General features: G+C 44.1%; 1 long non-coding RNA gene across 1 annotated transcript; it reads left to right on the top strand.

Annotated features, from left to right (window-relative positions):
* The first annotated feature begins 33,812 nt into the window (after positions 1 to 33,812).
* On the top strand, positions 33,813 to 44,930 carry LOC148137939 (uncharacterized). Its single transcript, XR_015754123.1, has 3 exons — positions 33,813 to 33,912; positions 41,725 to 41,984; positions 44,871 to 44,930. It is a non-coding gene; the product is annotated as an uncharacterized LOC148137939 (long non-coding RNA).
* Positions 44,931 to 72,089: the final 27,159 nt, after the last annotated feature.

The raw sequence follows: 72,089 nt of genomic DNA on the forward strand, positions 1-72,089 counted from the left end.
ATGAAAATGTAGATTGAGCGGCAAGGACGGCAGCCAATCAGCCGCCAAGTGATCAGTTTGACATGTGTATGTCAAATATTTGTAATCCAAAGCAGACTTATGGGTGTTACAGTCGCAGGCCACATCGAAGGAGAAGCGTGAATGGACAAGGGCAGGGTGCAGAACGAGGGAATTGGTGTCGTGTGGCCCCAATGGTAAACCCTGTCTACCACGATCTTTATTCCCTTTCTATGCCAAAGTAACACACGGTAAGGACCATGTGTCAAAAGTGGGGATGGACGACAATATTTCAGCACGCTGGTACAGAAATGGATTTACTCATTACTCATAAACAAATGTGAATAGTCTGTTATCTATGCCACTAATAATGTGGGGAGGGGAATACAAATGAATCAGGCAGAACACTCCCAATCCAAAAGACCCTTTGAACATTTACAGATGGATTTTATTGAACTAACACCCAGCGAAGGGAAAAAGCATTGTCTGGTAATAGTTGATGTTTTCCCAAGGGGTGGAAGTGCTCCCAGGTCTAAACAGGATGCCAGTGCAGTAGCCAAGGCTTTGCTAACTGAAATAATTCCGAGATGGGGCATCCGTGAAAGGCTAAGCAGCGACAATGGAAAACCATTTATAAGTATTGCCCGACAGCAGATCAGTGATTAATTGTGAATAAAGGTGAGGCAACATTGTGCCTATCACCCAGTGATCGGTAGGGTAGTGGAAAGAGAGAAAACTACCCTTAAAAATAAATTGCCAAAATATTGTGAGGAACGAGAGGTGACATGGACAAAGGCATTTCCAATTGTGCTAATGTATATGAAGGAGAGGAAGAGTAAATCTTAGGACGTTTGAGATTTTGTTTGGAAGGTGGCCCAATACAGGAATTGGCCCAAGACCGATTGTAAGACAGGTAACAGACCACTGTGAGGATGAGATGTTATGTTACGGTATAAAACTCTGCACACTTCTGTCCCAAATACAGAATCAAAAGAAGGGCAGCACTACCCCAACCTACAGAAGGGAAGATGCACAATGTAGAACCTGAAGACTGGATAGTGGTGAAAGACTTCAGGAGCAAAAGCATGAAGGCGAAGAGCTGGCTGGGATTGTTCCAAGGGCTCCCTACAACACAGACAGCTGTTAAGATGCCGAAACAGCCACGTTGATACACGCCAGCCATTGCAAACGTGTAGCTGACATTGAGGAGACATTGGACAACACCGGATCCAAATAAGTGTAAGTAGTGATTAGTAGACTCATAGAAATATGGGGCTGCATGGCAGGACGAGTCGTGAAGGCAGGGGTGTCTGGGATACAACCGCAGTCGGTAATCTTAACCAAGGATGTTAAGTTGACATTCACATGCCACCCATGCCCGTTTGGTAACCAAGACGACTATAACTAAGTCACTAAATATTTAAGCAGAGATCTTTGTGTACACAGTTACTGGCACTTAGTCGTATCCACCACGGCTACAGGTACACCCGACACGGGATATCGGTTTCCTGTAATCAAGGAAGGAGGTGCCATGGCAAGGGTAATAATAACCAAGATTCAGAAGAGCGATGACGAAGCCTGGTGGTGTGGAATAGATAGACCCTTCTCCGATATCTATAGACAGATGAATATAGTGGTACAGCCTCGCACGCACCCCACCCGAGATGCAGTGCAGAAGGTCCTCCAAGAAATAGTAGCTCCTGGACTCGAAAAGATGAATGTCCAATAACCCGAACTGCAGATGGGCGGAAAGGCCTTTTCCTAGCGGACAGAAATGGAAGAAAGAAAGAAACTGATGTGCAGCTAAAATGAAAAAAATGAAAAAAATAAAAATGGATTCATTGAGAAAACTTCCAGCGCCATATTTCACTTTCCGTGGAAGTCTACTGTTAAGGACTCAGTGCTCTCACTGCTGTAGCATTGCGGGATTTCCTCTGAACGTTTATGTTGTTGACAACCTTCCCAAAGCAGGGAATGTTGTATGGAACTGGCAATTAATCGAGTATTGTCACAAACAAGATTCAGACTAGCATAAAACAAAGAAGTACGAATCCTGGAAATCTGAATCAACAACAGGATTTGACAGAGAGATTCTGCAGGCCTGACAGCATCTGTGGAGACAAAGATTCATAATGCTTCATATCACAGATTCAGGCTACTTATGCTTTTTATTGTTTTATTGCCTGGGTAATTGTCAATTAAACTTCGCGAAACAGCATACTTACCAGAATCTCTCATTAGCTGACAGACGTCATCTGTAAAAATGCAAAATTCCTTTATCGGCTGTAATGCTGTTGCTGTTGCCCTGAGTTGGTGAAAGGCTGGCCTTCATTACCTTTTTCTTCGCCTTTATGTCGATGAGCAGCCATGGTGAATGGAGAATTTCTGTTTGTCTCCCTTTGTCTCTCTGTACCATCTCACTCTCTTCTACATTCCCCCACTCTCTGTCTGTCAATATCCCTCATTTTTCATTTCTACTCTTGGAAAAGTGTTAAAATAGGAGGCTTTTCCGTGACTTTCTCCGCCGCCCCTCCACCCCCCCCCCCCCCCCCCCCCCACCCCCGGCCAGAGTGTGTAAAACTGGGCTCATCGTCTCCAAGTAATGTCTGTGTTACTTAGGTCTGAGATCAGATGACATTTGTTCACTCAAAACGTTATGAGCTTTTACAATTCTAAATAGTATTCATAATAGACCAGAAAAAAAGCAGTTTCACTCCAATTATAGGATTTCTATGATGCCATTGCTGTTTGCCTAAAATCAATGAATGGTGACAGCAGGCAATGAGAGCAATTATCTTATTGGATGCGTTATTATTACAACATCGTCCTGCAAGTCTGCAGTGTCGCCTGCGTCTCTTCATTATTCCCAAAAAACTTGAAAAGACGGACGGAGAATAATAGTAGAAGAGATAGACAAATCCTTGTCGAACAGACTAAAAAGAACTCTGCGTTGAATTAGCAGGATAGAACATAGATTAATGGGTCCACATCAGGCGGTAGGGCTTGGTAACACGAAATAACAACGGGCTGAACTCAAACACAAGAAGCATGCTGAGCCGTCACTTTCGCGATGTTGGATAAACAATACGGCTTTTACAAGAAGTTTAAACAATGAACTTTCAATGTACAGAACATTTGACAGCATTTGACACCATTAACGCCTGGTTATTACCATATGCTTTAACTGACGAAACCACAGACACTGTTCTTCAAATCAATAAGGGCATTTAATGAAGTGTTTGATCACAGTTAATCGGACCACCTTTCTGTCATAAAGCTGCTCGATGAGAATTTATATCAACGTCCGCTTGTGCAGGAAAGAAGTTCACAGCTGGTGACTCTCCACTGAAAATGTACAGGAAAAGGCAATCTCTTCTTGCTTTGATTTCAAACTGATGCCTTCACCTCTTCAACCTGACAGGATAAACAGTATGCGTTCATCCTCTCGGGGCCGATTTACTGCGTGAATATGCACAGAGGGAAACTCATACCAAGAGACCAGAGTAATTTTGGTGAATTTACCAGGACTGGTGAGTGAGTCGATGTTAACAGTTGGCAGTAAGGGCTAAACAATTAGCACTGACATTGATCCTTGTACCAACAGCTCCTCACTCAGTTTCTGCCTCATTCATCCCAGTCATCATTGACTTTCAGTTTATCCTACTTTCCCTTCGAAACTTTACACTTGTTCCGGACCACTTTCGGGTGTCCACTTGGAAACGGCAACTTTTTCAAACGAAATTCTGGATAATGCACGTCACTCTTTCGGATAGACTTCACTGCCCAACCATAATTACTCAAGAGATTGAGATGGTAAGTTACTTCACTTCGTCCTCGAAGTGCTCAACACAGTGATACAGCCATGATGTCGATAGGGAGGGAGGTCCAAGAATTAGACATAGCGACATTGAATGAACAGCGAGATAGTTTCAGCTCAGAAAGGCGAGATCCTTAGAGGGGATTTGCAGTGACAATTTATTCATGTATGTACTGCCATGGCTGCCAGAGGTTGTGGTGGAGACTCGTACAATTGCAACATTTAAGAGGCATTTGAAATGGTAAATGAGTAGGAAGGGTTTGGAGGGATATGGGCCGTGTGCTGGCAAGACGGACCAAATTGGGTTGGGATTTCCGGTCAGCATGAACAGGTTTGAACTAAGGGTCTGTTTCCCTGCAGTACATCTCTATGACTCTATGATTCCAGTTGGATGCAATCAATCACTGGATTCCTTCTGGCAGAACCGGGTCTGTGCTCTCTGTGGAAACAGAAAATGGTTTTCATTCAGATGAGCCACAAGAAGAGGAGAAATAAATCTTCATTTCCTGACTTGGAATTTTATGCAGGCCTGGGCGATTCAAACCCAGACTCTGAAGCAGAGACTCCACTGATGTTGACAATAACCCTTTCGACCGAACCTGTACAAACTCTTGTGCCTATCGTTCTTTGTCCCCACATTTTGAAGCACCGGTCCTTGCCGTGGGTGGTGAAGGAGCTAACTACTGCCTCGCAGAAAAACCGTGGGGTCAGAGACCCGATCGATCCGTCATGCAACGGGGATTGCATTGCTCAAAACAGACGTGTTTGCTGTGTGGGACTGAAACTGAGATCGATCACACACAGATACGGTGTAACAGCTGCCAGCAGATGTGGAAACGGTTGGTTTGGTTTCATTCGCACTCTTGGAAAAAGACTGGATCCTAAATTCAGGGGAGCTAAGTGTCACAGATAGAAGGCTGAAAATTGGTTTGGGAATGATATGAGTCATGACCGAATGGCGGGCAGACCAGATGGGCTGAAAGCTCGAACTGTCCTCCGATGCCTTCTGGTCTCTGGCCATCCAGTATCTAAGGAAATAGAAACAGAGTTAATCGTGCATTTCGAAGTCCTCCTCTCATAACTCGGCGAGGTGAGAGATGAAACAGTTCTGCTATTAAATTTTTAGACTGGGAGAATGTTTGGAGATGGATTAATAAAAGACAAATTGAGTATAAAGTTGAGAGTCAGGAGATATTCAATAAAAAGGTAGACGGAGATGGACATGGAGAAATAAGTGTCACTGGTCTTGAAGACTTAATTCGGTTTTCCATTCCAAGATTCTACCAGAACTGCTGAGATTTTCCCGCAATTTATTATGTTGGTACTGAAACAGAAGGGAGAAGTGTGATCCTGGACCAATCAGCTATGTCTGGTCTGTGGACGTTTGAATTCCCTGTTCGAACAAACCACTTCGAAACCTCACTATCCTGCATCACCCCCACCCGTGTTACTGACAATAAGCTGATCATGACGTAAACCCATATGGGTACACAACATCATTTACCGAGTGAATTGGGAAAATTTCAGGGAGAGTTCCATTCGGTTTCCATCAGACCATTCTCATTCAGTTAATTCTATTGCAGCACCATTTGACATGCAGCTGTCACTGTCATGTGGCCATTCGCATTCGACGTCTCTGGTCATTTGGGTTGGGGCACGTTTGGAATGGAACCTCACGTTTTAGAAGGGACATCGTTTATAGCATATTCGGCTGAACTGAGAACCTTGTCTCTTGCACCTGCAGTACAGTGGAGACAGTTTTCACTCAGAAACCAAGAGATGATCAAAAACGGAGGAAAAAATGTGTCAACAAAACCTGCCTCAGCGAGCGAATTCGCTCTTGCAACATTAATGGAGAGCGGCAAACCTATTAAGAAACAACAGCGCCCTGTGTGGGTCTCGACCCCACACCATTGAGATTAAAGGTCTCAAACTCTACCGACTGAGCGAACCAGGACAGGATTGGTGTTCGTTAATTTATCATTTCATACTGAGTTGAATTCAGCTGACACAGCAATTTTCAAAAATCTCGTTCATTCCTCCCCATTGCAAATAACATGATTCAAGTCTTTCAATTCTCAGATTTATTCCTTCAGATCATTACAACCCATTTAGGCCTTGCCCCGAGATTTACCATTCTCTGTTAATATTTTCATATTTTGACCCTGATCCTTTGGTCGCCGAAGTGACTCCCAGATACTCTGGCAGACTGCAAATCAATCGGGAAAATGCCTCAGGAAGCCAAATCATTTCTGATTACAGTGTAGGGAATCCCATCTGCTGAAGAGACAGAGTCCTCACAATCAACACTTTCTTTGTTCTATCTGCCTACAAAGTTTACCACTTCCAATATTCGAGACAGGAATTCTGATTATAAAATGTTTTAAAAACAGGAACAATCTTCTGAAGCCATTTCCAATTTGAATTAGAATTTTTTACCCTTTCACACGGTAACAGCCGTTCCTGAGGAAGGAGTTTCCATGAGCTGTGGCCCAGGGCTGGGGAGCAAGCCGCTGATTGAAACGGCAGTGGCCTCTTTCTGTTGGCAGCGGGGGCTTGTAGAGAGTGGGGTCACATTCTGCTGCACGTGATCGTCTCAATCACTGCGGACTCAGGGTCAAACATGGATGAGTATTCGTGGTTGTATTGTTCGTACATGGTCGGTCTCAGTACTTGATGTGAAATATTTGAGGCTCTGTGCTCTTTTTGGGCTAGGACAACCAACATTTCAGCCAAATGCTCTGCCCATTTGAGACACAGCAACTGGCAGCAAAATTGTGCGTGTGCACATCCAAACCCACAGTGCTCGATAGGATGTGGACAGCAGTAGTTCTTATTATTTTAAGAATCAGTTGCTCATGTTCCCGTGTTTATCGCAGAGAGGGTGAGAGACCCGAGGAGAAACAAACACACCCATAAAGCAATATCAGGACCTGTGTAGTTCTGTCATAAAAAGTTGCTTGCAGTTGTTCTATTGCAAAGTTGAGTTTCAAATCAACGACGCAATAGAGACTGGACCCTAAACCCAGCACATTAAACCTCTCTGGATTAGTGGTGCTGGAAGAGCACAGCAGTTCAGGCAGCATCCGAGGAGCAGTAAAATCGACGTTCAAGGCGAAAGCCCTTCATCAAGAATACAGGGTTTCGGCCGAAACGTCGATTTTACTGCTTCTCGGAGGCTGCCTGAACTGCTGCGCTCTTCAGCACCACTAATCCTCAATCTTGTCTCCAGCATCTGCATTCATTATTTTTACCCACATTAAACCACTCAGCGACACTCCCTGACGATAACTAAGCGCCAAACCTGTCAAGATTAATTTTCGGCATCGCTTCACTTCAGGCAATTTCCCCTGGCACTTTCTATGAATACCTTCGCATAATTAAAAAAATACTTACAACGATTTGAAAGGTTTGCACGGTGTGGACATGAGTGAGAAGCTGAATATTCTTCGACAGTTTTCCCCGGAGTTTCAGGCCTGAGGGATGTCCTTAGAAAAGTTTACAAAATCATGAGGTAGACGAGCAGAGAACACAGTCAATCTACACTTTCTCAGAAGTCACGTGAGTTTAAAGCGAGATAGCATAGGTTTAATGTGAGAGCAGTACAATTTGAAAGGATGTGAGCGACACTTGTTTTTAATACAGACATTTTTGTGCGTGTGGAATAAATTGCCACATTTAGTGGCAGAGTTTGGTGCACTCACAACACTTCAAAGGCATGTAAATGGGTATGCAGACAGGAAGTGTTCGGAGAGATAAGGGACAAATATTGGCAAATATGTTTAGATTAGTTACGGTCATCTGTTCAGCAGGTGCAAGTTGGATAGGAAGATTTGCTTCCGTGCTCGGCAATTCTGTGACACTCCAGTACCTGACAACAGTTTGAATAGGCCACTTGCAAAAACGCATGCTGTTTGTTACTAAGTCAGCGTGTTTGAATTTTATTTTTTCTTGAGGCGTAATGTTTTGAAATGACACAGAGAGGAATGTTTTCCGGACATTTACAGACAATGACCATTCTCCTTGTTACATTCCCAAGTTCTCCATCAAATAATTTCGTTGACTAAAAAAAAAACTCACAAATCGTGTTATCCCCTCAACTCTCCAGTGAATCCAAAAATTGACAGCTCTTAACGTGGACAAGGTGCAGAACTCAAAAGGCAGAGTCATTATCAGACACACAAACTCATTACTTCTGTCTGTGAGGAAGTGCGAGACGTGTATGTCAAGAACTGCTCACACAAATACCACCGAAGCAATTCCTAACGGAGCTTCCCGACATCCTGGAGATTTAGTGCATTGCCAAGTAACAGAAAGTGCTCAAGTAACATAAAACAAAACAGAAAACTGTACCATACAAAGTGAATATTACCAATTATATTCTCGATTAAATTAGGTCAACAATACGTTGGTGCATCCATCTGATCGAGCGAGCTAATCTCCAGCCTCCCTCACCAGGACAGTAATGAAGGAAATGAGAGAAATATAACAAAGTTTCACGTTGCGGTTGCCCACATTTTAGCAACAACAACAAAAAACGAGGGAGCAGATTCAGTGCAGGATCTGGCTTCACAACAGCGGTGAAATAACGACGCCCACTCACTTTCAGGGAAAGCTGTGAACAACTCACATTGTCCAGAATATGTATACACAGCGCAGGCTGTTTAGTTCCCATATTCTACTGCTGCCCCGACGTTCATACGAAAATGTACCTTTCAAAGAGAGCGTTTGTAGCTGTGGAATGACAGTGGCAGCTGTTTCCCCTCGCTCTTACTGCCGCCCTTGGGAGTGTAGAGGCTGGTATTCTCATCTTACACGCGGAAGTTGAGTGTGCAATTCTCTGTTGTGGAAAAGCGGAGTGTTTTGGAGCAGAAAGATGTGAAGTTCGGATGCTTCTGGAGTTCTTGTTGAAAAGTTCGGTGACGCGAGGAAGATGGTTTGCAGACTTTTCCTCGCCTGTCTGGGTGACATTCTCAGCGCTGCAGAGGTTCCTGTGAAGCGCTGCTCTCATGTTTTGGTACGAATTCATTTGGTTTCATTCCCGCTGCTTCCGTTTGTTGGGATTGCAGATTGGGTCCAACGGATGGAATCCGTGGATGAGTGCCCTGCTTCCAGGATTGTCTGGCTGTCTTCTGCTTGCCCTGTCCTATTATTGTTGTGCTATTCTAGTCGAATGTGTGGCCCTTGCCGTTTGTACGTATTGCTACTAGGGACTGCTAGACTGACGCCCACACAAATTATTTGCCAAGAACCAATATCCATACACCTTCATTCGCAGATGCATGGCACACGAAGTTCGCAAGGAGGATATGCTTTGAGGTAATTTTTAAATCATGCTTCCCTGTATTAAAAACAAATTCTGGAAAACGATATCCAGACTCCTCCGCGCACTCGGACTTATGACAGCACAGAAACCGAGAGCCTCACTCAGACAACAACTCACGAGAAAACAAGGCCCAATACGCATCATGTGCAGGTCAAACGTGGTTGACGAGATTCCACGCTGCGATTGCACGAAACACGACATAGGAGAAAGAGGCTGACAACTAGAGAGCTGCATTCATAATTTCATCTGGACTGTAAACGCCTCGGACAGCTGTTCCTTGCAGTTATGCACAGAATATTGAATGTCTCTGATTCCAGGGCTTAGAACTCGGATGATATGACCGTCTGCAACACTGGTAACTTCCTTGTGTGAGGTAACTCCTGATGGAACACATGTAACATTCTATTGCTCATTGAGAAATATATTCAAAATAGGAGCTCATAGCAGCATTTCTGTTGTCTTTCTGCTGCTGTCCCTGACATGCCCTGTGGCACTGCACTTATTCTGTGTTTCCTGAGGGTTCGACACATGCTTCCACGATCGTATTATGGGCAGTAATCTGCATTTTCGCTTCAATAACGGGTGTGTGAAGCGTAGGTCCACCATTCTCGATGCTATTTTTCTCTTCTTATGCGCAACTGCAATACAGTAAAGGATCAATTAATATTGTAAGATGATATACAGAGGCCTGTGAAATATCGAAGTTTTAATGACATTTATGCAATGGTTAGAGATGACCTTGATTCAGGAAATAAGGATGTAAAGTCTGTTTGGCTGGAGTTGAGGAACAGTGAGGAATGAACTCACAAGCATGTGTAGTTTACAAGCCCCCTCGCAGGAACCACAAAGCGAAATAAATCGTACAAGGAAAAAATATTGTGTGTGAGTGACAAAAATGGCAATACTCATGCGTGATCTTAACTTCCCATCTAAAACTCTCGGTTCCATTGTAAAAACGTTTGGAGAACCATAATCAAAAAAATCCCACATGTCCCATAAAACATCACGAGGGATATCTTGGTAATTGATTACTCTACTGGTGACTTAATTTTCTTATTTTCTTGGAAACCATCTCTTTAATTGTGAGCATCAGAAAAGGCTTTCTTTTGCCAGCAAGAAATAAATATGTGATTAACCTTTGTTCGTTTCATGTATAAGAACACTGTGACTCCTCTGCACTGCACATCATTTGCGTTTCTATCGATTTTAATAGTAGCGTGTCTTTTGATTCTTCCCAACAAAGTATATGACCTCGCATTCCCGACATGAAGCTGCATCTGCCAAGAATACTCCAATTGTTGGAGGGAATCCTGAGGAACAGAATGTACATGTACTTGAAAAGACAAGGACTGATTCGGGACAGTTAACATGGATTTGTGCGTGGGAAATCATGTCTCACAAATTTGATTGAGTTTTTTGAAGAAGTAACAAAGAAGATTGATGAGGGCAGAGCAGTAAATGTGATCTATATGGACTTCAGTAAGGCGTTCAACAATGTTCCCCATGGGAGACTGATTGGCAAGGTTAGATCTCATGTAATAGCAGTGGACCTAACACCGACCCTTGTAGTACGCCGCCAGCACCTGGACACCAAGAAAAACATGTTCAATCAACTACAACAATGTTTTCTATTGGCAAGCCAATTACTGATCAAAGCTGCAATTTCTCCTACAATTCCATTCCACCGCATTTTGTATAATACCCTATTGTGGGGAACCTTATCGAACAACTTTCTGAAACCCATATACACCACATCAACCGGTTTACTGTCATCTCCCTGTTTGGTCACTTTGTCAAAAAAGTCAATAAGATTCATTTGGCAAGGCCTACCCATCACAAAACCGTGCTGACTGTCCCTGATCAGATTATTCTTTTCTAGATGGTCATAAATCCTATCTATAATAACCTTTTCCAACACGTTACCAACAACTGCAGTGAGACTCACTGGTCTGTAATTACCAGGGTTGTCTCTACGACACTTTTTGAACACGGGAACAACATATGCTATGCTCCATTCCACAGGCACTATTCCTGTAGACAACGATGATTTAATGATCGCCGCCAAAGGCTAATCAATCTCTTCCCTTGCTTCCCAGAGGATCCTAGGACAGATCCCATCCGGCCCAGGGGACTTGTCTGTTATCTCACTCTCCAGTATTCCTATCACCTAATCCTTGTGAACCTCAATCTCTACTACTCCAGACGCAAGTATCTCTGTACCTTACTCGCCAACATTTTCATTTTCTATAGCGAACACTGTCGAAAAATATTTATTTAGCGCTTCCCCTATCTCCTCTGACTCCACACACAACTTCCCACGATTATCCTTGATTGTCCCAAATTTAACTCTCGTCATTCTTTTATTCCTGACATACCTATGGAAAGCCTTAGGGTTTACCCTGATCCTATCTGCCAACAACTTCTCATGTCTCGTCTTGGCTCTTCTCAGCTCTCTTTTTAGGTCTTTCCTGATATCGTTGGAACCCTCGAGCGCTCTAACTGAGTTTTCACATTTTATCCGAACATAAGACTTCTTGTTCTTCTTGACCAGGGATTCCACTTCCTTAGTAAACCACGGCTCACGCGTTCTATATCTTCCTACTTGCCTGACAGGTACATACTTATCTAGGACACACAGGAACTTTTCCTTGAATAAGCTCAACATTTTTAATGTGCTCACCCCCTGCAGTTTCCTACCACATTCTACGCTTCCTAAATCTTACCTCGATACATCGTAATTTCCCTTCCACCAGCTGAAACTCTTGCTCCGTGGAGTACACCTATCCCTTTCAATCACGAAAGTAAACCTGAGAGAATTGTGATCGCTGTCTCCAAAGTGCTCATCTCCTTCCGAATCTAAAACCTGGCCAGGCTCGTTTCCCAAGTCTAATCAAATTACCGGCCTGGTTTGCAAAATAGGTTTTCTGAACTTTGAGCGAAAACGGTTCCAGCAGAAAAGCATTCATAACATAGCCAGCAGGATTCGAACCTACGTGGGGAAACCCCAATAGATTTCTGATCCATCATCTTAACCACTCGGCCATGACTACAAACAGTGCAGCAGAGTTGAGCATTGACCAAATCAGCCGTGGTCTCATTGAAAGCTCTTGCTGACTTGAGCTAAATGCTTCCATCTCCTTTCATACCTTTGCTGTCATTTGTAAGGTGCGAGACACCAATGTAAAAGAAGAAAAGCACAAAGGTAGGAAAAGATATTTGCAGCCAAACTGAGTCAAAATTATTTATTGAAAGGAAAATCACACTTGGCAATTTGCTAGATCTCTTTCCGAACATGACCAGCAGAGGTAAGCAAGGGAGCTTTTGATCTGAGTATTCTTGGACCTGAAGCAAACAAAGGTTAGTGACATATTCATTTCTTTTTCTGGCGAACGAAATGTTCTTTCCTGATGGTTACAATGAAAGAGACGGTTCCGAATAAAAGACAAAGGTTCAGTCACATCTAGATATATTTCAATGTGACACGATTCATTTTCCGTCCCAAATTACCCCAGAGATGGAGGGGGTGAGTTACTTTTCTTCACTCTTCAACCCCTCAGCACGGAGGTACAGACATGAAACCGCTAGAGATGGAGTTCTTGAATTGGGAACCAGCGACACTGAAGGAACTAGGCAAAAGTGAGGACTGCAGATGCTGGAAACCAGATTTTAGATCAGAGTGATGCTGGAAAAGCACAGCAGGTCAGGCAGCATCCGAAGAGCAGGCAAGTCGACGTTTCTGTTGCCAGTCCTGCTGCGTTCCTCAAACAATTTTCGTTTTTGGCTCAGATTTCCAGAAACTGCAACTATTTGTTTTATGTTAAACTTCATATTGTTTTGGACAAAACCAATGACCTGCCAGCATCGGAAAATCGGCAGAAATACTGATACACCGATATGTTTGCTGAACAATACAACCATTCCATGAGCGGGAATACGATCCGGGCCACGGTGCTGAGAGTACCGAATCCTCACAAATAAATAACAAGACAAGGCGATAGATACTATAGTATTTGGTGTAAATAAAACACCCTTTCTGAACATTTTCGTGGCAGATTATTTTCAAGTTGTCTTCGAAGATTTACAAAGTGGGAAAAGGCCATTCCGCCCTTTGTGCATTGCGGCTAATCAGAGAGCTATCTATTCTAGTCGCAGTTTCCAACTTTAGCCCAAAGTCTCGTGTGTTCTAATGTTTCCAGGGCAAATGTCAATGAGGTTATCCTATGTTCTTAAATGGCACAATAACGGGGCAGAAGTACGACACTTCCACAACGTCTTTTGAGGAACTCATGCTCACTTTCACCCACAGAGGGAGATACACAGTAAGATACCCCCAAACTGACGGAGGTGTCCGTTGTGGAGAGTTGGAATTTGAAATGGACAATAGGACAAATGCAAGTTTTAAATGCGGAAGCACAGAGGCGACGTCCCGCCAGGACTTCACAGGGGAGCGTCAACGTAGACCACGGTTAAAGCGAAACAAGTCAGACGTGTTATCCATTACGCCACTGGCCCAAGAGGCAAGCCTAGAGTTGGCAGAATGTCGATATGTAATGCCATGGACTTTCACGGAATCAGAATTAAAAAGGTGAACAAGCAGCGAAGATAATCACCAACACTGCTTCACTTCGAAATTTCCAATTTGTGAAGCAGTGCCTTTCAGTGGCAAAGGAGAAACATTTGTCCTCAGCTGCCTGCTTCAGGGTCGCCTCCTTCTCTGCTGGAAGTTTCCATCGTTTTATTCACAGTCACGACGCGATTTCATGATCCACTCCAGTGAAAAAGTGTCATGGTGTCATCCAAGCAAGAGCCTGCAGATACTCAGCGAGAGACCTCCGGTCATTTCGAGCTCTGGATGTTGAATTAGACGAGATGCGTGACACCTTTTATTGGCGCCACCACTTCACTGCAAATTAGCGGCTCAAAACGTGCCGTTGTTGCATCAGCTTGATTTGTACCTTCCTGTAGTGCTTTTGCTAAACAACATCAGATAGATCCCATCCGGCCCAGCTGACTTATCTATTTTCACACTCTGCAGTATGTTGTGGTTCTGTTCGCCGAGCTGGAAGTTTTTGTTGCAAACGTTTCGTCCCCTGGCTAGGGGACATCATCAGTTCTTGGGAGCCACCTGCGAAGCGCTTCTTTGATGTTTCCTCCGGTGTTTATAGTGGTCTGTCCCTGCCGCTTCCGGTTGTCAGTTTCAGCTGTCCGCTGTAGTGGTTGGTAAATTGGGTCCAGGTCGATGTGTTTGTTGATGGAGTTTGTGGATGAATGCCATGCCTCTAGGAATTCCCTGGCTGTTCTATGTCTGGCTTGCCCTATGATAGTAGTGTTGTCCCAGTCGAATTCATGTTGCTTGTTGTCTGCGTGTGTGGCTACTAAGGATAGCTGGTCGTGTCGTTTCGTGGCTAGTTGATGTTCATGCATGCGGATTGTTAGCTGTCTTCCTGTTTGTCTTATATCGTGTTTTGTGCAGTCCTTGCATGGTATTTTGTACACTACATTAGTTTTGCTCATGTTGGGTATCGGGTCTTAAACTACTGGACTTGTGCCTCACAACACACTTCACATTCAACAACCAGACATACGAACAAATCAACGGAACACCCATGGGATCACCAATCTCGGGACTCATAGCAGAGGCAGTTATGCAAAGGTGAGAACAAACCAGTCCTACCACAAATTCAACCTAAACTCTGGGTCAGATATGTCGATGACACGTTTGTAATCATTAAAAACACGGAAATAGAAAAAAACACACCGGATCATCAACGCCACACTCACAGGAAGCCGATTCACGAGAGAAGAAGAAAAGGATAGCCAACTCCCATTCCGAGACGTGATGGTACAGAGAACACCGAATGGAGAACCCCCTACAAGGGTATACAGGAAAGCCACACACACAGACGAAGTCCTAAACTATGAAAGTAACCACCCCAACACATACAAACGAAGCTGCATCAGGACACTATTCAAAAGGGCCACAACACACTGCAGTACACCAGAACTGCAAAAAGAAGAAGAGGAACACCTATACAAGGTATTCGCCGAAAACGGATACCCGCTCAACTTCATCAACAGATGCCTAAGAGAATGACCACGGAACGAGGACATACCACAACCAAAATGACTAGCCACACTACCATACATAAGGAACATCTCAGAACTGACAGCCAGACTACTGCGACCCCTAGGACTCATAACGGCACACAAACCAACAGCCACGCACAGACAACAACTCAACAGAAAGAAGGACCCGATACCCAACATGAGCAAAACTAATGTAGTGTACAAAATACCATGCAAGGACTGCACAAAACACTATATAGGACAAACAGGAAGACAGCTAACAATCCGCATACATGAACATCGACTAGCCACGAAACGACACAATCGGCTATCCTTAGTAGCCACACACGCAGGCAACCAGCAACATGAATTCGACTGGGACAACACTACTATCATAGGGCAAGCCAGACAGAGAACAGCCAGGGAATTCCTAGAGGCATGGCATTCATCCACAAACTCCATCAACAAACACATTGACCTTGTCCCAATATACCAACCACTACAGCGGACAGCTGAAACTGACAACCGGAAGCGGCAGGGACAGACCACTATAAACACCGGAGGAAACATCAAAGAAGCGCTTCGCAGGAGGCTCCCAAGCACTGATGATGTCGCCTAGCCAGGGGACGAAACGTTTGCAACAATAATTTCCAGCTCGGCGAACAGAACCACAACAACGAGCACTCGAGCGACAAATCTTCGCACAAACTTTGAACTCTGCAGTATTTCGAATATCTCTTCCTTGTGAACCTCAATCTCTTCTATTGTAGATGCAAGTATGTCTATACCTTGCTCGCCAACATTTTCATTTTCAATAGCGAATACTGTCGAAAAATATTTATTTAGTGCTTCCCCTATCTCCTCTGACTCCACACACACTTCTCACTATTATCCTTGATTGTCCCAAATTTAACTCTCGTCATTCTTTCATTCCTGGCATACCTATGGAAAGCCTTCGGGTTAACCCTGAACCTATCTGCCAACAACTTCTCATGTCTCCTCCTGGCTCTTCTCAGCTCTCTTCATAGGTCTTTCCTGATATCGTTGGAACCCTCGAGCGCTCTAACTGAGTTTTCACTTTTTATCCTAACATAAGACTTATTGGTCTTCTTGACCAGGGATTCCACTTCCTTTGTAAACCACGGCTCACGCGTTCTATATCTTCCTCCCTGCCTGACAGGTACATACTTATCTAGGACACACAGGAGCTTTTCCTTGAATAAGCTCCACATTTTAATGTGCTCACCCCCTGCAGTTTCCTACCACATTCTACGCTTCCTAAATCTTACCTCGATATATCGTAATTTCCCTTCCACCAGCTGAACCTCTTGCTCCGTGGAGTACACCTATCCCTTTCAATCACGAAAGTAAACCTGAGAGAAGTGTGATCGCTGTCTCCAAAGTGCTCACCTACTTCCGAATCTAAAACCTAGCCAGGCTCGTTACCCAGTACTAAATCGAAAGTGGCTTCCTCCCTTGAAGGCGTGTCTACATACTGAGTCAGGAAGCCCTCCTGCACACACTGGGCAAAAACTGACCCATCCATAGTACTCGTACTGTAGTGATCCCAGTCAATATTTGGATTTTTTCTTGAGTGTTCCAGAGTTTTTCATTGTCCCAGAGTCCAGATGAAGTTTGCATTCCTCACGTACATGAGCGAGAATTCTTTCAATGTCTCAGATCAGTTCCTGTCCCGATAACATCAGAGTCAATGTCCCGTCCTCTACTCGGTCCGACAGTTCACACTTCTTCATCCTCCTCTGATTCCATTTCCCAAAGAGTTTCTCAAGATTTCCAAAGCTGGAGCCTAAATTATATGGTTTGCTTCTTAAACATTTTTCCAACTACCAACTGAAAATATTTTCACAGTATCTCTTCACAATCCTCTGGCTTGCACCATGTCCAGGGATGAGAAGTCCCGTTTGGTGGAGAGATTCCCGAGGCTGGTGAGTTTCACTTTGGAACAAAGATGGTTAAGTGGCAATTTCCTGCGGTTGTTTGTAATGACCGGAGAGGGAGCGGTGGGGAATGAGCACTTTGACGAGCAGGAGGAAGTGTTGCCACTGACCCGAGTCAGAGAACAGAGGACATGGAATCTAATGAAAAGCAGCACTTCTGCTTAGGACGTTCAATAAAAACTGCAGAAACCCGATGTGTCGAGCAATGTATCTGGAAAGAGAAACAGAGATAATGATTTAAATATGAAACGTTTCTGATGAAGAACTCGAGTTTCCCAAGTCTAATCAAATTACTGGCCTGGTTTGCAAAATAGGTTTTCTGAACTTTGAGCGAAAATTATTCCAGCAGGAAAGTATTCGTACGTAGTCAGCAGGATTACGAACCGACGTGGGGAAACCCCAATGGATTTCTAAACCATCACCTTAACCACTCGGCCATGACTACAGACAGCGCAGTAGGGTTGAGAATTGACTAAATCAGCCGTGATCTCATTGAAAGCTCTTGCTGACTTGATGAGCGAAATGCTTCCATCTCCTTTCATACCTTTGCTGTCATTTGTAAGGTGCGAGACACCAATGTAAAAGAAGAAAAGCACAAAGGTAGGAAAAGATATTTGCAGCCAAACTGAGTCAAAAATATTTATTGAAAGGAAAATCACACTTGGCAATTTGCTAGATCTCTTTGCGAACATGACCAGCAGAGTTAAGCAAGGGAGCTATTGGTCTGAGTATTCTTGGACCTGAAGCAAACAAATAGCGACATATTCATTTCTTTTTCTGGCGATCGAAATGTTCTTTCCTGATGGTTACAATGAAAGAGATGGTTCCCAATAAAAGACAAACATTAAGTCGCATCTCGATATATTTCAATGTGACACGATTCATTTTCAGTCCCTAATTACCCGCAGAGATGGAGGGGGTGAGTTACTTTTCTTCACTCTTCAAATCCTCAGCGTGGAGGTACAGACATGAAACCGCTAGAGATGGAGTTCTTGCATTGGGAACCAGCGACACTGAAGGAACTAGGCAAAAGTGAGGACTACAGATGCTGGAAACCTGATTTTAGATCAGAGTGATGCTGGAAAAGCACAGCAGGTCAGGCAGCATCCGAGGAGCAGGAAAGTCGACGTTTCTGTTGCCAGTCTTGCTGCGTTCCGCAAACAATTTTCGTTTTTAGCTCAGATTTCCAGCTACTGCAGCTATTTGTTTTATGTTAACCTTCATAATGTTTTGGACAAAACCAATGACTTGCCAGCATCGGAAAATCGGCAGAAGTACTGGTACACTGATACGTTTGCTGAACAATACAACCATTCCATGAGCGGGAATACGATCCGGGCCACGGTGCTGAGAGTACCGAATCCTCACAAGTAAATCCTCACACGAACATTTTCGTTGCAGATTATTTTCAACTTGTCTTCGAAGATTTACAAAGTGGGGAAAGGCCATTCCGCCCATTGTGCATTGCGGCTAATCGGAGAGCCATCTATTCTAGTCGCAGTTTCCAACTTTGGCCCAAGGTTTGGTCATGGTGTCATGCAGAAACTCAGCGAGTTCACTCAGACATTTTTGTGTGTGCAGAATGATTTGCCACATTTAAGGCAAATTCAATGGCATCCCGAATGGGTATATACACAGGAAGCGTTCGGAGAAATAAGGAACACATTTTGGCAAATATGGTTCAATTAATTTCGGTTATCTGTTCAGCAGGGACATGTTCGATAGTAGGATATTTTTCCGTGCTCGGCATCGTTGATGTGCTCCCGCAGCTGACACCAGTTTTAATGGACCATTTGCAAACAATGCACTCTGTTTGTTAGGCAGTAAGCGCGTTTGCCTTTCTTTCTGGAGGGTGGATGGGACGAGTTGACCCAGCGATGAGGGTCTTTCCGGACTTTTGCTGCCAATGACCATTCGTTTGGCATCTTCCCAACTTTGCCATCAAAGAGTTTGGCTGAAGAATAATACCACACGGATAATGTTACCCCCCTCAGCTCTCCAACGAATCCAGAAACTGACAGCTCTTCATGTGAAACAGAAGCAAAACAGAAAGGGTGGACCATTGTCAGACACACCGAAGCATGCATGCTGCCTTTGTTACAGTGCAATCCGATTATGTCATGAACTGCTCAGAGATACGGCAGCGAGGCAATTCAGGACATACTGGAGATTTAGTGCATTGCCAAGTCACAGGAAGTGCTCAACAAACATAAAACAAAACGGAACAGCAATAATCCATGAAAAATGAAGTTTACAATTGCACTCGTGATGAAATTAGGTCAACAATGCGCTGATGACTACATCTGATCGAGAGGACCAATCACCAGCCCCCTTCACCAGGACAGTAATGAAGGAAATGCGAGAAATACAAAAAACATTTCTCATCGCGATTGCCAACCTGTTCGCCAATGCAACAATAAAAACGGCGAGCAGATACAATGCAGAATCTGGTTTCGTATCAGCAATGAAATAGTAATATCCATTCACTTTCAGTGAAAACGGTGAACAAAGGAAATTGTCTGAAATATGAATACCCAGCGCAGGCTGCTTGGTTCCCCGATTATACTGCTGCACAGACTTTCATATTTAAAGGTACCTTTCAAAGAGAGTGTTTGTGGCTGTCCATATGACAATGGAAATTTTTGCCCTCGCTCTCACTGCCATTATTGATCGTGTTGGGTTTGGCATCCTCACCTTGCATGCGGAAGTTCATTGTACAATTCTCTGCTGTGAAAATTCGGAGTGCTTTGGAGCAGAAAGATGCGAAGCTCGTGTGCTTCATGGAGATGTTGTTGGAATGTTTTGCGGTGCTGGGAAGTGGGATCCTCACAGTTCTGGGTAACATCCTCAGGGTTGCAGAGCCTGTTGTGAAGCCTACTGTCCTGTGGCGGTTGGAATTGATTTAGTTTCAGTGCCGCTGGGTCCAGTTGTTGGTGTTGCAGATTGGATCCTGATCAATGTGTTTATTGATGGAATCCATGGATGGGTGCCCTGCTTCTGGAAAATCTCTGGCTGCCTTCTGATTGCCATGTTCTATTACTGTTGTGCTGCTCTCGAGGATGCTTGCTGTCTGTACGTATAGCTACCCGGGACAGCTGGCCGTGGCAATTAGTGACGGCCACACAAATTATTTGCCAAGAATATGTATCCCACAACTGCATTCCCAGATGTCTGGCACACTAACTTGTCAACTAAGCTATGCCATAAAGCAATTGAAACACCTTGCTTCCCTTTAATAAAATAAATTCCTGGAAACTGATTGCCAGACTCCTCTGAACACACGGATTTAGGACAGCACATAAACCAACAGCCTCGCTGAGGGAAGGCTCACCAGAAAACAATATCCAATGCCCATCTTGTGCAGGAAAAATGTGGTTGTCAAGATTCCACGCAGGGACTGCACGAAACACTATATCGGAGAAACAGTCGGACAACTAGCGAGCTGCAATCATGAACTTCAGCCAGCCCGTATACGCCACGGGCAGATGTTCTTGTAGTTGTATGTAGGGCATTGAGTGTTACTGATTCAGGGGTTTGTACCGTCTGTAGAACTGGTTAATTCCTTGTGTTGTAACTACTGTGAGAACATATGTAAAACTCGATTGCTCATTGAGATGTACATCCAAAGTATTAGCCGAGAGAAGGAATTTGGTGGTTTTTCTGGTGCTGTTCCTGTCATACCCTCTGGAACTGGACTTATTGTGTGCTTCCTGACGATTCGGTGCATGCTTCCGTGATCGTATTTTGGGCAGAAACCTGTGTTTTAGATTCAATAGCGTGCGTTTGCAAACCTGGTACACCTCCCTGTATTTTGTTATCTCTTATTGTGTGCAATTGCAACACGGAAAATTATTAATTTACATTGGAAGGTGACAAACGGAGGCGGGTGAAATGCCAAGGTATTAGTGACATTTATTAATTGGTTGCATATTACTTTGATTCAGGAGATAAGGATGTAAAACGTGTTTGTGTAGAAATGAGGACCAGTGAGGAAAGAAGTCATCCGCAGGTGTAGTTTACAAGTGCACTCGCAGTAACCACTACGTACGAGAAAAAAAATACTACATGTGAGTGATAAAAGATGACAATAGTTACGGGTGATCTTAGTTTCCAATCTCCCACTCACGGTTCAATGGTAAAAAAAAGGTTTGGATGACAATAATCATTAAATCATATCTGTCCCAGAGAACAACGCGAGCCATATTTTGGTCATCGATGAGTTTACAGCTGACTTTGTCTCTGTCTTTTCTTGGAAACCATCTCCTTTGTTGTGACCATCAGGAAAGATATTACTTTTGACATAAAGAAAATGAAGGTTATGTCACTAATCTTTGTTTGTTTCATACCCAAGTACAGTCAGACAACCTTGATCAACTCTGCTAGTCATGCTAGCAATGAAATCTGGAAACATGCCAAGTGTGATTTTTCGCTCAATAAATAATTTTGATTCAGTTTGATTGAAACCACCTCTCCCTAAAGTTGAGATTTTCTTCTTTTAAAATGGTGTCCGGTATCTTCCAAATGATGGCAAAGATATGAGAGCAGATGGAAGCAATTTAGCCTATCAAGTCTGCGACAACATTCAATGAGATCATGGCTGATTTGGTTAATTCTCAACCCTCGTTTTTATCCTCATTTCCGTAATGCTCCATGTCTGTCTATCACAGCCTTGAATACACCTCGCCTTCACAGCCCTCTGTTGTTAGGAAACCCACAGATTTGCTACCCTCTGAAAGAGTGAATATCCTCCTTATCATTTTCTTAAATGTTTGATCCCTTCAGCTGTGAGAACGCATTCTCGTCCCAATTTCTCGGGGGTGTACATCAGAGCAGAATAAGCTCCTGAAGGTAGGTCTGCACTCTCCAGTGCAGTTCCGTGTATTTGAAACATTTTCATATTTTGACCTCTGATTAAAAATAGTAGACCTAATATGCACATCAGATTTGCCAGTGGTGAATCTTTTCAAGAAGACTTCAATGAGCGTAATTCTACTGGCAGTGAATAGGGCTAGACAAATTAGATTACTTACAGTAGGGAAACAGGCCCTTCGGGCTAACAAGTCCACACCGCCTTGCCAAAGCACAACCCACCCATACCCCTACATTTACCCCTTACTTAACACTACGAGCAATTTAGCGTGGCCAATTCGCCTGACCTGACCTGCACATCTTTGGACTGTGGGAGGAAACCGGAGCACCCGGAGGAAACACACGCAGACACGGGGAAAGCGTGCAAACTCCACACAGTCAGTCGCCTGAGGCGGCAATTGAACGCGGGTTTCTGGCGCTGTCAGCCAGCAGTGTTAACCACTGTGCCACCGTGCCGACCTATGCAAGGACATTTTTCTTTCGCGATCCAGTGCTGTGTTTATTCAACTCTCTGCGCATGAAAATGGATCCTACCCATCCACTTTATCTCTCATCAATATGTGTGCAATTCAAATTGATGCGGCCATGACTACACGTGCACAATGCTGTCTTAGTATGTCTTATGTAATGGAAAGTTCCAACCTGAAACACCAGGATTTGGCTTTTCTTGGCACCCCAGCATCCTCCTCCTTTCGAAAGCAAGAGAGTCTGACAGTGAATACTGGGGTACCAGGAAAAGCCAAATCCTGGTGTTTCAGGTTGGAACTTTCCGTTACATAAGACATACTAATACAGCATTGCACGCGTGTAGTCATGGCCGCGTGATACAGGTGATGGATTAGAAATCCATTGGGGCTTCCCTCCGCAGGTTCGAATTCTGCTGGCTCCGTTTTCAGTGATGTCATGCAGTACGAGTTTTCACTCACAGTTCAGAAATCTCGTCTCAACATACAAGACCAGTCAGTTGATTAGACTTAGCAAACTCAAGTTATTAATCAAAAATGCAACACACTTAAAATACTATCTCCGTTTCTCTTTTCATACTTACTGCCAGACCCATTGAGATTTTGCAGTATTCTTTGAATGTACTGTGCAGAAGTGCTGTTTTTGAATAGATTCCTTTTACCGCAGTCCTCCGTTCACTAACTCTGGTCACTGGCAACACTTCCCCACGCTCGTCGAAGAGCCAATCCCCACCACTAATTTTCCCATCATTATAAATTGCCGCAGGAAATTGCTGACAAACCATCTTTGCTCCAAAGCGAAACTCACCAACATCGGGAATCCCTCCACAAAACGGGACTTCTCATCCCTGGACATGGTGAAATACAGACGATTGTGAACAGAATTTGGGAAAATATTGTCACTTGTCAGGTGAAAAAGTGTTAAGAAGGCAAAACACGTCACCCAGTCTCCAGCTTTGTGAATCTTCAGAAACTCTTTGGGAAAAGGACTCAGAGGAGAATGAAGAAGGGTGAATTGTCAGACTGATCGGAATCAGTCAGGACAACTTTCCATTCTTTAAGAGGACGGGACATTGATTCTGATGTTCTCAGGACAAGAACTGATTGGAGACATTGAAATAATTCTCGGTCCTGTACATGAGGAATTCAAACCTTGTATGGACACTGGGACAATGAAAATACTCGATACCACACAAGATACTGAGAGGTTCGAAGAGAGATGTTCCCGATTGGAGCAGAGCTGGTTCTCAGTGACATGGGTGTGTCTATCGTGGATGGGATCAGACTGTTCCCATGTCGCCATTATGAATGTCCCAGTCCTTATTTCGGAAAAGTAAAACTGGTAGAGGACAGTTGTCGTTCTGGGAATGGCAGTCTGAAGTGGTGGGTCAATCACAGACTGCTTTCGAGGATCGTCCAAGGTGTTAGGTTGGAAGTATCAGCTCATTCGACTGTTAACTGAAATGTTACTGGTTCAATAGCCCCAGGGCGACAGCGATTGATGTTCATAATGCATCTGTTTTCTGTGCAGCACCGTTTCATGTTTCTAATGGGGTCAGGAAAATGTTTTCCAAACAGAAACCTTTGGTATGACGAACGATTAAAAAAAAGTTTCTGCATTGCTTTAATGGTTAATGTAAAGAACTGTGCATTCTGGGAATCTGAAGCAAAGACAGAAACTGCTGTCGAAACTAACCAGTTTGGCAGTGCCTGTGGGAGATTACCGAGTTCTGATGAAGTTTTGAAATATTTGTCTCTAATTCTCTCTGAATAGACGCTGTAAGATCTGCTGAGATTCTCTTGGTATTTCTGTTCGTGGTTTTAACTGAATGCCTATTCCATTTATAAGGATGATACAACCAAACCCACCACAAACCAAGATTAAGAAATAACACCTCTGCATCTCACTCCACTGCAAGCCCAAGAATAATTACACGATACTGCACTTCTCCAGCTTCCACCCTAAATATATTAAAGATGCCATACCGTAAGGACAAGCGCTTCACCTGCACAGGAACCGCTCAGATGAGGAATAATGCGATAGACACCTAAAGATTTTGAAGTATATCCTCATGATGATGGGGTACATGTTGAACTGATTGATCGCCAATTCCGGTGTGCCACAGTGAAAATCTGCTGTGAACTCGTCAGAAGACAGACAGAGGATGCGACTAATAGAGTATCTTTCATCGTGAGTACTTTCCTGGAGTTCAGCACGTTCTTCACAGGATTCAGCATGTCACCGATGATGATGAGCATCTCACTAAGAACATCCCCATGGCTTCAATTCTCACCTTCAAACACCCAGCAAAATTATAACATACGACCGTTTACAGTAAACTACTCAGCCTTCACATAGCATTAACCACAACACCACAGCACCATGCCTTCGCAACCTTTGCAAGACATGGACACTACCATCACCCGTTGGTACACCACCCACCACGTACACGACAGATACTCATGTGACTCAGGCAATGTTGTTTGTCACATATGCAGCAGGCAATGATACAACAAGATACCACAAGATACTCAGTAATGGTATAATGGCGAGACCATGCAGATGGTGTGCCAATGGATGAATGGTAACGGCATAACAATTGCCAGACAGGATTATTCACACCCAGTCGGGGAAGAGTTCAGCAATCAAGGACATTTGGTTTTCAATCTTCGACTAACTGTCGGCCAAGGCGGCTTTCGAGGTACACAACAACGCAAAATCGACAAACAGAATTGGATCGCCAACTGCCTTCGTTGTGGTGATGCCATCAACCATGATATTCGGTTAATGTCACACCACATGTGACCCACCACACTGTTCTGTATCTGTGAAATCTTCCTTATTGTTCTGTTTTCACACCATCACCGTGACAAGTTGTTATTGTCTCTCTACCTTAATCACTTTGTTCAATATTGGCTAACTGATAATTTGGGTCAGTCTCGCAGCATGTCACTCTAGCCAAATAAAAATCAGAAGAACTGGGAATTTATTAAACCAGGAGCAAGGGCAAGGGTTACTGGGCGGGGTGGGGGAACGGGACTGGGGCATCGTGGCGAAGTGGGCAGGTGTTTCGCTGCTCTGGGGACATCTGTGGAGGAACATGAGAGTTAATGTTTCGGAGCTGGTGTCCCTTCCTCTGGTGTTTTTGTTGTGGAGCGGTTTTCCAGTTGCTTCTGTTTCTGTTCCATGTCATTCCAGTGCCTTGATTTGTCTCCAGTACGACTTTATTTTAACGGTTTGTAATTATCTCTCTGCCTCACTTTGTTGGATCATAGGTCAACCATTCTGTTGGCACTCAGTTATTGACACATTACTCACACTGTCGGACACTCTTGTTCACTTGCAGAGACTAAGTCTTTGACACTCCGCTCCCACAATTTGCCTGATATTTTGATCTGTCTGCCCTTGATCTCTCTTCCCTTAAATTCAGTGTTCTGTGTTATTCCATCCCACTTCACCTAACGAAAGGGCTCTGGTCCGAAATCTTGTTATTTCAAATTAACATGTGCATCTTTAACCTGGTGTGATTTCTGAATTGGTCCATCGCAGTCCAAGAACCTCCACAGCAGGTACACGGAAACACCACTACACGCACTTTCCCCTCCACACTATGTTCAAGCTCATTTACTCCTATTGCCGCATGTAATTCTGAACTCGTTGTTGTTCGTGATGAAATCTTAAGGTTCAAGCGGTTCTTTTGCAATGTATGTACTTTGGAATGTGGTTCCATTTCAAAGAAAAACATACTTCAAGGGACGATATATGCTTCAAAGCTTTGCCTGAGTTGTTTAAATGTCATTTATCTTGAACCCAGTGAGCTGACGGAAGAATAAACATGTTTCGCACTTCTACCACACGGTGCCAGGGACCCAGTTCAATTCCATCCTGTGGCGACTGTCTGTATGGTGCTTGTACTCCTCCCATGTGTGCGTGAGTTTTCCTCCCACATTATGAAATCTGTGTAGTTTCGGTGGATTGCCAAATGGAAAATACCCAACTTGTCCAGGTATGTGGACTTCAGGTTATTTCGCTGAGAGAAACTGGAAGGGGATCGATTAGGAAGTGTTTTTTGTTGGGATAATCTTCACTGCTTTGGTATGGGCTTGATAGACCGAACGGCCTACTTCCACACAATTGGGATTTTACGAAAATTATTGCGATCGTGCGATTTTCCAGACAGTCCGAAAGATAAATAATGTTTCCAGGTGTCGTTTTGAATGTCTGCAAATGATATTCCAATTCTCACACAGGAGCTACACCTCGAAGTCTGCACTTATGCAATTTAAAGTTGTGCATTCAGTGTTCACGCTTCGGAAATCACAGCTTTTTACCATTAAGATCAAATCTTGTGTTTCTTAATCTATATCATAAACAGTCGAATTAGTCTCATTTATCTACATTTAATGCATGTACTTCAAACTGATTGGAATGGTAACTTCTCAGATTCAGGTTCATTTTGATCGTGGATAGGTAGATGACAACCACTCTTCCCATCATCCCAAGTGGATTTGTAAGGCATCGATCACCAACGCTGAGCCGTGCTGCTCCCTGGGAGAGAGTGGAGCGCGGTGATGGCCTGTTCGGTGACATCATACATGTATTTGTCTCCAGTTAGTTTCTATGGAGTAGGACTGACAATGAGGGGAAGTTCGAAGGCAAGATCTGATTCTGGGAGGGGAAGCCTCTTGAAGAGGTTTTGGCAGTATCTGAGAGACTTTACAAACTTCAAACAGGCAAAGTCATTGAATAAAATCTCGGGGGATGCCTTCTAACAGGAGAATGGTGTAACCGAAAATATATAACATAGCCTAAATGAAGATAAATACCGCAGTCTAAGCAGGACGAATGGTAAGAAGAACATATTTGATTGAGGACTTCCTGCTGCAGCCTTTAAGTAGCGCAGCTTAGTCAGCTGCTCATAAAAGATGATAAAACATCCATCCTTAAACTGATCACCTTCAGCCACGTGCTGGAGTTTGTCTAGTCTACTTATGTCTACCTTTTGCTGCGAAATGGCTATAGAAAAGTGTAAGTCTTTGATATCAGGCTTATTCGGAAGAATGGCTCCACTAAAGTTTGAAGTTTGCTTTTGTGATTCGTTGGTTAGCACTGCTGCCTTACAGCATGAAGGACCTGGAATCGATTCCAGCCTCAGGCGACCGTTTAGAGTTCGCATATTCTCCCTGGGTCTGCATGGGTTTCTTCGGGTTGCTCCAGTTTCCTACTACAGTCCAAAGACATGCAGGTTACATAAATTGGATATGCTAAATTAGAACATAGAACATAGAACATAGAAGAATACAGCGCAGTACAGGCCCTTTGGCCCTCGATGTTGCGCCGATCCAAGACCACCTAACCTATACTAACCCACTATCCTCCATATACCTATCCAATGCCCGCTTAAATGCCCATAAAGAGGGAGAGTCCACCACTGCTACTGGCAGGGCATTCCATGAACTTACGACTCGCTGAGTGAAGAACCTACCCCTAACTTCAGTCCTATATCTACCCCCCCTTAATTTAAAGCTATGCCCCCTTGTAATACCCGACTCCATACGCGGGAAAAGGTTCACACTGTCAACCCTATCTAACCCCCTAATCATCTTGTACACCTCAATCAAGTCACCCCTAAACCTTCTTTTCTCTAATGAAAACAGCCCCAAGTGTCTCAGTCTTTCCTCATACGATCTTCCTTCCATACCAGGCAACATCCTGGTAAACCTCCTCTGCACCCGTTCCAGTGCCTCCACATCCTTCCTATAGTATGGCGACCAAAACTGCACACAATATTCCAGATGCGGCCGCACCAGAGTCTTATGCAACTGCATCATGATCTCAGGACTCCGGAACTCAATTCCTCTACCAATAAAAGCCAATACGCCATATGCCTTCCTCACCGCACTATTTACTTGGGTGGCAACTTTCAGAGATCTGTGTACATGGACACCAAGATCCCTCTGCTCATCCACACTACCAAGTATCCGACCATTAGCCCAGTACCCCATCTTTTTGTTATTCTTCCCAAAGTGAATCACCTCACACTTAGAAATTGTACCTCATTCTCCAGAATGTGTTGGTCAGGAGCAGTGCAAAGGAATAGGGAAGGTAAATTGCTGTGGGTGGAATACTCCTTAGAGGTTGCGTGTGAACTTGGGCCTAATGACCTGTTTCCACACTGTAGGGGTGGTATGATTCTATTTCATAATGTCGGTACTTTAACAGCGTAAGACATGGTACAACTGAGCAGCTTGCTAGTAAAATGGTGAATGTTGGATTCACGCTGAGTATCTGTGTCAAAGTTAACTGGCAAGTGTTCATCTCAATTGGAATTAACGACTATGCAAATTTAATTGAAACAGAATCATGGCTGGAAAATACCTCCAGTGAAAATGCATCACCAAATTCAACATTTCTATTCATGGCAAGTTGCTGACTCAGCCTATCTCAAATGTCTGATGACATGAATATGCCGCAAGAACACAGGGATACATATTTCCAAACTGCTCCTCTTAACTCTGTAGCTTAAGCGTTCGATTTTTGTGAAGGTTTTGTCACCTCCCAGTAAGTGTTGGCCTTCTAACAATTGAGTTTGACAACGTTTCTTTAAACAGTTCATTAAACTATTTGGATGTTTTGAAGTGGTGGAGGAGAGCAACCCTCTGATCCACTGGGACAGTGAAGGACTGACTGAAGGAATACCTATCCAATTGTGATGTTTAGTAGCTTGTAAGGGAACATACAGGTAATGATTTTCCCATTCGTTTACTTCCTTTGTCTTTAGGACGATAGTAGTACTAGAGTTGGAGTGTGCTGTCAAATGGAAATTGTTGATGAATCAAAAAGCTGCGACAGTGGTGAATTGATTGAAATTATACATAAAGTGCCAATCGAACTGGCTCAAGTGCCATGGAATGGAACGTTCTGAAGAAACTCAGCCGACCTGTTCGCAACTGTGAAAGTGAAGTAATATTTCTTGTCCTACATGTCCTCTCTTCAGTACTGTTCTGAAGAAGAGTCATTTTGGCCTCAAAACGTTAACTGTCTTTCTCTCCAAGTATGCTGTTAGAGTTGCTGAACTTCTCCAGCACTTTCTGCTTTCATTTCAGTTATTACATGTCCGCAGCATTATCCTTTTGTACGAATGTTTCATAATGGCACTGTCCAACATCTTGAGGTATGTTGTCGATATATTTGTTCAGTCAATCGGGGAATATTCCATCACACACTTGACGTGAGCCTTCTCGGTATTAGAGAAGCGATTGGAGTCAGAAAGCCCATGACTGATGGCAGTTTTCTTGCCATCTGGCCTGCTCTTGTAGCCACATTATTTATGTAGGGAGGACAGTTCGTTTTGGGGGTAATAGTAATCCCCAGATGTTTGATCGTTGAAGACGAGGTAATAGCAACACCATTGAATTTCCAGAGGTATTGATTAGATTATCTTAATCTGAATGTGTGAAATTCATTTCACTTGTTTGCCCAGGCCTTCACATCGCCAGAATTCTGCTGCATTGTGAAATGGAATGCATCAGGAGTTATGGAGGTAAGAATGCGGCTGAACTCTGAACATTTATTAACGAACAGAACCTTGAATAATTCCTGAAGTGAGGTCCTGGAGTTTAGATAACTGACCTGCAACAACCAATCCAGTTTCTGTGCGTCTGGAGTCACATGTATCTTGGAGCAAATAAGAATAGCAGATTTACTTCCCTACGGGGTAGAGGCGAATCGGAAGGGATTTTCCATGGTAAGATGTAATGGGTTAAAGGCATTAGACATAGAATTTCAACTTAGAATTCATGGCCTCTATCGTTGCAGGGTTTGAATTAGGTCTCTGATATCAATTCTGGAATATCCTCACGTGAGCTGATTATCATGTACTGATGAGCAATGCTTCTCCAAAACTGGGATTAAGCTTGTTATTAAGCTTCTTCATTTCTCAGAAATTTGAATAAAAAACAAAAAAAAAAATGTGAGCAATTCTACAGTCTCAGTCTCCACAAGCTGCTTACACACAGTACAATGCAATACCTTTGGTGATGCATCAACACAGATTTTCAAACAAGGAGCTTGTCAGTTGCCTGAAGGGAGAGATAACGTCGCACAGAAAACTGTATCAAACAATTCAAACATGTGGAGAAGGTGATCCTCACTATCCTGGTCTTCCTTGGCGTTCCTTATAAGGCATTATGACAATTTCACTTGTTTTAGTCTGCTGCTGCTCTGCTCTTTGATTTTAACTTTTGAACAATAAAGTCTCCAATTCACTGACAGGTTTCCTTATTTAGACACAGGAAGTGCGATATCAGTTCACTGAGCAGTCGTCTCCTTACACTTCTCCAGTGATAGAGACTTCCGATGTCACTGCAAATGCAGAACTTCCTAATCTCTGTACTCTGTCACCCGTTCCGGTTTCCTACCGTTTGTAGGTATGATAAGAAATTAGGCAGGTCAGTTGCAAAGAATGGTAAACGGAAGTGAAACATTAACTCTTGCTATCCCACAGATGATGTAAGACATGCTGAGCCATTTCTGTTTCTGATATACAAATGAAGCCTGTTTTTGGGACAACTTTGAATGTTAAGTGGTGACCTGAGAGAAGTAATGGAAGACACTAAAATGAAGCGATAAACTGTTTCAGTTCGCTGTGGATTCTGCAATGAGTCTGAAAATGAGGTTCAGAGTATTCAGGACAGATGTTCCTGAGCACTTCTACACACAATATTTGGGAGAGGTTTGGAACTCACTCCACAAACGACGGTCGATGCAGGGTTTTTATTTTGGTTGCCAGAATCAATCCTGTGATTGTTTACATCTATCTCTAAGGACAATAGCAGCAGAAACAAGAGAAAACTGTGACCGCAAATCACCTATCAGGGATCTCGCCTTTCTGAGTTGGAGGTATCTGGCTATTCCTAAATCCTGGAACTCCCTCGCTAACAGCATCTTGGCTGTACCGCTATGTTAAGTTCACTCAAGTTTCTGTACAGTAGCTCATCATCTCAATCACTGGAGTAATTCGGGATGGGCAGTGAAACCGATGCCATTGAGTGACGTCGATACGCCACTAATAGGTTTCGAACACCTGCAGGTTCTACGTGTACGCCCACAAGCGATCGGGAGAAGGGAGTAGTGGAGCAGGGCGTTTGAGTAAAGTGAAAGGCAATGATGACTGGAGGGCGTGAGGCTATAAGTGAGAGAGGAAATGGTGATGCAAGGCTCACTGTTGGCATTAATGGGTCAGCCTATACTGGCCACTGTTTACACTGACTTACACAACACTGCTGATCAATTCACCACAATGATACTGTTCTCTTGGCGTTGTATTCCCTCTGTGCATATTAACGTGGTTAATGGGCCCCGAGAGGATAAATGTATCTTCTTTATCCTGTCGGCTTAAACAGATGAATATGAGGAGAAAGTGAGGACTGCAGATGCTGGCGATCAGAGCTGAAAATGTGTTGCTGGAAAAGCGCAGCAGATCAGGCAGCATCCAGGGAACAGGAGAATCGACGTTTCGGGCATAAGCCCTAATTCCTGAAGAATGCGCTTTTCCAGCAACACATTTTCCGCTCTAAACAGATGAATATATCAGCTTGAAATGAACGCAATACGAGATTGGCTCTTTCTGTGCATTTGCACTGGAGAATGTCCAGGTGTGAATGTTTCTTTTCTGTATCAGCGGAAGTTAGTTTAAATTCTTATGGAGCAACTTTCATAAAGTAACAAATGTCCAAGTTACTGTGATTGAACAGCTAATTAAATACACATATGGATATGAACAGCATTGGCTGCGCTGACACCGTTGATGAATTAGTTAAAGCGCCTATTACGAACGAGACTAGTATGGTGTCAAATCCTGGTGTTGCATGTCCTGTACATTGAAGGATCGTTGCTTAAACTTCTTTAAAATGCTGTATTGTTGATCCACCATACCGAAAGAGCATGCTTCTTGTGTTTGAGCTCAGCGCATTTTTATTTCGTGCTACCACGTCCTGCCGCCTGCTGTGGCCCCATCAGTCAATACCAGATCCTGCTAATTCAACGGAAAGATTCTGTACTGTGTTCCACAAGGACGTTTCAGTTCACAGTCGAATGCGCTGAAACTTCCAACCGAACAAATTCGATGATCCTCTAAAGCAGTCCGTGACTGAATTCCAAATTCAATGTGCCATTCCCTGAACGACTACTGTCCTCTATCAGTTTTACTTTTCCAAATGAAAGACTGAACCATTCATTATGGAGACATTTTAACAGTCTGATACCCCCAAGACAGACGCACCCATGTCACTAGGAACCAGCTCACCTCGATCAGGGATAATCTCCTTTTTTGCCTCTCAGTGCCTTGTGTGTTCCAGAGATTTTCATTGTCGCAGAGTCCAGATGAAGATTCTATTCCCCATGTACAGGGGTGAGAATGTTTTCAATGTCTCAGACCAGTTCCTGTCCCGACAACATCAGAGTCAATATTCTGGCCTCTGCTCGGTCCGACAGCTCACCCTTCTGCATTCTCCTCTGATTCCACTTCCCAAAGAGTTTCTCAAGATTCCCAAAGCTGGTGCCTGGATTGGTTTGGCTCCATAACATTTTTCCAACTGCCAATTGACAATATTTTCACAGTGAAGCTTCGGAAACCTCTGCTATGCACCATGTCCAGTGATGAGAAGTCCCGTTTGGTGGAAAGATTCCCGAGGCTGGTGAGTTTCACTTTGGAACAAAGATGGTTAAGTGGCAATTTCCTGCGGTTGTTTGTAATGACCGGAGAGGGAGCGGTGGGGAATGAGCACTTTGACGAGCAGGAGGAAGTTTTGCCACTGACCCGAGTCAGAGAACAGAGGACAGGGGTTAAAGGAATCTAATGAAAAGCAGCACTTCTGCTCAGGACGTTCAATAACAACTGCAGAAACCCGATGTGTCGAGCAGTGTAGCTGGAAAGACAAAGAGAGATAATTTTTTAAAGGTGGAACATTCCTGATGAAGAACTCGAGTTCCAAAGTCTAATTAAATTACCGGCCTGGTTTGCAAAATAGGTTTTCTGAACTTTGAGCGAAATTTCGCCCAGCAGCAAGTCATTCATAGCGGAGTCAGCTGGATTCGGACCTACGCAGAGAAACCTGAATGGATTTTTAACCTATCACCTAAACCACTCGGCCATGAGTACTGACTAAAAAGCAGAGTTGAACATTAACCAAATCAGCCATGATCTCATTGAAAGCTGTCGCTGACTTGATGGGCTCAATGCTTCCATCTCCTAACTCTGCTGTCAATTGTAAGGTGCGAGACACTAATGTAAAAGAAGAAAAGCACAAAGTTACGAAAAGATATTTGCAGCCAAACTGAGTCAAAATTGTTGATTGAAAGGAAAATCAAACTTGGCAATTTGCTAGATCTCTTGGCGAACATGACCAGCAGAGGTAAGCAAGGGAGCTATTGACCTGGGTATTCTTGGACCTGAAGCACAACAGAAATACGTCTCTTGGGTACTATTTTGGTTGTATTTCTCAATGAGCTATCATGTTTTACATATGTTCCATCGGGAGTGACCTCACACAAGGAAGTAACCAGCGCTGCAGACAGTCATATAATCCGAGTTCCAAGTCCCGGAGTCAGAGACACTCAGTGCCCTGTGTGTACCTACAAGGTACAGCTGTGCATGGGGTTTGCAGGGTAAATGAACTGCATGAATGCAGCTCGATGGTCGTCTGTCTGCTTCTCCTCTATAGTTTTCTGTGCAGTCCCTGCGTGCAATCATGTCAAATATGTTTGTCCGGCACAAGATGGGCATTGGTCACTTGTCTCTGAGAGAGGCTGTTGGTTTATGTGTTGTCATAATTCCGAGTGGAAGGAGGAATCTGGTTGTCAGTTCCCAGAAACTTACTATAATAAATGGAAGCGTGCTTTTTAATTGCCGTGTGGCATATCCTCGTTGCGAAGTTCGTGCACGGCGAATCACGTTGCGGGACAATGCAATTCTGGCAACGAATTTGTGTGGCAGTCACGAGTTGCCACGACCAGCTATCCCTAGTTGCAATACGGACAAATGGCAAGAACTACAAATTCGATGAGAGCAGCACACGTTTAATGTGACAGGACAAACAGAAGGCAGCCAGAAGATTTCTGGGTATAGGGCAATCACCCAAGGTACCTTTTCATATGAAAGTCTGTGCATCAGTAGAATCTGGGACCCAAGTAGTCTATGTTGGTTATTCATATTCCAGACAACTTGTGTTGTTCCACGTTTATTCTGAAAGTGAATAGACATAGTTATTTCACCGATATTTCGAAAGAAGATCCTGCATTGAATCTGTTCGCCGTTTGTTGATGCTGTGCCGAAAAGGTGGGCAATTGCGATGTGAAACGTTGCTGTACTTTCATTTTCTTCGTTACTGTCCTGGTGAGGGAGAACGGTGATTGGCTTTCGCGATCATATGGGGGCACTGGCGCATTGACGGCCTAATTTAATCACGGATATAATTGGAAATGTTCATTTTTAATGGTTCGTTGTTGTTCTTTTGTTATATGATACTTGAGCACTTTCTGGGACTTGGCAATAAACTAAATCTCCAGTAGGTTTGGAATTGCCTCGCTGTTACTTGTGCGAGCGGTTCATGTCAGAGACGGCTCACAGTGCCTCACAGACAGCACTTAAGCTTCCGTGTGTCTGATCATGGTACTGCCTTTTCAGTTTTAATTCTGTTCCACGTTAAGAGCTGTCAGTTTTTGGATTCGCTGGAGAGCAAAGTGGGTAATGCGATATGGGAGGTATTTTTCTTCAGCCATAATCTTTGATGGCGAACTTGGGAAAGTGTCAAGAAGAATGTTCATTGGAAGCAAATATCCGGAAAACCTTCATCTCTGAATCGGTTGGGCCCATCCATCCTCCAAACAAAATAGCCAAACTGGCTGACTGAGTAACAAACATCCTGCGTTTTTTTGCAAATGGTGTATTCAAACCGTTGCCGGTGGCTGGAGCATCTCAGAGTTGTCGAGCATGGAAACAACTCCCGCCATCCAACTTGCCTTTGCTGAATAGATAACCGAAATTAATCCATACATATCTGCCAATATTTTTGCCTTATCTCTCCGAGGTCTTCCTGTCTATAAACCCATTCAGATGCCTTAGTAATGGTGTGAGTGCACCAGACTCAGCCACTAAATGTGGCAATTCAATTCACACAAACAAAAGTTCTGTGTGAAAAACATGTGTCCCTCACATCCCTTTTAAATGTTTCCTCTCTCGCATTAAACGTTTGCTATGTAGATTTGAACTCGCGTGTCTTGTGAAAAAGTGCTCCCTGACTATTTACTTTGTCTGTTTTCCTCATGATTTTATAAGCTTCTGTGAGGCCATATCTAAGCACTGAAGCTCCTGGGAATCTGACGAAGCTTATTCAGTTTCGTTCTCATGTCCAAGCAGTGCAAACCTTGCAAATCCTTGTAAAGGTTTGCTAAACTTACACTTGCAAGAAGTGTGTTCAGCTGCAGCACTTGTTTGACCGCGTGGTCACTCTGGAGCTGCGGGTGGACTCACTGTGGAGCATCAGCAATTCTGGAGAGTTTTGTTGCCTCCCAGGTTCTCAGGCGACGGATGTCGCCCATCGGCTGAAGACCGTTCGAAAAGGGGATTGTAAACAGCCAGTTGTCTTGGTGCATACAGGCACCAACGAAAAAAAAACGAGATGAGGACCTGCAGGGAGAATTCAGGGAGCTAGGAGAGAAATTAAAGAGGAGGACCTCAAAGGTAGTAATCTCGGGATTACTGCCGGTGCCATGTGACTGCCAGCGTAGAAATGAATAAAAAAAAAGGCACGATGAACACGTGACTTGAGGAATGGTGCTGCTTGCGGGTTTCAGATTTGTTGGATTTTGCGACCAGTTCTGGGGAATGTGGGAGTATAAGAAAATTGACGATGTACATCTGAACCAGACGGGAACGAATGTCCTTTGAGTAGTTTTTGCTACGGCTGTTGGGGAGGTTTTATACTAATGTGGCAGGGGGCTGGGAACCACAAGAGTAAACAAGTCGGCAGTGAGGTGGAACCTGGAAACGCTAAGAATCAGGAAGATAACATTAGTAATGAGAAGAATAGACAGAGAGCAGATGAATGCAAAAGAACTGGTGGCCTGAAATGCATCTACTTTAATGCATGGAGTATAGATAGATGAACTTCGGGCATAGGTTGGTGCCTGGGAATATGACGTTATTGCGATCACAGAGATTTATTTGAAGGAAGGGCATGGTTGGCAACCAAATGTTCTCGGATATATTTGCTTCAGAAGGGACAGGGAGGTAAAAAAGGGGAAGGAGTTGCATTGCTGGTCAGGGATGATATCATGGCTGTGTGAAAGGAGGACACCATGTCGGGCTTGGGTCGTGAGACACTATGGATGGAGCAGTGAAATAAGAAGGGTGAGGTTAGATTTTTGAGGCTGTATTACAGTGAGCGTGAGGTGTAAGAAAAAAATAGTTAAGCAGACCATGGAAAGACGTCGAGGCAATAATTTAGTGTTGACTGAAGATTTCCGTTTTCCCAACATTGACCAGGATACTCTTAGCGTCAGAGGTCTGGATGGTATACCATTTGTAAGAAGCCTCCAGGTGAGTTTTCTGGAGCGGTATATCAATAGTCCGACGAGGGAATAGGCCATATTGGAACTGATATTGGGGAATAAGCCAGGGCTGGTGATAGCAGATGTCGTGGGTGATTTCTTTGGGAAGTGTCCAATATTCTGTAAGTTTTAGAATACTCATTTACAAAGATGAGAGTGGTCCTGAGGAAAGAGTACTAAACTGGGCCAAAGCTAATTATATCAAAATAATGTCGGAGGTCGGAAATGTGGATTGGACACAGCTATTTGTAGGAAAGTCCACAATTCATGTGTGGCAGGCTTTCAAAGACAGGTTAAATATAGTGCAGGATAGGCATGTCCCGTTGAAGGCAAAGGATGTGAAAGGCAATATTCGTGAACTGTTGATGACAGGACAATTGTACGACTCGCCAAGAGGAAAAGGGAAGCATACACAACGCCCCGGCAGCTCTGAACATAATAGTCCCTGGAGGAACATGAGAAGAGTAGGACAAGTCTCAAACGAGGAATGAAGGGGGTTAAAAGGGGTCATGAAACAACTTCACGCTAGCACAATTGAGGAGAATCCCAAAGCCTATTATTCATATATAAGAAGCAAACGGGTAACCAGAGAAAGGATTGGTCCACTAAAGGAAAATGAAGGAAGGCTGGATGTCGAATCTGAGAGCGTGGGTATGATTCTGAATGATTATTTTGCATCAGTGTTCACTGAGAAGAGGAGCATGATGAATTTTGAGTCTAGAGTAAGACATTTGATTTATCTGGATCATGTTGACATAAGTAGGGAAGCTGTGTTGGGCAGGCTAGTGGTAATTAATGTGGACAAATCCTCAGGAACGGATGGGATCTATCCCTGGTTCCTCAGAGAGGTGAGAGAGGAAATAGCTGGGGCCCTGACAGATATCTTCGTGGCATCCTTCAGCACAAGTGAGGTTCTGGCCGACTGGAACGTTACTCATATTGTCCCCTGTACAAGAAGGACAGTGGGGATATTATGGATAACTACAGAACAAGGCGCCTAACATCAGCTTTGGGAAAGTTGCTGGAGAAGGTACTGAGGGATAGGATCTATTTATATTTATAAAATAATGTGCATATCAGTGAGAGGCACAGAGTTTTTCGGGGAAGTGCCCAAGTTGATAGATGAAGGAAAGGCTGTTGATGACATATACATGCACTACAGTAAGGAGTTAGATAAGGTTCCCCCTGGTAACCAAATACAGAACGTAAAGTAACATGGTGTGCAGGGTGTTCTAGACAGGTGGATAAAGAATTAGTTGAGCAATAGGAGAGAGAGAATGGCAGTTGAATGGAGTTTCTGGAAATGGAGAAAGATGACCAGTGGTGCTCCACAGGTGTCAGTGTTGTGGTCACTGTTGTTTGTGATATACATAAATGAAGAAGGGCTTATGCCCGAAACGTCGATTCTCCTGTTCCCTGGATGCTGCCTGACCTGCTGCGCTTTTCCAGCAACACATTTCCAGCTCTGATCTCCAGCATCTGCAGACCTCACTTTCTCCCCATATACATAAATGACCTGGAAGAGAGCACTGTTAGAATGATCAGAAAGTTTGCAGATGACACGAAGAACTCTGGACTAGCAGAAAGTATAAGTGACTGTTCAAGAATACAGGAGGATATAGATATACTGGAAAGTTGGGCGGAAAAGTGGCAGCTGGAGTTCAAAACAGACAACTGTGAGGTGACGCATTTCGGTCAGTCTAATTCTAGATGGGGATATACAATGAACGGAAGAGCTTTGGGAAAAAAAAGTTGATGGACAGAGAGATCTGTGAGTGAAGGTCCATTATACACTGAAGGATGCTGCACCAGTGGATAGAGTAGTCAAGCAGGCATATAGTATGCTTGGCCTCATTGGATGGGGTATTGAATAAAATGGCTGGCAAGTCATGTTAAAATTGAACAATACATTGGTCTGGCCACACTTAGAATAATGTGCAAATTTCTGGTCGCCACATTACCAAAAGGATGTGGACGCTTTGGAGAGGGCGCGGAAAAGGTTTAAGTGGATGTTGCCTCGTATGGAAGGTGCAATCTAGGAAGAGAGGTTGAGTAGGTTAGGTTTGTTTTCATTAGAAACAAGGAGTTTGACGGGGAGCTTTTTGTGGCTTACAAAATCATGAAGGGTACAGGCAGGGTAGATAGAGAAAAGTTTTATTTCCCAGTTGAAGGATTAAATGCCGAGAAGTCACGCGTTCAAGGTGAGAGGTGAAAAGTTTAAGAGCGGCACGCGGCAACTACTTGACACGCGGGTGGTGGGTGTCTGGAACGCGCGGCAACTACTTGACACAGCGGGTGGTGGGTGTCTGGAACGCGTTCCCAGCAGAGACGGGAGAGGGCATCACGGTAGATACATTTAAGATACATCTGGACAGATCGTTGAGGATGTGGGGAGCAGAGGGATACAGATGCTTAGGAATTGGGTGACCGGTTTAAACAGTAGATTTGGATCGGCTCAGGCTTGAATGGATGAAGGGCCTGTTCCTTGTCTGTACATTTTCTTTCGTCTTTCTTCTTAAATTACGCCAATTTCATTACATAATCTGCGAGGTCTAAGTGCCTGAAGTGAATCGATTCTGAAACACTAGTCATAACAAATCTGAGCGTTGACTTTTGTGTGGTAGCGTGGTCGAGCAGTCTAATATGCTGGGTTTTAAGCTTCAGTTTCTTTCGAATCGTGGCTTCAAATACCAGCATCGTAAGTGAGCTACTATGTGGAGATGTATGTGAGTGAACTGCGCATGTGTGGATGCCTTTTAATTTGAGTATTTGCAGCTCCTCAGTGTGCTTACCCTCTCGGTGATAAAATCAGCGACCGTCTCTGAAAACAACGCAAGTTCCTGCTGTCCGACGTAACCTCATATCCCGTCGATGACATTGCTTTTGGATATCTGCGTTGCCAGTTTCTAAATCTCAAATGGTCAGCGCAGTTGGCTGAAATGTTGGTGGTACGAGCACACCCAGGTAATAAGCCTCAAATATGTCAGCACAAGCATTTACCCCGACCATGTATTGACATTGTAACTGGGAAAACTCATCCATGATTCACCCCAAGTCTGCAGGGAGTGAGACGTTTACACGCAGCAGAATACGACATCACTTCCTCCAAGCACCCGATGCCAACAGAAAGCGGAGACTGCAGCTTCAATCAGCGACTTTCTGCCAAGCCATGGGAAACAATTCGTGGAAACTCCTTCCTTCGTAACAGCTCTTCCCGTGTGAAAGGAGCAAAACTTTCACTTTAAATTGGAAAGGGCTTCAGGACATTAGAATGTTGCTCCAGTTCTTGGAACATGTTATAAATAAAACTCCTGACTTGTAAATAAGAAGTGGTAAAGGTTTTAGGTAGAAAGAACAAAGAAAGTGTTGATTGAGACGACTCTGTCTCGTCAGCAGATGGGAAATGCCCAACACTGTAAACGGAAATGATTGGGTTTCCTTAGGTAATTTCCCGACTGATTGACTGTTTGTCAGAGTGATTGGAAATCACATCAGCGACATAAAGGTGAGGATAAAAATATGAAGATAATAAGGTTGAACCTTAAATCCCAGGACAACTGCTGAATAGATTGCAATGCTTTGAAGGAATAACTGAAATGAAAGGTGTGAATGATATTTTTGTGATGAGGAGGAATGGACTGGATCCGAACAAATTGCTGATGAATTATGCTCGCAATGTAATAGCAAACTAATCCACATTGCACCGTGCTAGGTTAGCCAAGTCGGTGCAGTGTGAGATGCTTAATCTGAGGGTGGTGGGTGCAAGCCTCACAATGGGCGCTTTCACTGCTTAATACAATTCCGGCTCTTCGTTCCACGTGCAGTATTGCAACCCTTCTCAGGGGAATGTTCTTGCTGCTTTCATTGTCCGCCTGTTTTTGATCACACGTCGGTTTCTGAGTGAACACTGTTTCCATTTACTGGAGGCGCCAGAGACAACTTTATAAGTACAACCGAAAATACAATGAATGATGTCCGTTTCAAAACGTGAGGTTCCAAACCAACCGTGCACCACCCAAAGTGTTCAAAGTAACGGAAAGCGAATGGCCACTTGCTAGGGGTCTGACAGAGACGGATCAATGTCACATGGGTCCTGAACCAATTTTCAGTGATTCAGATTGTTCTGATGGAAACCGAAGGGTACTCTCCCTCAACGTTTTGCAATTGTTCTTCTTGTGTTTAACGTAATGAACAGTATATTGTCAGTAACGAGGGTGGAGGTGCGGCAGGATCGTGAGGTTTCAGTGTGGGACATAGGCACAGTAAGTCAAATATCCCCAGAGCACGGGAGAACTGTTTGGTCCAGGATCACTGCCATCTTCTGTTTCTAAACCAACAAATGAAATTACTGGAAAATCTCAGCAGGTCTGGTAGCATCGTGGCAATATAAATCGATTTAAGACTTCGGGACTAGTGACACTTCTTTTCTATGTCTATCTCCACCTGCTTTCGCACACTTTTCCTTTTTATTGAATGTCTCCTGACTTCCAACTTTATGTCAGCTTCTCTTTTATTACTTCCTCTCCAACCATTTTCCCAGTCTCCAATTTTGCATCCATCTTTCACATTGCCCAGGACATCGAACTGAACAAATAACTCTGTTTCTATTTCCTTAGATAGCAGATGGCCTGAGACTGGAAGGCAGTGTCGCTCCGAAAACTCATCCATGATTCACCCCGAGTCCACAGAGAGCAAGACGTTTACACGGAGCAGAATACGACACCACGTTCTCCAATCCCCCGATGCCAACTGAAAGCGGCCACTGCAGCTTCAATCAGGGCTTTCTGCCAAACCCTGGGACACAGTTCGTGGAAACTCATCCCGTGGGAAAGGAACAAAACTTCCATTTTAAATTGGAAACGGCTTCAGGAGATTGGTAGGTTGTTCCTGTTCTTTGAACGTCTGATAAACAAAACTGCTGTCTTGAAAATAAGAAGTGGTACACGTTTTAGGCAGGAAGAACAAAGAAAATGATGATTGTGAGGACTCTGTCTTGTCAGTAGATGGGAAATTGCCAATACTGTAAACAGAAATGGTTGGGTTTCCTAAGGTAATTTTTCAACTGATTTACTGTCTGCCAGAGTGACTGGAAATCACTTCATATGAAAATATTCAGGTTTAATCTTAAATGCCGGGACAAGTGTTAAATAGATTGTAGTGTTTTGACGAAGTAACAAAAGTGAAAGATGTGAATTATGTTATTTGTGATTGGGAGGAATGAGCTGGATCTTTGCAAATTGCTGTGTCAGGTGAATTATGCTCAGAATGAAATAGCAAACTAATTCATCGTGTGCCAAAGCTGGATATCTCAGTTCGGCGCAATGTGAGTTGTTTAATCAGAAAGTCGTGCGTCCAAGCCCCATAATAGTCGTTTTCACTGTCTCATAGAGTTCCAGCTCTTCGTTCCACATGCGGAATTGTAAGCCAACGCTGGTGGAGCATTCTTGTTGTTTTCGCTGACACATATGGCCTCCTGCTTTGATCATATGTCGGTTTCAGAGTGGAAACTGACTGCACTTTACTGGAAGCGCCAGAGACAACTTTATCAGTGCAGCTGAAAATACAATGAATGATGTCCATTTCAAAACGTGAGATTCCATTACATCCGTGCACCAGCCAAAGTGTTCAAAGACACAGAACGCGAATGGCCATTTGTTAGTGGTCTGACAGAGACGGCTTAATGTCTCATGGGTCCTGAACAAAAATTAACTGATTCAGAAGGTGCTGATGGAACGGAACGGAGTTCTCCCTGAACGTTTTGCAGTTGTTCTTGTTGTGTGCTCATGTAAGTTTATGTAATGAACAGTTTAGTGCCAGTAACGAGGATGGGGGTGGGAAAGGATTCTGAGGTTTCAGTGTGGGACAGACGTGATCTGATCGAGCGGGTAAGTCAAATATTCCCAGAACATGGGAGAGCTGATTGGTCCAGGATCACTCCCATCTTCTTTTTCAGAATCAACAAATGAAATTGCTGGAAAAGCTCAGCAGGTCCGGTCGCATCTTGAAAATGAAAACCGAATGAGATTCCGGGACTGGTGACACTTCTTTTTCCATCTCCATGTCCCTCTGCCTTTCTGCAAACTTCCTTTTTATTGAATATGTCCTGACTTCAAACTTTATATTCAGCTTCACTTTATTGCTTCCTCTCCAACCATTTTCCCAGTCTCTAAAATTGTATCATGCTTGTTCTATCTCTCACTTTGCCAGGGACTTCCAACTGAACAAATAACTCTGTTTCTATTTCCTTAGATACCAGATGGCCAGAGATTGGAAGACATAGGAGGACGGTTAGCGCTTTCAGAATATCTAGTCTGCTCCGCCATTCGATTCTGCCTTATATCATTCTTAACCCCATTCTCCAGTCCTCTCCCTGAACACTTACTCCCCAGTCTTAGGATCCAGTCTTTTTCCCAGCCTTTTTGGGTCCTAATCCGTCCCAAAGCCCTCCACATGTCTTGGCAGCTGTTACACCGTGTCTCCGTGTCATCAATCTCAGTTTCAGTGATTCTCGGCAAACACGAACTGTTCTGAGCAGCTCGATCGGGTCTCTGGCCCCACTGTGATCCTGCGAGGGAGCAGTAATCATCTTCATCTCCTACGGAAAGGATCGACGCTTCAAAAAAAAATCGTACAGAAAGAAAGATAGGCTTGTGTGTCAAGATATGTGGAGGTAATTGCTTTCTGACCTGGTCAGTAAACCTTACTCTGTATATCCACGCACATTCTAGCTGTTGTGGTGAAAGGGAATACAAGTGCAATTTATTGCCATCTACGCTTTTATTCGATATGCATTCTTCCTTGTTTTGAATATGCAGGGATATTTCCAGCACTGATGGTCACCATTTCTAAGAGTGCATGCCGCGGGCCCTGATCTTTTCTGGAGAGTAGCAGTATCAGTCTGTGCGAAAGTGGCCCAGTTCAAAGCTTAGAAGAAACATTGTTGTTCCCTCTTTCCGGACGACAGTCTTTCATATCATGATCGATGGGGTTTTATTGCATTCTCATCAGCAAACCTTGTTTTGTATTTACTCGCCCAATACTACTGTAGCGGTGAAAAGAATATAATTCCGAATACCTGCTGCCTGAATTTCATTTTCAAATTTCTATTCGCAGTGGTCCTTCATATGTGGCGATGTCTATATCACTGCTGGCCATTCTGTTTAAGAGTGCCGTTACATATGTTCCTCTGTCTTGGCGCGGCAGGAAAAATTGTCTGCACCTTTACAGCCAATATTTCCTGGATATTTCAACATGGTATTCTTTATTCTTTCAATCATGTCCTCTTTAAGGACACAGTTACCGGGCACTGATCCTTTCTGTAACAACAGTACCGCATTTGTTCGACATGCGAAGGTGGCCTGGATCAGTAACAAGGAGAGCATTCATTTCCTTCTGTCACAGTGAACAATGGATTCATGATGTTCGTCTCTGTCAAATGCATCCGAAAATGTGCTGTGAAAGCTTCATTTGAACGCTGCCTGGCGTTTCTCAACGTGTGTCAACCAAAACCAGAAATCCTCAATCATAGTTTGGAGCAGTTCACATATTCGAGTTTCGAAGCAGCAGGCACGGATACAGTTCATTCAGTCAACAACAGGAATGAACAGATTTACAGGCACAGATGAACTATCGACTCTTGTTCTCATACTGTTACTAATATTACCGTGTGGCCTGAAGTCTAAGCCATGTTGTAACTGAAAATGAGGAAATCACAGACAGGCTGCCGAATGACAGTATGTATTTTGTTTTCTTGTTCTCTCAGAGTTCCAGGAAAGTATGACAGCGAGGGAGAGGAATGCAAGTCAAGTACAGCTCTGGTGAAACACCTTCTGTCGGATTCAGTCATCAACAAGAAACGTGAATGCAACTAAAGTGGGAAACCTTTTCACAACTCGAACAAAGAGCAATCACGAACAGCGACCACCTCTTTGACATCTCAGATCGCCTTTGACCTTCCCTGAATATATATAGAAACTAATTTTTGTACACCTCAAAGTGAGAACTGATTTACCGACAATAAGTGAGTCACATGTCGTTGATTCCCACATAGGTTTCCAACTCAGCTTGCAGCCAGGTGGCAGTTACTCATGGCTCTGCTGGATAATGCACTATTATGGAGAAATAAAAGGAAAGTTGGAACTCTTATTGGCTCCGGGTTTCGAATAATCTTGCTACGTGTTCTGCCATTCACGGATTCCAGTGCTAAATCAGTTTTTCAGTTCATCTGAGCAGCAGGAGAGTCGGCGTTTCTGGCCGGAGCAGAATTCATCATCTCCAGTGATCACTTTATCTGAGGAGAGAAAATGAACAAAGTTTCACACAGCGACTAATCGGAATTGCATTCCGTTTCAGCATGGCAGCAGATATGGGCTAGCAAATTCAAAGCCAGATTTGCTGATGAGAACAACAAGCACGACCGCTCAGATAGAGCAATTCCTTCCCACCGCTTATTCTGCAGAACTGGTGCAGTTGCTGTGAGTATGCTGCAGGGTATCATCAGGTACATGCTCTTGGGTTTCCGGTTTTGGCCTGTGTGCTCGCGTGGCTGAGCAACCTGAGATTGTGATTTCAGATTCCACTTCTTAAGAAGGCTTGTGTTTGCATCCCTGCGCGGCCACGTGTGCTAATGGACTAAGCTGGCAACGTATTGCAGGGATGCGTTTTGTTAAAGTTGAACAGAAAAAAAAACAGTCATTTCTTCTAAGCCGGTTGTGATGTGGCACAGCAGAAAACAACCAACATGTCAGTGCCCATGTTTTCCCCTTCTGCTATAGTTATCACATTCTGCACCAGCTCGAAAGGCCACCAGCAGAATATGCGACTCAAAAACAGGCTGCGCCAATCTTTCATATTCCAGACAATTTGCATTTTTCACCGTTTCTCTGAAAGTGAATGTTAATGTGAAATTAGGTTCGACATTGGATCTGCTCGCAGTTTTCTGTTGTTGTTGGGAAAATGAGGAAAATTGCGATATGAAACTTGATCCTTTTCCCTAATTTCCTTAATTTCTGTCCTGATGAGAGAGGCTGGTGATTGGTCCTCTCGATCCGATGGAGACATCAGCCCAATTGTTAACCTCATCTAATCGAGACTGTAATTGGTAATCTTCACTTTTCATGGTTCATTGTTAGTCAGGTCTGATTCATGTAACTTGAGCATTTTCCTGGAAGGATTGGTGCACTAAGGCGCCACTACGTTGAAAGCACCATTTGGAATTGCCTCGCTGCAATTTGTGTGAGCAGCTCATGACTCAGACGACTCGCTCTGCCTCACAGACAGCATTCATGAGTCCGTGTGTCTGAAAATATGTTCTCTTTGTCAGTTCTGCTTCTGTTCATGAGTTGTCAGTTTTTGGTTTCGCTGGAGAGTTGCGCGGGCAACATGATTTGTGAGGTATTTTCTGCAGCCAAAATCTCCCACTGAGAAGTTGGGAATGTGTCAAGAAGAATGGTCATTGGCAGCCTAATACCAGAAAAAAATGATTCGTTGTTGGTTTTAACCGAAGCAGCCTATGGGAGTTATCTCAAATGGGAGAGTACTCGCTTTGCATGTGAGAGATTGCGGGGTGGCTAGCTGCGTTCTCCATCCCATTTTAGGGCGGCACCGTGGCTCAGTGGTTTGCACTGCTGCCTCACAGCACCAGTGTTCCACGTTTGATTCCTGTGCGTAGTTTGCACATTCTCCCTGCGTATGCGTGAGTTTCTTCCCACACTCAAAAGATGTGCGGGACAGGTGAATTTGACATGCTAATTTGCCCATAATGATCGGTGCATTAGTTCGAGGGAAATTGGTCTGGGTGGGTGAGTCTTTGGAGGGTCGGTGTGGACTAGTTGCGCTGAAGTGCCTGTTTCCATACTGTAGGGAATCTAATCTAACCATCTTCCAGAAAACCAGCTCAACACACTGACCAAGTGATGAGTGCCTATTCAAACTGGTGATCGCCACTGCAGCATCTCAGAGGGGCTGAGCCCGTAAACAACTGCTGTATTTGCCAAATTTTCAAGTTTATTCTTTTTCAACTTTCTTGTCTGTATACAGATCAATATGCCTTTGAAATGTTGAGAGTATACCAGACCCCACCACTAAATCTGACAACTCATTCCAAACACGCAAGTCTTTCTGTATGAAAAACACAATGTACTTCAGATCCTTTTTAAATTTTACCACTTTCCCCTTAAAACAGTGTTCCCTTGTTTTGAACTTGCCTGTCTTGGGAAGAAATGTTCATTGACCAATTACTCTCCCGTCTCCTTCATATTGATTTAAACCTCTGTAAGCCCATCCCTCAGCCCTCAAGCTCCAGGGAAAATTTTCACATCCTATTCAGCTTTATGCTACAGTCCAAACACTGCATGCCTTGCAACATCCTCAAAAATCTTATCGAACTTACGCCAAGTTCGCCATTGAAAGTGCGTGTGGGTAAGTGCCTGAAGTGAGGCGATGCTGAAACACTAATCTTGAAAAACGTGGTTGCGGGTGTTTGTGTGGCAGCGTGGCAGAGATGTCGAAGGAGCTGTCTTTAAACTATAACCTCGATCCAGTCATTGATTTGAATTCCCACCACAACCAGAACCACAGGTGAAGTCGGGAACTCTGTTTTTCATGAAAGACCTATAAACATTGAGATGTCAGGATTTGATCCCATATTCGGCTGTTTTTTCACAGGAACTTGCACTAACTAAGGCTGAGGGAGTGCCCAAGCTCAACGATTCAAAACTATGCGTGCATTTACTTGACTATTCGAACACAGGAACTCGGACTCATTTTTTGTGTGTTTCACAGTTACTCGATGTAAATTTAAAACAGTCTCTGGTTATGCAGAAGAGTTCAAAGCTGGATATTCTCCACTGAAAATGCACAGGGAGAGGCAATCTCTTATTACTTTTGTTGTAAACTGATAACTTATACTGTTTAAACTGACAGAATAACGCGGATCCATCCATCCTCTTGGGCACCTTTAACCGCGTTAATATCAGCAAAGGTAAACTCACACTAAGAGGAATGGGCTCACTGCGGTGAATTGTTAAGGAGTAGTGTGTGAGTCAGAGTGAATAGTGGTCAGTAAATACTGACACTGACATTGAACGTTGCAACACCAGCTCCTCACTCACTTGCTGTCTCATGCCTCCCAGTCATCATTGCCTTTCACATTTTCCTCTCGGCCGTTCCACTTCTCAACTTATTCCCGACAGCTTGCAAGTGTTCCCTTAGAAACTGCAGCTTTAGGAAACGTATTACTGGGATAAAGTCATTGCTCAATGTGATGGGATGCACCGTCAATCACCAATTACTCGAGAGATTGAGATTATGAGTTACTCCGCATAACCCTGGATGTCCTCAGTTGCGGGGTACAGGCATAATGCCATGAGGCAAGGGTTTCGACGTCGTGACATTGAAGGAACAGAGAAATATTTTCAACTGAGAAACGCGAGAACCTTGGAGGGGTAATTGCTGTGATAGCTTTCGCTTGTATTTGCTGCCATTGTCCTTCCAGACAGATGCTGATCGATCACTGCATTGTTCTGGCAGGATCCGTGTGTGTGTTCTGGGTGCAGCAACGTTTTAGTTTTCATTCTGATAATTCACAAGAAGAGAATTAAATCTACATCTCCTAACTGGGAATGAAAGCCTGTTCCTGGCAATGCAAACTCAGACTCGTATGCAGGGATGTCCAATGATACTGCAGTAGCCTCTGGGACCTGAACAAACTCTAGTGCCTGCTCTTCACGTCATAATCGTCTTCGTCAGCAGTGTTTCTCTCTCCAAGTTTCCAAGTCGGTTCATATTATCACCCTTGGTTTCAATGTGAAGCAGGCAATGCTGTGATAATCTGATGTTGTTCAGCAGATATACTGCAGCAAGTTAAGTCAAGACTGATGCAAACCCGAGCTCGTTTTGAGCTGCGCTGATGTTTTGGCAGCAAGAAAGGCATCGTTCAACTCGCCTCATTCCGGGTGACGGGCTCGAAATGACCAGTGGTTTCTCGCTGAATTAGTTCAGGCTCTGGAATGTAAAAAAACTTCAAATATGAAAGTAAAGTGAAAGGAAATGGTTCACAGAGTGGGGAATTCCAAGTGAAACAGTGACGGTGATTATGTTTGCTGATTTTTCACCTTGTGAATGCTGTTTCCCTGATGTGGACTTTACATTACCGAAAGACAAACTGTCACAGCCAAACCTGGTCTTTGGGTCAGTGACAGAATTGGTAACACGCCTGACGTCGAGTTAGGGGATTGTCGGTTCGCATTTAAAATCACGAGGATGTAGCGTGCTAGTCCATTCCTGTTGTCTGTCAGGAACGGAAGGGTTTGGGTTTTCGAATTTACAGTTTATTTCGCCCACTTCAAATTCTAGCTCAGATTAACGTCTCTCATTGTCTGCAGAACTGGCTTAGGTTTAACCAAAAGCTGCCTTTTGGCGGTTGAACTTGCATGTTGGAGCGGACAGCTGAAGTGAAGCACAAGGAGCTGGTCAAATCCTGAGAACTCTGCCACTCTCGAGGTATGTGTCTGTGTGTCTCTTTCTGTGAGAGACACGACGTGGGTAATAACACAGTGTGACTATGTCAAACTTCAATCCCATTGTTGTGTCATCTAAAATCAAAGCGAGAACCTCACTGCCATTTGCAGTGGAAACATCAGAACACATAAGGTTATGGACCAAAGCTGGAAACTGGGAATGGAATAGACGAATGTCTTTAAACCAGACTGCACCATGGGCCAAATGGACTTTTCCATTCTGCAAAACTTGAAGACCAGTAGAAAACAATCTGCAGTGAAACTGATCAGAAATGAAAGGGAAAAGCCATTTCATTGAGAATAAGTGCAAGATCGTCTGTCTTCATTCCGTGTAATCTCGTAGGTAGGATTCGGAACTAGAACTGCCATGGCATTAGTTCTGTTTTCAGACTGGGAATGAATGTTTTATTGTGCAAGTATATCGTGGTACCAGTATTTCTGACCACTGGTCCGATCCTGGTAATGCTTGGTTTTGTGCCAGGTTATCAAAAATCATAAAGATGCAGATTTTGGAAAGCTGAACTAAAAACGAGAATTGATAGAGAAACCCGCTACACCTGGCATCATCTGTGGAGAGAAACAGATTTTTTTTTTAGATGGACAGGAAACAGGTTAGTTATAGATTTCTAGATTATACTGTTGGGAAAATGATAATCTTACCTGTCGAATCAGGATATTTATCAAAATCACTCTTGAGCTTACAAACGTCGAATTTACAATCTTAAAAGGACTTAATCAGCTGTCATGCTACTCTCATTTTCCTGAGCTGGTGGAAGGCTATGTTTTAATGGCTACATTTCCTTTTGCTTTCTGTTATTTAGCAGTCACGCCGAATGGAGAATTGTTTCTTTCTGTGTCTGCCTCAATATGTGTCTTCGTTTTTTCTATATTTGTCTCTGTATCCTCCTGGGCCTTTTTCACATTCTCCGACTCTCTGTCTGTCCATATCCCTCATTTCCCATTTCTGCTCTTGAAAAGCCTGACATTCAGAGACAGTTTGAGATTCGAACTGCTGAGAGGCTTTCTGACGCCTGGCTGGAGTCGGTCGAAGTAGTCTCACATTCTCTGGATAATGCGTCTGTCACTTCGACCTGAGGCAAGGAGACATTTAATTCCTCAAAATCTAAAGACCCTTTCGAAGTTAAAGTTGAATTCCTTACCCAACAGCAAAAGAAAGTAATTACATGATCGCTGAAGAAGAACAAGGATGCATTTACTGTTGGTGTACAACCAATGAAAGGTGACAGCAGAGAATGAGGGTGATCATGTCGTGGTGTCAGTGCCATTACCACAACATTCCCCGGGAATGCTGCAGTGTCTCCTACCTCACCACTTAATTTCCACAAATCTGGGAATGAAGGAATGAGAAGAAGATAATGAGAAGCAGACGTGTTTGTGGAACTGCGGGAAGAATCTACAGGTTAAAATAGAAGTTAAAAAGAGCAACATACACTACTGGATTTAAACCTGGAAAATGAAGCCGGAACTCGAAATCAGAATATAAAGCAATTCAAACAGGACTCTGAGTTTCTCGATGAGCAACACAGTACTTGTGAGAAATAACGAGCTTTCAAAACAATGAGCAGGCATCAGTGTGATGGGAGGTGCTTTCACCAGCTAAGCCACGGCGCCACGTTTAAAGTCAGATTTGTCGTCCATATGTGCAATGTCTGAACCACATGATCACAGGAATTCGAAAACGCGTTTTCTGTAGTAGCTTTGCTCAGTATGAATGCCAATCAAACTCTGCTTGTGCAAAAACAGACATTTCAATGCTGAGCATGCCCCACTTAAAAGGCACAGAAAAAGATAGTATTCTCTTGCATTGGCATCCAACAGATATTTTCATCTGTTTAAACTGACAGAATAAAGGGGATGTGCTCATCTCCTCTCGCGTCCCATTAACCACGTTAATACACACGCAGGGATTTTCAAACCAAGATGAACAGGCTCATTGTTGTGAATTGACAGTAGTGATGTGTGAGTCATTGCGAACAGTGAGAAATAAATAGCACTGACACTGAGCTTTGCACCATCAGCTCCACACTCACATCTTGTGTCATGTCTCCTCGTCATCAATGCACTTGACTTGAATTATTCTACCCTGCACGTCTCCTCAAGTTATTCCCGACCGCTTGCAGTGTCGAATTAGTACATGCAATTATTAGAAATGCATTTCTGGGACACAGTTGTCTTTCAATGAGATAAGATTCACTGCCCATCCCTAATTATCCCAAAGATGTCGGGGACGAGTTACTTTTGTCAACTCCTCAAAGACGCCACTCCTGACGCCACTCTGTCAATGTAACTCACTGAGGGAAGAGCAAACGGACGCCACTCAGTCAGTGTTACTCACCCAGGGAAGGGCAGACTGACCCCACACTCTCAGTGTAATTCAGCAGACTGATCCCACACGGTCAATACAAGTCATTCTCTGAAGAGCAGTCAGACACCACTCGAAAATATAATTCCCTCAGGGAAGAGCAGACTGATCCCATTCTGTCGATGGCACTCACCCAATGAATGAACACTAACTCCACTCTACCAATGTAACTCGCCAGGGAAGAGCAGACGGAAGTCAGACTGTCAACATAAATTATCGAGGGAAGAGAATACTGACCCCGCTCTTTCTATTTCACTCAGGCAGGGAAGAGAAGACTGTCACCACTCTGTGAAAGAAATTCGCCCAGGGAAGGGCAACTGACCCTACTGTATCTGCGTGACTGACACAGGTAAGAGCAACTAACCCAACTCTGTCAACGTATCTCCCTCAGGGAAGAAGACGCTGACCCCTCTCTGTCTATGTAGCTCACCCAGGAAACAGCAGACTAACCCCACTCTGTCCATTTAAGTTCACAAAAATCCTCTGAAGTACGTCCTATCCAGACACTCCTATTACAGAGACATCAGTGTCTCTGTAACCGTGTGCGTTCAATGGCGATTCTAAATATCCTGCAAATGTTTAGAATGTGGCAGCAAACCAGAGCAACCACACAGAAATTGGGCGAATGTGCAAACTTCCATCAGGCTGTCACCTCAGCCTGGAATGGAAACCAAACCCGACAGCAGTCGTGATTATAAAATGGCAGAACAGAAACCTAGCAAAAAGAATTGCGTCCCTGTGTGTTGCAACGATTCTGAGTATTAATTAAGCCCCCTCCCTGTCGTTAATTTCCATTTTCATCACTGCCAACCTTCTTCGAAGCAAAGCACGCACTTGCTTTTTTCAGACTTCCTATATCCCGCTTTCATCCCGCTTTTTACCGAATTATATTTCTGACTTTACAAACTACGTCATAACAGGTTGACAACTGCAGAATGAGCTTTGTTCCGTTCTCCACTGATGTTGATAGTAGTAATTCGGCATATTCGAGTAGGACTTGATGCGCTTGCGGGTGGTGTACTCGCGGCATTTTGGCTTCTTTTTTTAATTTTCGGTCTACTATTTCGAGTTCATTGCGCAGGCTTCTGAAGAAGACTTTTTGGAGTCGAAATGGTAGTCTCGAAAGACAGACGTAGCTTTATTTCTGTTCTCTTATAAATTGATCTTCTTCTGATCTTTGCAAGTGAAATAGGGTGCATTACTATTGCTCGGTTTCAGTTTCAAAATCAAGAGAAACCTGAAGGAGAGAATATCAAAGAACACAAAGTTCTGAGTTGTTAAGATAATTTTTGCAGCAATGGTGGACATCAAGGTCAAATTAAGAAAACGGTTCAAGAACATTTAGTCTGTGGAAGTGGTATGTGACTTTAGTTCCAAATATATGTTTCTGTTCTTCCAGTACATCTTTTTGACTCCCAGAAAACATTGATTGTTTTCGGTATTCACTTTGTTTCGCGACATCTGTCTTCTGGTCGACCAGGGACAACTTGAATTTGCGTCTGCATTGAATAAGATTTCGCTCTTTCTTTCGAGGAGCAAACCTGTGCATTATGTACCACTTATCATGCTGATGGCTAAGAAGTTCAAAATGAATTACGGTTTATGGATCGTGAGCAAGAATGAAGTGATCCACTTGCGAACAGATGTCACCACGCCCTATTCCTACATCGGGCCTGAACGGTCCATTGTCATAGTCTGCAGACAGGAAATGTCTAAGTGACTAGTCCTTTGTTCAGTTTGATTTGATACCAATGGTAGTGCTGTTTTGGTGCAGAAATGTGTCAACATCTCTGAAGTTAGAGTCAAAATTTAAGTCACATCTACTCCATGGAGTGTCTTCTCATATCGGAACATGCTGACCTGAAAACATCGAACTCTGATAGCAAAGTTTTTCTCATTAAACTGGGAGTATGTTTAACTAAGCAATTCAGACAGCCAGGATGAATAATTGGCATTTGGTTCTTCAAGCTGAGCTCTCCACACCAACTGCTCCAACGAAAGCCGTGGATAAATTCCCCATCGATTATTTTGGTCAATTTTAGCCTCAACAACAACCTATTGTTCTGAACAATGCTACACCACAAGCAAAGGGCTAAGTCTGATTTTCATCGTTAATTTTCAATTTCAGTTCTTAATGCACAGTTTCTTACGAATGTGGACAGCAGAAGACAGTTAACATTCCATTTCTAGTATTTCCAGAAAATTTCTACTCCGCTGATATCGCCTTGCCTTTTCACATCGCAAGCCAGGAACCTGGATCAGTCGAGTTCCTTTCCACACACGGAGTTCCTTTTTTCTAATTCATTGACTGCTGATATAATAGATTATTGGCCTTGAGAGTCAGCTGTAAATTAGGTTGAACTTTCTCAGCTTGACTTTCAACTGATCCTAAAAAAAAATTCATCACCTGCAGGTAAATGTATTGCATTGCTTCTTGTTTTGCTGAATTCCACCCCCCGAACATCCAAATTTCACGATAGTTCGACAAATGTGTTGAAACTGATTCATGTTGGATGTTGGTGGCTTTTTGTGTCTCGACATATAATTTATACAATTAGATGACTGGGTCAGTCTTGAAATTACTTCGGATTCTTCACAGTTGAAAATTTACTTTCGATTGAATGCAAAGCTCAAGCTCCACGAAATTCAAATCCTGCAAAGGAATTAATGATTTTTAAAAGATTCTACGCTCTGAACAGGATTCGAACCTGCGCAGGGTGACCCCATTGGATTTTAAATCCAACGCCTTAACGTCTCGGACATCACAACTGCAGCACGGGTGCCACTTTTCACAGTAAAACAACTGAAAGATTTCGCCAAACCCTTTGCAGAGACCCAGACGAACGTTACCTTAGCAGATTGACAGGCTTTCACCGCAAACTAGATTCGGACACAGCTGAAGTTGTGGGAATGATTCTTCATCGAACTATAGAGTCACGGATGTACACCACGAAGAGAGGATCATTGTCTCACTGCTTCCGATCGATTTTGAATCAATTGCTCATCATCTGGTGCCAAATTAGATATGCTGATGTGTTTTAATATTCATCGAAATATGGTATTAGAAAAATTGATGCTAAGTCCATAAACATTAGCTACATTCGTAAAAAAAAATCGGAATTAGAAAGAATGCAGAACCAATTTACAGGAATGGATCCAGCAACTAATCTGTAAGTTCTGACATCAGGTAATGAACTTGTGAGGACAAGAGAGGAAGATTAACCGAAGATTTGGAACTTGAAATCGTCTTGACGGAATTATTTGCAAAGTTTTTGCGGCTGTTCTAGAGTCATCAAGTCGTTGAACAATACAACACGGAAAGTGGTCCTTCTTTCCAACTTGACCATGGTGGACAGATATCCGAAATTAATAGGTCCCATTTGCCAACATTTGGCTCACATCCCTCGAAACCTTGTTACTCATATATCCATCCAGATGCCATTCAATGTTACAGTTGTACCAGACTCCACCAATTTCTCTGGCATCTCATTCTGGACACGTCAGAAAAAGTTGCCCCTGACGTCCCTTTTAAATCCTTCCCCACTAATTTTAAACCGATGTTTTCTAAATTTTGACTTCCTCACCTGCCGGAAAATACCTTGACGAGTCAACCTATCCATGTCCCTCATGATCTAATAAATAGCAACGATTTGACTTTATCATACTTGTCAGGAGGGAAATGTGTGGAGATTATTTGTCGAAGGTTTGATGTAGAAAGTATGATGTACAGATTTTTAGAAATGCATCTTGGAGAAGTTTTTAATAAGTCATTGAAGTCTAGTAGCCGTTGCAGAAGTCTGCTGTTAAAGCTGCAGAAGGATTTCAGGGCACGAGAACGAAGCATTATTTCCAATGTATGGTGGCTCAGTTCGACCGGACTTGGACTACAGTATTAGGAATTATAATCCTCAATTTAGGAAAGATGCTAATGCCATATGAGGAATACCACGAATGGTGATTAGCTTGATATCATGGATGGACGTCAGTCCTCTGAATTGAAATTGGGCAAATCCCGCCTTTTCTTAACAGTTTCAAAACAAGAGAGGTAATCTCATTGAGAGTTGCAAAATATTTGAAGAGATAAACAGGGTGGTGCAATTAAATTTTGTTCCCTCATTGGTGAATCTAGAAGCAGGAGAGGACAATTTTAAAATGAAGCATTGTGATTTATGACCAGGATGAGAACTATTGATTTTTGTCTTCGCCTTGAGAAGTCTCGCTGTTCAGCACTACAGTGAGCCTTGGATATTTGGTCTTTGAATGCATCACTATCAGCCTGACCCCACACACTTACTGCCTTAAAATCAGCGTGAACCCTTCAAACTTACTGCATCACTATCCATCTGGCGCCCTCACATTTACTGCGCCACTTTCACTTCGAGACCCTCCTTTTGACTGCGTCACTATCAGCCTGACTGCCAAACACTTACTTTGTCACGATCAGTCACGCCCTTACACTTCCTATGTTACTATCACCCTGACTCCTTACACTTACTGTGTTACTATCAGCCTGACTCCATCACACTTATTATGTAAGTATCAGACTGACGCCTCACACTTACCGTGTCACTACAACACTGCCTCCTCAAACTTACTATGTCACTATCTCCTTGACCCTCTCACATTTACTGCACCACAATCACACTGACCACCTCACACCTACTGCTTCACTATGAGCTTCAACACTCACACTTACAGCGTCACTACCAACCTGACTCACTCACACTTATCACCTGACAAGCAACATTACTCTCTCAAATTTATTTCATCATTATTAGGCGGAGGCACTCAAACTGACAGCGTCACTAACAGCCTGACCCCCTCATGCTTACTGCGTTGCTATCTCTCTGATCCCCTCAGAATTACTGCGTCACAACCACTCTGATCCCCTCATACTTAATGCGTCACTATCCCTCTGGCACCCTCATACTTCCTGCATCACTCACTCCCTGACACATGCGCACCTACTGCATCTCTATCAACCAAACCCCACTCACTAACGGCGTCACTCTCTCTCTAACCTGCTCACACCTTGACACTCTCTCACTTCGTGCATCAATATTAGCCTAACCCCCTGATGCTTACTGCATCACTACCAGCCTGATCGCTTCAAAAGTACTGTGTCACTATCAGACTGACCCACTCATACTTACAGCATCACTATCACCTTGACCCCCAAACTTAATGCGTCCAGATCACCCTGAACCTTTCACTCTTCTTGCGTCACCTTCAGCCACACCCTGCACACTATCACTCTGACCTCTCATACTTGCTGCATCACTATAACTCTATCCCACTCACACCGTGTGCGTCACTATCACCCTGACAACGCATACTCACTGCACCACTATTATCCTGACTCCATCACAATTAGTATATCATTATCAGCCTGACCCCTTATACTTACTGTGTCACTATCAACCTGTCCCCTCACATTTCTTGTGTCACCCTCAATCTGATACCCTCAAAGTGACTGCGTCACTGTCACCCTGAACACGTCACACTTACCGCATGGGTGTCTACCTGAAACCTCACACTTATTGCGTCACTATCATCCTGAGCGCTTCACACTTACTGCCTCACTAGCACACCAACACTCTCACCTTTACTGCGTCACTATCGGCCTGACACCTCACACGTACTGCATCACTATTAGCCTGACCCGCTCACACGTTTTGCGTCACTACTACCCTGACACCCTCACAATTGCTATGTCGCTATCAGCCTGAGCCCCTCACTATCACGCTGACCAAGCTCACAATTACAGCATCACTATTAACCTGACCCCCTCACACTGTCTCTGTCATTATCACCCTGACCCCCTCACACGTAATGCGTCACCGTCACACTGAGACACTCACATTTTCTGCGTCGTTATCAGCCGGACCCGCCGGCATACAGCGTCACTATCAACCTGGCCCCTCACACTTGCATGCCTCAATATCAGCGTGAACCCTTCACACTTACTGCATTAATGTCCATCTGCCATCCTCATACTTACTGCACCAGTTTCACCTTGACATCCTCATTTTTACTGCGTCACCATCAGCCTGACAGCCACACACATATTGTGTCACTATCAGTGACGCCCTCGCACTTCCTATGTTAATATCACCTCACTCCTAAAACCTACTGCGTCACTATCAGCCTGACTCCATCACGCTTTTTGTGTCAGTGTCAGACTGATGCTTCACGGTTACCCTGCTACTAAAACTCTGCCCCATCACAATGACTGCGTCACTATCAGCCTGACCCCTCAGACGTACTGCGTCACTATCACCCTGACCCACTCACACTTTTTGTATCAGTTTCAGTCTGACGCCTCGCACTTACTGTGTAACTAAAACTCTCCCCCGTCACACTGACTGTGTCACTATCAGCCTGACCCCTTCATACCTACTGCGTCAATAGCAGTCTGACGCCTCAGACTTACTGCGTCACTCTCACTCTGATTCTCTCATTTACTGCGTCACTCTCACCCTGACCTCCTCACATTTACTGCATCACTATCACCCTGACCCACTCACACAGTCTTTGTCATTTTCAACTTGCCGGCCTTATTTTTACTGCGTCACCATCAGCCTAACCGCCACACACTTATTGCGTCACGCCCTCATACTTCCCATGTTACTATCACCCTGAATCCTTACACTTATTGTGTCACTATCATTCTGACCCCTCACACTTCCTGTGTCACTATCAGCCTGACTCCATCACATTTATTGTGTCAGTGTCAGGCTGACGCCTCACAATTATCTTGTCACTAAAACAATGCCCCGTCACATTGACTGTGTCACTATCAGCCTGACCCCCTCACACTTACTGCTTCACTATCGCAATGCTCCTCTCTCACAACGTCATTTACACCCTGACACCCCACACTTGCTGCGGCACTCCCACACTGAGGGCCTTACACTTAGTGTCACTGTCATCCTGACCCCTTACACTTACTGCGTCATTATCACATTAGTATCTCACACCCACTGTGTCACTATCATCCTGAACCGCTTACACCTATTGCGTCACTATCACTTTGATCCCAACACACTAACTGCATCAATATCAGCCTGACCATCTCACACATACTGCGCCACTACCCGGCTGACTCCCTCACATCTCCTGTGTCACTATCAGACTTACCCACACATGCTTACTGCGTCACTATCACCCTGAAACCCACTCTTACTGCGTCAAGTTCATTGTGCTCCCATACACTTACAGCGTAACTATCATCCTGACAACGTCACACTTACTGCGCGAAGATCAGCATGATCCCCTCAAACGTAATGCATCACTATCAGCTTCAACACTCACATTTACTACGTCACTTCTAGCACTACCCCTGCACACTTACTACATCCCGATCCGTCTTAGCCCCTCGCATTTACTTCAACACTATCAGCCTGAGACACTCACACTTACAGTTTACTACAAGCTGGCACTGTGAGTGCATCTACATCACTGTCACCCAGACCCCTTGCCCATACTGCGTCACTATAAGCCTGGCCCCTCAAATGTTCTGCGTCACTATCACATTGACATCTCACACTCACTGGGTCGCTATCACCCTGACCCCTCACAATTACTGCATCACTACAACCTGACCCCCTGAAAGCATATGCGTCACTGTCACCCTGACCCCATCACACTTGTCATGTCACCATCACAATGACACATTCACACAGTCTGCTTCATTGTCATCCTGACACCTCACACTCACTGGATCACTACTATCCTCCCCCTCATGCTGACCTGTCACTATCATCCAGAGCCGCTCACACTTATTGCGTTCCTACCACTCTGCTCCCAACACACTTCCTGCATCACTATCAGCCTGACACTCGCACACTTCCCGCATCACTATCAGTCTGACTCCTCACATTTCCTGCATCACTATCACACTGTCACTTAACAATTACTGGCGAGTATTAGCCTGACATCCTCAACGTACTGCATCAATATCATCCTGAGCACTCACACTTACTCCGTCACCATCACGCTGACCCCCTCACACTCACTGCGTCACTATCACCCTGTCCCCTCTCACTTCCTGCATTAAGATCACTCTGACTCACGGACACTTACTGCATCACTATCAGGCTGACCCCTCACACATACTGTGACACTATCAGCTGACTCCACCACACTTGCTGCGTCTCTATCAGCCTGACCCCCTCACACCTACTGCTTCACTATCAGACTGACCCCTCACACTTACCGCATCCCTAACAGCCTGATAACTCACACTTACTGCGTCACTGTTCCCCTAACACCTCACTTTTATTGGCCACTATCAGCCTGACGCTCTCAACTTACTGTGTCACTACCAGCCTGAACGCACACACTTACTCCCTCACTATCACACTGACTGTCTCACACTCACTGCGTCAGTCTCTGCCTGACCCCATCACACTTACTGCGTCACTATCATCTTGTCCCCTCCCACTTTATGCGTCAGAATCAGCCTGACACAGTAACATTTACTGCATCACTATCAGCCTGATCTCCTTCCAATTACTGCGTCACTATCAGCCTGACAACTCACTCTTACTGCGTCACTGTCACACTGACCCCTCACACGAAGTGCCTCACTATCACCCTAACCACCTCACACTTACTGCGTCACTATCGGTCCGATCCCACAGACTTACTGCATCACTATCACTCTGACCCCCCGCACTGCGCAACTATCGGCCTGATCCACTCCCACAGTCTGCGTCACTACCACGTTGACACCTCACCCTTATTGTGTCACTGTTATCCTCACTCCATCACACTTATTGAGTCACTGTAAGCCTGATCCCCTGTAATGGAAAATGATCATTTATTGTGAAATCTGTGAAACCATGGTTGAAACAAAGAAGTATGGACCTAACTTTGCAAAAAGACAGAAAAAATGTAAAGTTCAACCTATTTTACAGCTGACTCTCAAGACCAATTAATAAGCCAGGTTTCTGGCTTGAGGTGTGATAAGGCAAGGCGATATATAATATAAAGGGAATATGTGAAAACCGTCAGGCGTCCATTTTATGAGGCGTCTTGCAAATGTGTCGGGTCCACTCTGCAAATTTCAAAAATAAACGTTTTCTTTGCTCTTGGTAGCATTTGCGTTGAGTCGATTGAATTTCCACGGCAGGAAACTAGGGGGCTCGCCTGCGACCCTGCGACTGGGTAAGATTTTGAAGATTCCCAGGCGGTGTATGCGCCACTGCCTTGAAGGTCTTTCACTTCATCTCGAGCGCTGAATTGGCCCCTTTGCGTGAGAGGACTGGGAATAAGTGGATCGCCCCAGAGTCGCGTTCCGAATTGAATAGGGTCGGGGTAAGAGTTGTGGCTAAAGTAATCCGACATAGAGACTCGTTCGAAGAGAATAAATGAACCAGGAAGAGGGACCAGTGAACTCTCGCGCGGTATTCGAGTAAAACTCAAGGGAAAGCATTGCCGTCTCTCGAGAGTTTGAGAGACAGCCAGATTAACGGTGGTTTGAGACTTGGAGACACCATGGGCAGCGTTGGAGTCGCCAAAGCTGTACCGGTTACGTGGGTTCTTGGTTTGTGAAAACCAAGGCAATGAGGCGGTCGCGCCCAATGAGAGGGGATCTCCGGAGGTGAACGCAAGTTATATTGGCAAAGTGAAGATTATGGCATCGTGTGAGTGAGTGAGTGAGAGAGAGAGAGAGAGAGAGATTCAGGCAGAGAGACAGACAGAGTGAGATAAACACTTTTCCAATATCCATGAAAATCGGCTCCAGCCAGAGCGAACAAAAATAGGGTTGACAGACAACTCGGAATGATCAAGAAAAAATACAATATATGCTAAATAATTATGGCCCAGTTTCTGTAAAGCAGTTAAAAATGTCAATCAAAGAATGTGATTTTCTGGAGGAAGCAAGTTTTAGTAACATGCTGTTGCAAGTGCTGAGGTCACTGTTGGAGGAGAGAGAGAGAGAAGGAGAAACCGAAAGTAAAATACAACCTGTGAATTGGAGTGCTTATAACATGTTGAAGGCTGAGCCTGATTTCAGGTAAAGAAAACCTCTCATCAAAGATAGATCAAGTACACGTACAAACACCAGTGCACATGCACACACACACGGAAAACAACCTAATAAAGCTGTACAGTGTCTTAAGACTGGATCAGATCCTGACCTTAATGGGTGCCCACTAAGAGCTAGAGCCCCCTGCGAGATGCCCTTCGCGAAGATTCCAAGTCAACGGTCGCCGCCTCAGGGTCTGCTGAATCACCAATAGCATATCGTACCCACAATCAATTGAAGCAAGAATCCCTAAAGAAGTCGAGACAACGTCCCAGTACCTTAAGCGCCTCACGAAAGTCGATAACGTCTATTGTTGACTGATACCACCCAAGGACATAACGACGGCAGAGATCACACTGTATGAGGCACGCGTGAGGAGCAGCTTCGTCAATGGAATGAAGTACGAAACAACAAAATGGGTAATAATATATGTGTATTACCTGGGACCCGGGAAAGCTGAATTAGATAGAACAATACATGGTACATGCCGAAAAATCGCTGGCTCAAGAGAACCATAACCAGAAATTAAAGATGGAACACCAATCACATAAACTTCAGCTTATTATGATGCAATTGGTCGTTCAGCCTTTGGAGGGAGGAACTACGGGAAAAGAGAGAGGCACAGGTGGAGTTCGCAAAAGAGGAAGGGATGCGGAAGTGCACTTGCAGAGATAGATCTGGCTGGTGCTTTGTTTGCGAAGCAATGGACCACTGGTCGAGACAGTGCCCGCACAGACAGCCTCAATCGGTCCTGGAGGCTGGACAGCATGGTGACTGACAGGGACGACTGAGGTTGAGGTGGGCAGACCACAAGATACAGAGTAAACCTCTTTCCTTTATACTTGGCAACAGAGAATCCCTTATGCTAATCACTTCTACTTACGTAACAGGCACTGAGATGTGTCCCAACTCTACATTGAACATTGAGATTGCGAAGTGTGGACAATATGTTCAATATAACAATGATGCATATATGTCGATGCCGACCTCTATGTTATATGTGGAAGGTACACCAGTTACCTTTTTGGTAAATTCATGACCAACACATTCACTCCTCAAATCAAGACAGTTCAGACAGTTGACGCCAATAACGATGAGTGGAATGTTCCTGAACACAATGCAGGCATCAGGCGTCGTGATATGAGAGAGTTTTACTGCATCCATATTGTGTGAAATCAGTAATGTGTATACATTCTAATTCTCCATTTTGTTAGCGGAATTCTGTCCTTTATATTTGATGGCTCGGGATCTCATAGTAAGACTGGGGTTGTATTTGCTCAGTACTCCGACGGGCTTGCAGGTAATTCAAAGGAAATTTTCACAAGTGTAAACTGTAAAATACAACCCACGATCCCTGGCGTATGTCTATGAGTGGCGATTAAGCCAGAGAGCAATGAGTTCAGTGAGCAATTCACTCGCCCTGGAAGCAGGTAACCATGTTAATCCTCTTAACACCGATTTTTTTTTTGCGGGAATATGCTGCACTCCACAGCACACATACACCACGATGGCCCTGAGGAACCATAAGAGGAATATTGGTTCAGGAGATTGGTTAAACCAGGTCAATTTAATTGTGCGAATTTTATTGAAGGGATGGCAAATGTGCAGTCAGTGTGAACTTATGTAAAGTACCCGTGACGGCAAGTAAACTCTATATTTTTGATGTGGAAGGCTGCGCTCCTCGCGTGTCACTGGCGAAGGTGTCCAGTGACTGGTGGCAGGATTTGGGGCCATGGGTACTAAAGGCATAAAGAACGAAATGTTGGGTGTTCTGGGACGATGTGGGTATGTGGTTCAATGCAGATGTGCGGACATATAGGAAGACATTAATTTGTCTAACTCATGCAGTAGAACAGTCGAGGTAACCTCCGCTAGCCCTGAAGAGCCTAGAAGGCTGGCCTGGCGTTTCCCTAGCATAAACTTCTCAGACCTAAGATTAATAACGGTCCTTCATGAATTATGGGTAAAAGGCAAACATGATGTGGGGCTTATACGAGGTTGTGAACCAATACGAGTAAGTCGGAGTATCGTCCTTGTAGGGCACAATACCCGTTAAAACCCGAGGCCATGGACGTAGTTACTCCAGTCTTTCAATCCTTCCCAAAGGCTAGAAGATAATCCCCTGTGTAAACTCACCGATGAGAACTCCCATTTTTCTGATCAAAAAGGCAAAAATTCCAAGTGAACCGGAGGAATGCAGGTTTGTTCAAGACCTATAGGCAGTCAACAACAGTGTTGTCCCGCGCGCATCAAATGTTCCCAAACCCTATACTGTATTAGTTCCATTTCCACCGGACAGTAAATGGTTCCCTGCTGTGGATTTAGCAAATACATTCTTTAGTGTAACGGTGCATCCAGATAGTCAATTCTGGTTCGCTTTTTCATTCAAATGGAAATCTTATGAGTTCACACGACTTTGTCAATGTTACTGTGAGTCACCCACCATATATAATGAGGCTCTACGCAGGAGTCTGGAGACTTTTCTTTTAACCCCTGGGTCTGCGCTTCTGCAATCTGTAGACGATTGCTTAATAGTAGCATCGTCAGAGGAACAATGTGAGAAGGATTCCCTTGCATTGCACGAGGGAAGGGCACAAAGCCAGTCTCTCAAAGCTTCGATTTATGCAACAACAGGTGAAGTTCTTCAGTCACTTAATATATAAACAAGGGAAGGCCATTGGTCAAGACAGAGTGCAAGTAATTCAGCAAATTCCAAGGCCTCACATGAAGAAACACTTGCTGTCCCTTTTGGGCATACGCTCCTACTGAAGTACGTTTATCCCACATTACACAAATCTGGAGGCGCCCTGAAGTGACATGGCCCATGAAAAGGGGAGTAGAACCAAGGTCCGTTGCAATGGATCCCAGCAGCCGAGTAGAATTGAAAAAGACGTTTCAAAGTACACCGACACTGGGGATTCCGAATCCAAACAAGCCTTCTGTCAAACGGTAGATGAGAAACATGGCTGCATGACATCTGTGTTGTTGCAGGATCATGGGGGAAAATTCAGGCTGGCAGCTTATTTTTCGGCTAAGCTGGACCTCGTAGCGGCAGGATTGCGTAAATGCTGTGGTTGCAGCTAAAAAGGCTGTTGCAGTGTCCAGGGATATAATCGGCTATGGCGACTTAACCAAACTGATCGCACATGCAGTATCCTTACTGCTTTCCGAGCAAAACACAGCACATACGTCGGCAGCGCGTTGACTCAGATACAATACTGTGTTATTGGAGAAGTCTAACATTGCAATAAAACGATGTAACGACCTGAACGCTGCTAATCCTCTCACTAGAGAAGGAGACGGAGACCCACAGGGTTGTATCGCTGTAATTAATGAAATGCGCTGCCTAGACAAGACTTGCAGAATTCACCACTTGAGAATCTAAATATGGCGTTTTCTTGTGTGGATGGGACAGCATTCAGATAGGTCAGAATTTTATTGGGCATGCTGTAGTAACTACCCATGAGGTATTCAAAGCGGGATCACTCGCTTCTCAACTGTCAGCGCAAGCAGCGGAGCCGATTGCCTTGACTGAGGCATATAAATTGTCTAAGGGAAACACAGCGAATATTTAACCGATAGCAGATACGGATTCGGAGTTGCACATGATGTTGGAACCCTGTGGAAATACAGGGACTTCTTGACCTTCACCGGAAAGCCCATCACACACCGTGATCAGACTTCTGACCCTGACCTCTTGGAAGTGGTCGTATTGCCTAAATCAATCGCTGTGTGTAAATATGATGCCCACACGAAAAATAACGATTCCGTTTCTCAAGGAAATGCAAGGGCAGACTCAACGGCAAGGACGGCAGCCCAGCAGCCGGTAAATGATCAGTTTTACATGGGAATGACAAAAATCCTTACCCCAACAGCAGACGTACGGGAGTCACAGTCGAAGTCCAGGCTTGAAGACACGTTTGAGTGGGAAAAAGCAAAGTTCAGTTTGAGGTAAGGGGTATGGTGTGGCCCCAATGTTAAACCTTTTCTACCACGATCATTATTTCCATTCTATGCCAAACTGACACACGGTAAGGAACATGTGTCAAAAGAGGGGAGATATGACAGCATTTCAGCACAGTGGTACATTGAGGGATTTACTCATTACTTTCAGAAATATTGTGAACGATGTGTTATCTGTGCCACAATAATGTGGGGAGGGGAATACAGATGAGTCATGTAGCACTTCCGAAACCCCAAAAACAATTTGAACATTTACAACTGGATTTTACCAAACTAACACCCTGCGAAGGAAAAAGGTATTGTCTGGTAATAGTTGATATGTTTTCCAAATGGATGCAAGCGTTCCCCACGGAAAAACAGAATGCCAGTGCCGTAACCAAAGCTTTCCTAACTGACATAATTCCGAGATGGAGCATCCCTGAGAGGCTTAGTAGTCCCAAGGTTTGTGAAGGTTTATAGCTCCGGTTGAGGTTTAGGGTGCAGGTTTGATCACTGAGTTGTACGTTTGTTATCCACACGTCTCATTACCTGGCTAGGTAACATCATCAGTGGCGACCTCCAAGAGAAGTGCAGATGTTGTCTCTATTTATGTTGTTTCTATTTATATGTTTGTCCTGGACGGGGTTCCTGGGGTTTGTGGTGATGTCATTTCCTATTCGTTTTCTGAGGGGTTGATAGATGCTATCTAGGTATAAGTCTTTTTTTATGGCGTTGTGATTGGAGTGCGAGGCCTCTCGGAATTCACTGGTGTGTCTGCATATACAGCAAACCGACAAACACTGACCGAATTCTTAAATACACCAGCAACCATCCCAACACGCAAAAAGGAAGCTGTATCAGAACACTATTCCAACGAACCACCACACATTTCAGCACAGCCGTACTTTGGAAAACAGAGGAGAACCACCTATAAAACGTATTCAAGAAGAACAGATACTTAAAAAAATACAGTCCACAGATTTCTCAGGAACCAACCACGACAAGTAGACATAACACAGCCAGAAAGCCTATCGACCTTTCCATGCATCAATGAAGTCTCAGAAGTGGCAGCCAGACTACTAAGACTCCCCGGAATCCAACCAACAGTGTCAAACAAAACTAACAAATTTAAAAGACCCAGTACAACCCATGGACAAAACCAACGACATCTATAAAATTCCATGCAAGGACTGCCACAAACACTACGTAGGACAAACAGGAAGAAAGTTAGCCACCAGGATACAGAATACCAGATAGCCACAAAAAGACACGAACCTCTCTCCCTCGTAACCCTTCACATGGATGAAACAAAAACACCATTTCGTCTGGGACAACACATCTGTCCTGGGACAGGCGAAGCAAAGACATGCCAGATAATTCCTTGAGGCCTAGCACTCCAACCTCAACGCCATAAAAAAAGACTTATACCTAGATAGCATCTATCAACCCCTCAGAAAACGAACATGAAATGGCATCACCACAAACCCCAGGAACCCTATCCTGGACAAACATATTACTAGAAAGCAGGAGACAACAGCTTCTTTTCACTTGCAGTTCGTCACTGATGATGTTACCTAGAACATAGAACATAGAAAAATACAGCGCAGTACAGGCCCTTTGGCCCTCGATGTTGCGCCGATCCAAGCCCACCTAACCTACACTAGCCCACTAACCTCCATATGGCAGGTAATGAAACGTCTGGATATCAAACCTACAGCTCAGCGAGCAAACCTACACTCTAGGCTTAGTAGTGACAGTGGGACACCATTTGTCCATAATGCCCGACAGCAGATTAGTGAGTATTTGGGAAAAACATGAGATAGCACTGTGCGTACCACCAAACGAGTGGTAGGGCAGCGGAACGAGAAAATTCTACCATAAAAAATAAATTGACAAAATGCTGTGAGGAACTCAGGATGACATGGACAAAGGCACTTCCAATTGTGCTAATGTATATGAGATCTAGGAGGAGAGCGAGAGCTAATCTTAGCCCGTTTGAGATTTTTTTTGTTAGGCCGCCGAACACAGGAATTGTCCCGAGACGTAAGGGAAGCCAGATAACAGGCCCCTGTGAGGATGAGGTGTTGTGTTACTGCATGAAACTCTCTACACTTCTGTCCCAAATACAAAATCAAGTGAAGACAGGACTACCCCAATCAGCAGAAGGGAAGATGTACGATCTATAACCTGGAGCCTGAATAGTAGTGAAAGACGTCTGGAGGGATAATAGGAAGGCGTAGAGGTGGCTGGGACCGTTGCAAGTCCGCCTTATAGCACAGATAACTGTTAAGATCGCCGGAACAGTCACGTGGATACACGCCAGCCATTACAAACTTGCAGCTGGGACTGAGGAGACATTGCACAACACCAAAACCAATTTAGAGCAAGTATTTATTAGAATACTTAAGCAAATGTGGGGCTGCCCCAGTTCACAGTGTTGGCAAGCACCCTGGTAGGACTATTCATAATGGCAGGGGCGTCTGGGATGCAGCAGCTGACGGTAATCTTAACTGATAGGACGAAGTGGATCTTTACATGTGACCCATAGCCGTTCAGTAACAAGGACGACTATAAATTCGATAATTAAGATTTATGCAGGGATCCATGCCGCGCCGGTGACTGGCACTCAGTAGTAGCCACCACGGCAAAAGGGGCACCTGACATGGGAAATAGATATTCTGTGATCAAAGTAAGACTCAGAAGAGCAATGAGGGAGTCTCGTGGTGTGGAATAGATAGATCCTTCTCCGACATCTGTAAACAGGTGAATATACTGGTTCAGTCGCCCCACCCCCGCCCTCCGAGATGCAGTGCAGAATGTACTACAGACGATAGGAGTACTGGGGCATGGCAACCAATCAAACCAGATCATGGACCTAACCCCAAACCGGGCAAAGGTCATTAATGACACACCCGAACCCGAAGGGAGACGGCCGTGGCTTGAGGGCGATTTTAAAGCAGGAGGGGAATTTGCCTGCTGGAGATAAATGGCGTAAATGCGACGCCAGTAAGTTGGGAGCTGCGAAGGGCCATTACTAGATGTGAAGGGAACAGAGCATGTGATTTGGTCAGAAGACAAAACGTGAGATTAGAGATTGGCTTCACTTGTTGGATATGTTTGCACACAGCCCAAAGGTAGTCTGCCCAGCAAATTACTGAGAGCCTTGCGAGAAATGCCAGCTGTCTGCTTCCACGTGAGTCGACTAGCCTGACCCTGACAGTCGGGGGCAATAGGATACGAAATGTTAAACTATCCGTGGCCCCAAAGAAGGAAGATCCGATTGCTTGTCCGCACCCTACAGCGACGTTGACGAACGTGACGTGTGAAGATTGGCTGTGTATCGGGCAAACCAGGGAAGTGGAAAAAACACCACAAAACTTTGTTAGAGTTAGGTGGTGTCTGAGGACATGCCTGGTGTTCATAAATTATTTTTGATGTGCAGCTATCTGGCTGAAATATGCAAATACTTTGCTGAATTCTGCGTCGAGGAGTCAGCTTGTCTTTGTGGAACATTTCACCTGGCCTTGCGAGCAGCCGAGTTCAGAAAAAAAGCTTCGGAAAACATAAAGACAATTATGTCCAAGGCATGGGAATAAGAAAATATGAGCTCAAATGTTTCCCAACACTTGTCCTTGAGCATGTGATAAGAATACTACAAAAAGAATATGTTACGTATTGCCAAGTATAATTGGCCGCCCTGCATGCAGAGGTTGAAAAGTAAAGCCTTTCCTGTGCTCTTGCTAGCAGTTGATTCAAGTCGATTAAATTTCCACGATAGGTGTCAGGGTGTCAGGAGAATTGTTGGGTATCAGTAAATGGGAGAATTGTTGCACAGTGCCATTACATTGAAAAATTAGTACAAATTGCCTATTCATTGAAGAATTTGAGCAGAACACCTCTGATTGGAAGAATAGGGGCAGCGAAACATTGAGAAGGAACAATTTTGCAAGCAGCAGTAAAGCCGAGATTCGAGTCCGCCCACCAAGAAATGAAAGAAAGACTTTGGAGCAGGGAAGCCATACGTGGAGGAAGTGTATCAGGAAGCAACGCAATGGGAAAATTGACGCAGTGCATCAATAGGAGAGTTGGTGCCGATGTCACGAAAGTAGAGAATTGGTGGAAGACGTGGGAGAACTGGTGCTGAATAATATTAAATGTGGTGGAGGTGCAGTTGCTGACGAAAAGAAGATTCGTGCAGGATTCGAAAATGGTAGAATGGTGCACGGAAGTGAAGTTGTATTTGGGATAATTGTTGCACGAACCACAAAATGGAAAAATTGCACAGTGGAACTTTAACAGCGAATTGGGGTATGGCGCCACTCTTTCAGAGAGTCAGAGTGGCGTTCCCCACACTGGGAGAAGTTGGTTTGGGTATCAATGAACATGAGAATTGTTTCAGGGCAATATTGAATTCGAGATTTGGTGTGGGGTGCTTAAAGCATGCAGACTTGGAACAGAGCATATTCAAATGGGAGAACGCGGGCAGGAATCAGTAACTCAGAGAAATGTTGTAAAGTGCAGGAAAGTGGCGATTCGATGCAGGGCGACAATAATGAAAAACACTTTGAGCAGTAAACCATTATGTGGAAGATGTATGTCAGGAAATAGCAAAGCAGGAGAGTTGGGGCAAGGCAATACTTAGTGGGAGAGTTTCTTCAGTTCATGATGAAAGGGTGGATTCGTGCAGAATTGGCAATTTGAGAATTTGATGCAGTAAACGCCAACATTGGAGAATTACAGCAGTGGACCACGACATGGGAGAATCATTCCAGCTACACAGTTAATGGAAGAAATGATGTGGAGTGGACCTAAATTAGATATTTGGTGCAAGTCACCATTAAAATGAAGAATTAGAGTAGGGCACTCCAAAATGCGAGATTTGAACTCGGGCATCAGAAAATGAGATTAATCATACTGGGATATGAGGAAATGGCAGAATTAGTATCGTTATATGAAAAAGCAGGAGAATTTAGTGTCGGAGTATGAGAAAATGGGAGAATAAGTATAGGGGTATGAGTAAATGGAGCTGCAACAAGATCTCACGGCTCTTAAACTGAATCCCCCTGTTAATGAAAGGCAAAACACCATATGCTTTCTTAACAATCCTGTCCACCTGAGTGGAAATCTGAAGGGATCTATGTACCTGCACACCAAGATCCCGCTGTTCCTCCACACTGCCAAGAATGCTGCCTTTAATCCTGTACTCAACTTTCAAGTTCGATCTTCCAAAGTTCATCACCTCGCATTTATCCAGCTTGAATTCCATCCTGGTAATGTCATACTGCAGCCTGCAACAGTCCTGTGTACTGTCAATGATACCTCCAACCTTTGTGTCCTCTGCAAACTTGCTAAACAATCCTTAAATCTCCTCATCCAAGTCATTAATAAAAATTACAAAGGGTAGAGGCCCAAGAACAGAGCCCGTGGAACACCACTCACCACTGACTTCCAGGCAGAATTTTCCTTCCACGACCACTCGCTGTCTTCTGTCGTCCAGCCAAGTCTATATCCAGACAGCTAAATTTCCCTGCATCTCATTCCTCCTGACCTTCTGAAAGAGCCTACCATGGAGAATCTTATCAAATGCCTTGCTGATGTCCAGATACACAACATCCATCGCTCGACCCTCATCAAAATTTCTAGTAACATCCTCAAAGAACTCAATAAGTTTTGTGAGGCATGACCTGCCCCTCACAAAGCCGTGCTGACTGCATTTAATCAAGCCATGCTATTCCAGATGGTCATAAACCCTATCCCGTAGAATCCTTTCTAATATCTTGCAGATGACAGACGTGAGACTAACTGATTTGTAATTTCCGGGGATTTCCCTATTTCTTTTCTTGAAGAGAGGAATTACATTTGCCTCCCTCCAGTCCTCAGGTACGACTCCAATGGAGAGCGAGGATGTAAGGATTTTCGCAAGCAACGAAGCAATCACATTTCTCGCTTCCCAAAGCAGCCGAGGACAAATCTGGTCTGGCCCTGGCGACTTGTTAATATTAATGTTTGTCAAAATTTTCAACACATCCGCGTTCTCAATCTATCTGTTGCTGCATGATTACCTGCTTCTCAATGGTTTCATTCACTACAAAGTCCTTTTCG

This window comes from Chiloscyllium plagiosum, unplaced genomic scaffold (genome assembly GCF_037043375.1).
Source record: "Chiloscyllium plagiosum isolate Xiang-an unplaced genomic scaffold, Cpla_swu_hap1 HiC_scaffold_42, whole genome shotgun sequence".
In the NCBI taxonomy this organism is placed as follows: Eukaryota; Metazoa; Chordata; class Chondrichthyes; order Orectolobiformes; family Hemiscylliidae; genus Chiloscyllium; species Chiloscyllium plagiosum.